The sequence below is a fragment of the Lactuca sativa genome, chromosome 9, assembly GCF_002870075.4.
Source record: "Lactuca sativa cultivar Salinas chromosome 9, Lsat_Salinas_v11, whole genome shotgun sequence".
NCBI classification, from domain to species: Eukaryota; Viridiplantae; Streptophyta; class Magnoliopsida; order Asterales; family Asteraceae; genus Lactuca; species Lactuca sativa.
The window spans coordinates 94,288,500-94,360,588 of record NC_056631.2 but is presented as its reverse complement, the minus strand read 5'-3'; the positions used below and the strand labels follow the sequence as shown (position 1 = coordinate 94,360,588).

General features: G+C 37.5%; 2 protein-coding genes and 1 long non-coding RNA gene across 5 annotated transcripts in view; 1 reads left to right on the top strand and 2 right to left on the bottom strand.

Annotated features, from left to right (window-relative positions):
- The window catches only part of LOC111885211 (uncharacterized), a 2,502-nt gene extending 1,335 nt beyond the window's left edge, over positions 1-1,167 (top strand). For both annotated transcript variants that reach the window (XM_023881490.2, XM_023881489.3), the window contains one exon: positions 244-1,167. In XM_023881490.2, coding sequence (XP_023737258.1) covers positions 244-941 — 698 coding nt within the window. In that variant the 3' untranslated portion in view covers positions 942-1,167. The remainder of the gene's footprint in view (positions 1-243) is intronic.
- Positions 1,168-39,356: 38,189 nt separating this feature from the next.
- Positions 39,357-44,729, bottom strand: LOC111885158 (uncharacterized). Of its 2 annotated transcripts, XR_002848019.3 has the most exons (4): positions 44,507-44,729; positions 40,798-41,061; positions 39,798-40,055; positions 39,357-39,621 (listed from the first exon to the last, which is right to left on the bottom strand). It is a non-coding gene; the product is annotated as an uncharacterized LOC111885158 (long non-coding RNA). The 2 variants fall into 2 exon arrangements; XR_006187427.2 differs by lacking the exon at positions 40,798-41,061 and having other exon boundaries at positions 44,507-44,724.
- A 10,153-nt stretch (positions 44,730-54,882) lies between these two features.
- On the bottom strand, positions 54,883-58,098 carry LOC111885190 (glucan endo-1,3-beta-glucosidase). The gene is made up of 4 exons (XM_023881469.3): positions 57,288-58,098; positions 56,858-57,206; positions 55,325-55,625; positions 54,883-55,095 (listed from the first exon to the last, which is right to left on the bottom strand). The coding sequence occupies exons 1-4, from the start codon at positions 57,977-57,979 to the stop codon at positions 55,067-55,069; spliced, it is 1,371 nt and encodes a 456-aa protein (XP_023737237.1). The 5' UTR covers positions 57,980-58,098; the 3' UTR covers positions 54,883-55,066.
- Positions 58,099-72,089: the final 13,991 nt, after the last annotated feature.

Sequence of the window (72,089 nt, the reverse complement as noted above, 5' to 3'; positions counted from 1 at the left end):
ATTACTCATACATTATCATGTAGTACCATATATATAAGACTTCTATATTACTAGAGTATTGAAAATTATAAAATTGAACTTATCAGTGAAAAACCTATCAATCATGGTAAAAAATAGTTAACAACTTAATCTTGTATATTTGTTAATTAGTTAAAACTTGAAACTTTTCATTAAAAAGTTGCATGCACGCTATTACTTGTTGAAGAAGTAAGTTTTGAGTGGAATTGATGTAATTCATTGAAGGTGAAGGGCAAAACGCAACAAATTCACTAAGACGATATGGTAAAATTTATCACGAGCATAATTTGACATTAACAAAGGGCAACATATCATCATACAAATGCAGTGGATGCAAAGAACTGGGAATTGGCGATAGATACAAATGCAACCATTGTTCGTATATTCTCCATCCAGACTGCATGTATTATACAAGAATAACTACACACAAGTTTTTAGATGGATCCACCTTTAAATTCCATCAAACACGTTTTGATAGCAAGGATAGATATTGTGACGCATGTGGATCAGACATTGAAGGGTTCTTTTATCACTGTGAGAAAACAAGCAAAGATCTGCACCCTTGTTGTCTTAAGCTTACAGAAACGGTTGATGTTGGTGAGACCAAGTTTATGCTTCGTAGGAAACTGACAACTGAATGCTTTTACTGCTCCTCAAAGAAGAAAGATCACAAAGACAATTGTTGGTGTTATTCATTAGAGAGCCAAGACATGCAGGTTCATGTGTCATGCATGAAAGATGCCCTTCAAAATTGTTTGAAAGGCGAAAGGAACAATAACATGAGCACCATGGTCGTTGTAAGGCAAAGAAAACAAACAAGTGAAGGTTTGAAATGGGTGCAAAGGCTTCTGAAGGTTGCTGTTTGTGTGCTTTCTGGGAATCCATTCCCTCTCTTGGAGGTTGCCCTTGAAGTATTTGAGTAGTATATATTGTTGGAATCCTAAGTCGAGTAGGATTTGGAGACCAACCTAGCTTTTAGGAAATCATAAACAAGTCGGTTTCTAGTTTCCTAATTGTGTTCTAATTCTACAAGTCGGTAGTTTAAGGAGTATATATATATGTATAGATATCGAGGCATGATATTATGCAGAAAAACATAATTGGTTTTTGAGTTTTTTTTCCAATTAATCAAAGAGGTGTTTCATTAAACTGTTTTTGCAATTTTGTTTTACAAACTTGAATTGGTATCAGAGCCAAGGAACCGAAGGCTGTGAGATCGATTTTGTTACCAGGTCAACATGTCGGATGGAGAAGATGGTGCACAACCTCCTCCGGTGAGAGTGAAGGAGGTTGGGACAACCACAGTCGCATGCCGATGCTTACTTCCACTAATTACACTGGGCACTGAGGATGAAAGTAGTCCTCAGAACTCACAAAGTTTGGACATCGATTGATCCAGGAACAGACGATAATGATGAAAAAAATTACCTGGATTGTTGTACCAAGCAATACCAGAATCGTTGATTATGCAAACTAGAGATCAGGATTCGGCCAAGAAGTTGTGGGATGCGATTAGAACACGTAATATGGGCGCTGATAGAGTCAAAGAAGCAAGATTACAAACCTTAATGTCGGAATTCGATCGTATGAGGATGACAGAGTCAGAGACAATTGACACCTTCGCGGGAAAATTTTTTGGGATCGTGTCTACATCATCGGCATTAGGAGAAACGATTGAGGAATCAAAATTGATGAAGAAATTCCTCAATCATTACCCAGAAACTTCATTCACATTGTTGCATCTCTTGAACAGGTACTGGATTTAAAATCGGTGGGGTTTGAAGATGTAGTGGGTGGATTGAAGGCATATGAAGAAAGAACAAAGTAAGAGGATGCCGATAAGAATGATCAATCGAATGTGCTATTTGTAAAATCGACCAGAGATGGAGGTGGGTCATCGTCAGGAAGTGCTGGCACGTCGAGGTTACACAGTGGAGCGAAAGGAAGGTTGAAAGGGGTAGGTGGATCCGGTGGATATAATCAAAACAATGGATCCGGATTTGGGTCAGCTGGATCGAGTGGGCCCAAAACAAATCATAGTCCACAAGGAAATAAATACAATAACTCATCACAAGCCCAAGGTGGGGAGCCCAATTCTAATTCTGATTGCAAAAAATGTAATTGTTGTTGTGACAAGAATCAGAAAAATAGGGAAAAAGACCGATCTAAGGTGATTTGTTTTCGGTGTGACAAACCGGGTCACTTTGCTTCTGAATGTCCGGAACGACTCCAAAAATTACAAGAAGGTGATTTTTCGGAACGTGACGATAGCGACGAATCCGTTTTCTAAAAAACGAAACGGCGTTGAAGAATTCTCTAGAAGGACTTAGAGATTCGGGGGTGATTGTTGGAATCCTAAGTTGAGTAGGACTTGGAGACCAACGTAGTTTTTAGGAAATCATAAACAAGTCGGTTTCTAGTTTCCTAATTGTGATCTAATTCTACAAGTCGGTAGTTTTAGGAGTATATATATGTATAGATATCGAGGCATGATATTATTCAGAAAAACATAATTGGTTTTTGAGTTATTTTTCCAATTAATCAAAGAGGTGTTTCATTAAACTGTTTTTGCAATTTTGTTTTACAAACTTGATATATCCTCCTCCGTTTTGTACATTATTCTTCTGAAGTTCACTTTTTGAGGAGACGTGATTGCTTTTTAGTCCTTTGAGTGAAATCAATACATTTGTGTATTATAATTTAACTATTAATACAAAGTGTTAATACAAACAAGCTAAAATAATCCACGTTAGTCATGGTATCATTATAACGCATTTGCACAATATAAGCGCTACAAATACCATCATAACACAGTTGATAAACACCAAAACAATTGAAGACCTGCTTAAAGGACTTGTCAGTTCGTCCTCTCGAACCACTTACTTTGAGTTAATTAGTGGACTTTATTATTCCAATACGAGTAAAGTTGTAGTCAAATTCGTCACAACTTAGACCATCTCCAATGCATTGAACTGATATGAGTTTAATAGATTGACACATGTAACATTCCACTCAATATACAACTTTACCCATTAAACTCTACGCTCCATTAAACTCTATACAATTTAATGAATTGTCACATCATTTATCATTTTCTTTTTATTTAGAGAAAATTGCAAAAATCGTCCATGTGGTATGCATTTTTTTGGGGTTTCAGTCCAAACCTCGACTTTTTTGGATTCATGGTCCTTTTGGACTAGTTTGTACGTAGAAATGGTCCTCCAACTTAACTTCCGTTAAGTTATTGTTGTTAACCCCCTCGTGTGCATCTCACATGAGGGTATATTTGTCTTTTCACATATAAAGGACCATTTTGCACCTAAAAAATATAACCCTTTTTTACAAAAATATAAAAATTAATACCTATTTATTTATTTTAATAATTAAACATTAAAAAGGTCTCTCTCTCTCTCTCTCTCTCTCTCTCTCTCTCTCTCTCCTTTTCTTCTTCCCAAGCACCATTGTTGAAGAAGCATCACCCAAAATCCCCTGTCGAGCATCAAACAAACAAACACACCCTTGGATGGTTGTTTTCGGTGAGATCAAGAGGAGCTACGACCCTCTCGATGACTACAATCGATGTACAACACCTCCGCAGCCCTCCTACAGTCGAAAAGCACAACCCCAAACACCCCACCTTAATCGTTGTTGCTCCAGCTGCTCTTATTCCCTTCTGAATCGTTGCCATCGATGAAGAGAAAGAAACCACAATGAGACTCGACGGGGAACAGCCTCGCCACCTCCTTCGGTTATTCATCGCATCTTCCCCCTTTCGCACCTTTTCTTACCGAAGTTGTTGTCGAGGCACCCCACCCATCTTCTTTCTTCTTGTTTCTCACCTGCACACACGATCACAAAAACACCTCTTCAGGTGGTGACAAAGACGAAGATTTTCAAAACAAAATCAGAGCTGATAACCCTCCCATTTCTTCTCTGTTTACCTAGGTTCCATAAGTTCAAATACAACCCACCATCGCAGGTTTGGTTTTTTGTATTTTAGGTGGAGAGAGAGAGAAAGAGAGAGAGAGAGAGAGAGAGAGAGAGAGAGACCTTTTTTATTTTTTAATTATTAAAATAAATAAATAGGTATTAATTTTTATATTTCTTTAAAAAGGGATATATTTTTAGGTGCAAAAATGGTCATTTATATGTGAACAGACAAATATACCCTCATGTGAGATGCACATGAGGGGGTTAACAACAATAACTTAACGGAAGTTAAGTCGGGGGACTATTTCTACGTACATACTAGTCCAAAAGGACTATGAATCCAAAAAAAATCGAGGTTTGGACTGAAACCCAAAAAAATACATACCACAATTACCATTTTTGCAATTTTGTCTTTTATTTATTGTTATTAGCATGAAAATAAAATTCAAAACTACAATTAAAATTAACATTAATTAAAAATTTAAAATAAAAATAATTATATATATATATATATGTGTGTGTGTGTGTGGAGAGAGAGAGTATAGAGTTCAATGGGGATTGAACTCCCAACTCTATTGAATACTAGTCATTTTCCCACAATGGGGATTTTGAGTTTAATGAGATTAAACTTCCCATTAAACCATCCATTAAACTCCCATTGAAGATGGCATTACTATCAAGCATCAAGGTCAACAATGGGGATTTTGAGTTTAATGAGATTAAACTCCCCATTAAACCATCCATTAAACTCCAATTGAAGATGGCATTACTATCAAGCATCAAGGTCAACAAAGAGTGTGCCGTAAACATTTTGATACAATATTTTTGAACAACATAGACTTTATCAAAAAAAAAAAAAAAGGCTAGCAACATGGTAGACAAAAATGCCAAGAAGGCTACATTAAAACAAGTTAACAACACAAGCAACAAATGAGATTAAATTAAATACTGGACAGAGAGATTTTGGACCTATATTTTATATGCAAAAATGAATTAAGCTTTTTAGAGTTCAATCAATGAATTATCGCATTATCATTATATTCTCTATACTACTCTATCAAATTTCCATACAATGTCATTCAAAAGACCTCATACACGGTGCCGGGGAATCCTAAAGTTGACCAAGGATAGAGTATTTTTTTTTCTCGATTAATAATTTTTTTCTATTTGATTTTCCATGTATGTATTTAAATTTGGGGAAAAAAACTATTTATAGTTTTTATGCAAAGTGCGAATATTTTTATATTTTATAAAATCCTTAAACTAATGTTGGTAAAACTGAAATTTTGAGTTTTTCTTTGACAAAACTACAAAAATGGTCCTCGAGGTATGCATTTTTTCTGAGGTTTACTGCAAACCTCGATCTTTTTGTTTTCATGGTTCTTTTTGCTTGTGGAATTAATCAATGTTAAACTTGAAAAGTCTATACACCCTTTTAAATTGTTTTTTAATTTTCTTAAACATTTTTCCCTTTTATTTAAATTTTAAAAGTAAAAAAAATAAAGAGAGGCTCTCTCTCTCTCTCTCTCTCTCTCTCTCTCTCTCTCTCTCTCTCTCTCTCTCTCTCTCTCTCTCTCTCTCTCGTAAGGAAGACTAGATTGTGCAACTGGATCAGCTTATTCTTCTCTACCAAAACACATCTATACATCTGTAACATTCATTCAGATTAGCGATGAGCATAGGCGGATACCCGCCTCATTTGGCAAGAACCAGAACTGGAACCGGAACCGGCGGTTCCTAGAAAGTTAGAACCGGCGGTTTCGGTTCCGAGAGCGGGTAACCCGTTTACAGTAACTTTTTTAACTTTCGTTGATAAAACCGCAACTTAGTTCGATCCAAATCGAATCAATTCGGACCAAAGAAAGACAGAATCGGACCAATATATTCTAAACCAGTCTTAGTAAAACACACACACACACACACATATATATATATATATATACCGGTTTCAGCGGGTACCAAGCGGGTAGCGGTTCCGAAAAAATGAGAATTGGAACCGGAACCGCTTAAGGTTAGGGCTGGGAATTCTCGACACGACACGCGACACGACCCGCGACACGACACGAAATAAATGGGTTTGGGTTGAATTTTTCAACCCGCCAACCCGTATATTAAACAGGTCATATATGGGTTTCTCAAAAAATAAACGGGTTCACCCGCCAACCCGTTTATATTCTTAATAATAAAACTATTTTATTTTTAAATGTATTTATGTATCAAATATTAATATTTAATAAGTATTATATAATATATACCATTGATTCATAGACCATTTGACTGTTTTGACATATTGACTCGTGGTGGATGGTCTAAGGTCGTAAGTCGTAACCTATAAAGATAAGTCTGTAACATGTTTCTATGAATGTTTTTAATTTTCATTTGGATGTTTAAGACTTAAATGTCTAAAATTCGGACCCATGAACCCAAATTTGACCCACGAACCCGCCAACGTGTGAACCCGTATAAATAAATGGGTTGGCGGGTCATATAGGGGTTTATGTTCCAAACCCGCCAACCCGTGACCTGTATATTTAAATGGGTCGTCTTTGGGTTGGCATATTTTGACCCGCCAACCCGCGACACGCCAACCCGAACACGACACGATTGCCAGGCCTACTTAAGGCAGTTCCATAACTTTACGAATCGGAACCGGAACCGCTTAAGGCAGTTACAGTTCTAGAACCAGCAGTTCCAAGGCGGTTCCTAGATTGTGCAACTAGATCAGCTTATTCTTCTCTATCAAAACACATCTGTAACATTCATTCAGATTAGGGATGAGCATAGACGGATACCCGCCTCATTTGGCAAGAACTAGAACCGGAACCGGCGGTTCCTAGAAAGTTAGAACCGGCAGTTACGTTTCCGAGAGCGGGTAACCCGTTTACAGTAACTTTATTAACTTTCGTCGATAAAACCGCAACTTAGTTCGATCCAAATCGAATCAATTCGGACCAAAGAATGACAGAATCAAACCAATATATTCTAAATCGGTCTTAGTAACACACACATATTTATATGAAATACTGATATATATATATATATATATATATATATATATATATATATATATATATATATATATATATATAGATATATATATATATATACCGGTTTACCCAGCAGGTAGCGGTTCCGAAAAAATGAGAATTGGAACCGGAACTGCTTAAGGCTAGGGCTGGCAATTCTCGACACGACACGTGACGCAACCCGCGACACGACACGAAATAAATGGGTTTTAGTTGAGTTGTTCAACCCGCTAACCCGCCAACCCGCCAACCCGTATATTAAATGGGTCATATATTGGTTTCTCAAAAAATAAACTGGTTGACCCGCCAACCTGTTTATATCCTTCATAATAAAATTACTTTATTTTTAAATGTATTTATGTATCAAATATTAATATTTAATAAGTATTATATATTATATACCATTGAATCATAGACCATTTGACTGTTTTGACATATTGACTCGTGGTGGATGGTCTAAGGTCGTAAGACGTAACCTATAAGGCTAAGTCTGTAACATGTTTCTATGAATGTTTTTAATTTTCATTTGGATGTTTAAGACTTAAATGTCTAAAATTCGGACCCATGAACCCAAATTTGACCCACGAACCCACCAATGTGTGAACCCGTATAAATAAATGGGTTGGCGGGTCATATATGGGTTTATGTTCCAAACCCGCCAACCCGTGAACCGCGAACCTGTGACCTGTATATTTAAATGGGTCGTCTTTGGGTTGGCATATTTTGACCCGCCAACCCGCGACACACCAACCCGAACACGACACGATTGTCAGACCTACTTAAGGCGGTTCCATAACTTTAGGAACCGGAACGGGAACCGCTTAAGTCAGTTACAGTTCCAGAACCGGGAGTTTCAAGGCAGTTCCGGTTCCAAAAACAGGTACCCGGTTCTGATGCTCATCCCTAATTTAGACCAAGAAAAGATATGAATTTAAAACCCCCCTTCTTCCCTTTATTTATTTGAAGGTTTGAATGATGCATAACCAAAAAACGATGGAGAATAAGAAATTTTCAGTTCTAAAGACGGAAAAACACCTCGCTTAATCATCTTCTTCCATGTTCTTCATCTACAACTCAAATTCCACACATACTTGTAGAAAACGATTTGTTACTGATGATATCGAATTACACATTGAAAAGCTTCATTGTGTGTGTCTTGGGGTCGATGTTAGCTGTCATAGAACCTCGACTAGATGTATTTTAGAGACGAACTAAGTGGCAGTGGTGGCTAGGGTTATTTTCAGTGAAACAATGATGGTTCTTCATAACTTAGGCTCTGAGCTGCTTGGGAGCTTGCTGGAGATGGCTTCAACTATGGAGGAAGAAGCTCAGAATTCATTACAAAAAGAGAGGTTGAATCTTAGAATCTGATCAATTTAAATCTAAATCAAATGCTAGTTCATAAATCTCTGTGTGAATGGGAAAGAGGAAATCAAAAACCAAATAGCAAAAATGATGAAGAAAAAACATGAAAGAGGAAATTTGAGAGATACAGACCTTCGCTGGAACTGGGTTACTATCTATTCAACCTTGATTTCTTTTTGATTTCTTTGAGCTCGTCGGAGAAAATGAAGGAGATATGGATAATGTGCTTAAGAAGTGTATATGAATGTTGATTGATTTTGATTTTGATTAGCAGGTTCCATGATATCAATTTCCTAAGGGTCGATTTGCATGTTTCATGAAATCAAAACCCTGAAGGTTGATTTGCAGGTTTCACCCTTTCAAAATGCGATGTCAAGGATGGAGTTAAGGAAGCGAAGGAAAGGGGGAAGACCAAAAAAAGGATAGTTTCACAGTAGGTTTAATTTATTTCTATGATCATTACTGATATTGATTTTCTATGCTTGTGGAATTAATCATTGTTAAACTTGAAAAGACTATATAACCTTTTAATTTGTTTTTTGATTTTCTTAAACATTTTTCCCTTTTATTTAAATTTTAAAAGTAAAAACAAATAAAGAGGGGCTCTCTCTCTCTCTCTCTCTCGTAAGGAAGACTAGATTGTGCAACTAGATCAGCTTATTCTTCTCTATCAAAACACATCTGTAACATTCATTCAGATTAGGGATGAGCATAGACGGATACCCGCCTCATTTGACAAGAACTAGAACTAGAACCGGAACCGGCGGTTCCTAGAAAGTTAGAACCGGCGGTTCCGTTTCCGAGAGCGGGTAACCCGTTTACAGTAACTTTATTAACTTTCATCGATAAAACCGCAACTTAGTTCGATCCAAATCGAATCAATTCGGACCAAAGAATGACAGAATCGGACCAATATATTCTAAACCGGTCTTAGTAACACACACATATTTATATGAAATACTGATATATATATATATATATATATATATATATATATATATATATATATATATATATACCGGTTTATCCTGCAGGAAGCGGTTCCAAAAAAATGAGAATTGGAACCGGAACCGCTTAAGGCTAGGGCTGGCAATTATCGACACGACCCGTGACACGACACGAAATAAATGGGTTTGCGTTGAGTTTTTGAACACGCCACCCCGTATATTAAACGGGTTATATATGGGTTTCTCAAAAAATAAACGGGTTGACCCGCCAACCCGTTTATATTCTTAATAATAAAATTATTTTATTTTTAAATGTATTTATGTATCAAATATTAATATTTAATAAGTATTATATAATATATACCATTGATTCATAGACCATTTGACTGTTTTGACATATTGACTCGTGGTGGATGGTCTAAGGTCGTAATTATGTAACATGTTTCTATGAATGTTTTTAATTTTCATTTAGATGTTTAAGACTTAAATGTCTAAACTTCGGACCCATGAACCCAAACTTGACCCACGAACCCGCCAACGTGTGAACCCGTATAAATAAATGGGTTGGCGGGTCATATATGGGTTTATGTTCCGAACCCGCCAACCCGTGACCTGTATATTTAAATGGGTCGTCTTTGGGTTGGCATATTTTGACCCGCCAATCAGCCAACCCGCGACACACCAACCCGAACACGACACGATTGTCAGACCTACTTAAGGCGGTTCCATAACTTTAGGAACCGGAACGGGAACCGCTTAAGTCAGTTACAGTTCCAGAACCGGGAGTTTCAAGGCAGTTCCAGTTCCAAAAACAGGTACCCGGTTCTGATGCTCATCCCTAATTTAGACCAAGAAAAGATATGAATTTAAAACCCCCCTTCTTCCCTTTATTTATTTGAAGGTTTGAATGATGCATAACCAAAAAACGATGGAGAATAAGAAATTTTCAGTTCTAAAGACGGAAAAACACCTCGCTTAATCATCTTCTTCCATGTTCTTCATCTACAACTCAAATTCCACACATACTTGTAGAAAACGATTTGTTACTGATGATATCGAATTACACATTGAAAAGGTTCATTGTGTGTGTCTTGGGGTCGATGTTAGCTGTCATAGAACCTCGACTAGATGTATTTTAGAGACGAACTAAGTGGCAGTGGTGGCTAGGGTTATTTTCAGTGAAACAATGATGGTTCTTGATAACTTAGGCTCTGAGCTGCTTGGGAGCTTGCTGGAGATGGCTTCAACTATGGAGGAAGAAGCTCAGAATTCATTACAAAAAGAGAGGTTGAATCTTAGAATCTGATCAATTTAAATCTAAATCAAATGCTAGTTCATAAATCTCTGTGTGAATGGGAAAGAGGAAATCAAAAACCAAATAGCAAAAATGATGAAGAAAAAACATGAAAGAGGAAATTTGAGAGATACAGACCTTCGCTGGAACTGGGTTACTATCTATTCGACCTTGATTTCTTTTTTCATTTCTTTGAGCTCGTCGGAGAAAATGAAGGAGATATGGATAATGTGCTTAAGAAGTGTATATGAATGTTGATTGATTTTGATTTTGATTAGCAGGTTCCATGATATTAATTTCCTAAGGGTCGATTTGCATGTTTCATGAAATCAAAACCCTGAAGGTTGATTTGCAGGTTTCACCCTTTCAAAATGCGATGTCAAGGATGGAGTTAAGGAAGCGAAGAAAAGGGGGAAGACCAAAAAAAGGGTAGTTTCACAGTAGGTTTAATTTATTTCTATGATCATTACTGATATTGATTTTCTATGCTTGTGGAATTAATCATTGTTAAACTTGAAAAGACTATATAACCTTTTAATTTGTTTTTTAATTTTCTTAAACATTTTTCCCTTTTATTTAAATTTTAAAAGTAAAAACAAATAAAGAGGGGCTCTCTCTCTCTCTCTCTCTCTCTCTCTCAATCCCTCTCTCTCGTAAGGAAGACTAGATTGTGCAACTAGATCAGCTTATTCTTCTCTATCAAAACACATATGTAACATTCATTCAGATTAGGGATGAGCATAGACGGATACCCGCCTCATTTGACAAGAACTAGAACTAGAACCGGAACCGGCGGTTCCTAGAAAGTTAGAACCGGCAGTTCCGTTTCCGAGAGCGGGTAACCCGTTTACAGTAACTTTATTAACTTTCGTCGATAAAACCGCAACTTAGTTCGATCCAAATCGAATCAATTCGGACCAAAGAATGACAGAATCGGACCAATATATTCTAAACCGGTCTTAGTAACACACACATATTTATATGAAATACTGATATATATATATATATATATATATATATATATATATATATATATATATATATACCGGTTTATCCTGCAGGAAGCGGTTCCAAAAAAATGAGAATTGGAACCGGAACCGCTTAAGGCTAGGGCTGGCAATTATCGACACGACACGTGACACGACCCGTGACACGACACGAAATAAATGGGTTTGCGTTGAGTTTTTGAACACGCCACCCCGTATATTAAACGGGTTATATATGGGTTTCTCAAAAAATAAACGGGTTGACCCGCCAACCCGTTTATATTCTTAATAATAAAATTATTTTATTTTTAAATGTATTTATGTATCAAATATTAATATTTAATAAGTATTATATAATATATACCATTGATTCATAGACCATTTGACTGTTTTGACATATTGACTCGTGGTGGATGGTCTAAGGTCGTAATTATGTAACATGTTTCTATGAATGTTTTTAATTTTCATTTAGATGTTTAAGACTTAAATGTCTAAACTTCGGACCCATGAACCCAAACTTGACCCACGAACTCGCCAACGTGTGAACCCGTATAAATAAATGGGTTGGCGGGTCATATATGGGTTTATGTTCCGTACCCGCCAACCTGTGACCTGTATATTTAAATGGGTCGTCTTAGGATTGGCATATTTTGACCCGCCAATCAGCCAACCCGCGACACACCAACCCGAACACGACACGATTGTCAGACCTACTTAAGGCGGTTCCATAACTTTAGGAACCGGAACGGGAACCGCTTAAGTCAGTTACAGTTCCAGAACCGGGAGTTTCAAGGCAGTTCCAGTTCCAAAAACAGGTACCCCGGTTCTGATGCTCATCCCTAATTTAGATCTTGAAAATATATGAATTTAAAACCCCCCTTCTTCCCTTTATTTATTTAAAGGTTTGAATGATGCATAACCAAAAAACGATGGAGAATAAGAGATTTTCAGTTCTAAAGACGGAAAAACACCTCGCTTAATCATCTTGTTCCATGTTCTTCATCTACAACTCAAATTCCACACATACTTGTAGAAAACGATTTGTTACTGATGATATCGAATGACACATTCAAAAGCTTCATTGTGTGTGTCTTGGGGTCGATGTTAGCTGTCATAGAACCTCGACTAGATTTATTTTAGAGACGAACTAAGTGGCAGTGGTGGCTAGGGTTATTTTCAGTGAAACAATGATGGTTCTTGATAACTTAGGCTCTAAGCTGCTTGGGAGCTTGCTGGAGATGGCTTCAACTATGGAGGAAGAAGCTCAGAATTCATTACAAAAAGAGAGGTTGAATCTCAGAATCTTATCAATTTAAATCTAAATCAAATGCTAGTTCATAAATCTTTGTGTGAATGGGAAAGAGGAAATCAAAAACCAAATAGCAAAAATGATGAAGAAAAAACATGAAAGAGGAAATTTGAGAGATACAGACCTTCGCTGGAACTGGGTTACTATCTATTCGACCTTGATTTCTTTTTTGATTTCTTTGAGCTCGTCGGAGAAAATGAAGGAGATATGGATAATGTGCTTAAGAAGTGTATATGAATGTTGATTGATTTTTATTTTGATTAGCAGGTTCCATGATATTAATTTCCTAAGGGTCGATTTGCATGTTTCATGAAATCAAAACCCTGAAGGTTGATTTGCAGGTTTCACCCTTTCAAAATGCGATGTCAAGGATGGAGTTAAGGAAGCGAAGAAAAGGGGGAAGACCGAAAAAAGGGTAGTTTCACAGTAGGTTTAATTTATTTCTATGATCATTACTGATATTGATTTTCTATGCTTGTTGAATTAATCATTGTTAAACTTGAAAAGACTATATAACCTTTTAATTTGTTTTTTGATTTTCTTAAACATTTTTCCCTTTTATTTAAATTTTAAAAGTAAAAACAAATAAAGAGGGGCTCTCTCTCTCTCTCTCTCTCTCTCGTAAGGAAGACTAGATTGTGCAACTAGATCAGCTTATTCTTCTCTATCAAAACACATCTGTAACATTCATTCAGATTAGGGAAGAGCATAGACGGATACCCGCCTCATTTGACAAGAACTAGAACTAGAACCGGAACCGGCGGTTCCTAGAAAGTTAGAACCGGCGTTTCCGTTTCCGAGAGGGGGTAACCCGTTTACAGTAACTTTATTAACTTTTGTCGATAAAACCGCAACTTAGTTCGATCCAAATCGAATCAATTCGGACCAAAGAATGACAGAATCGGACCAATATATTCTAAACCGGTCTTAGTAACACACACATATTTATATGAAATACTGATATATATATATATATATATATATATATATATATATATATATATATATATATATATATCGGTTTATCCAGCAGGAAGCGGTTCCCAAAAAATGAGAATTGGAACCGGAACCGCTTAAGGCTAGGGCTGGCAATTCTCGACACGACACGTGACACGACCCGTGACACGACACGAAATAAATGGGTTTGCGTTCAGTTTTTAAACCCGCCACCCCGTATATTAAACGGGTCATATATGGGTTTCTCAAAAAATAAACGGGTTGACCCGCCAACCCGTTTATATTCTTAATAATAAAATTATTTTATTTTTAAATGTATTTATGTATCAAATATTAATATTTAATAAGTATTATATAATATATACCATTGATTCATAGACCATTTGACTGTTTTGACATATTGACTCGTGGTGGATGGTCTAAGGTCGTAAGTATGTAACATGTTTCTATGAATGTTTTTAATTTTCATTTGGATGTTTAAGACTTAAATGTCTAAACTTCGGACCCATGAACCCAAATTTGACCCACGAACCCCCCAACGTGTGAACCCGTATAAATAAATGGGTTGGCGGGTCATATATGGGTTTATGTTCCGAACCCGCCAACCCGTGACCTGTATATTTAAATGGGTCGTCTTTGGGTTGGCATATTTTGACCCGCCAATCAGCCAACCCGCGACACACCAACCCGAACACGACACGATTGTCAGACCTACTTAAGGCGGTTCCATAACTTTAGGAACCGGAACGGGAACCGCTTAAGTCAATTATAGTTCCAGAACCGGGAGTTTCAAGGCAGTTCCAGTTCCAAAAACAGGTACCTGGTTCTGATGCTCAGCCCAAATTTAGATCATGAAAAGATATGAATTTAAAACCCCCCTTCTTCCCTTTATTTATTTGAAGGTTTGAATGATGCATAACCAAAAAACGATGGAGAATAAGAAATTTTCAGTTCTAAAGACGGAAAAACACCTCGCTTAATCATCTTCTTCTATGTTCTTCATCTACAACTCAAATTCCACACATACTTGTAGAAAACGATTTGTTACTGATGATATCGAATTACACATTGAAAAGGTTCATTGTGTGTGTCTTGGGGTCGATGTTAGCTGTCATAGAACCTCGACTAGATGTATTTTTGAGACGAACTAAGTGGCAGTGGTGGCTAGGGTTATTTTCAGTGAAACAATGATGGTTCTTGATAACTTAGGCTCTGAGCTGCTTGGGAGCTTGCTGGAGATGGCTTCAACTATGGAGGAAGAAGCTCAGAATTCATTACAAAAAGAGAGGTTGAATCTCAGAATCTTATCAATTTAAATCTAAATCAAATGCTAGTTCATAAATCTCTGTGTGAATGGGAAAGAGGAAATCAAAAACCAAATAGCAAAAATGATGAAGAAAAAACATGAAAGAGGAAATTTGAGAGATACAGACCTTCGCTGGAACTGGATTACTATCTATTCGACCTTGATTTCTTTTTTGATTTCTTTGAGCTCGTCGGAGAAAATGAAGGAGATATGGATAATGTGCTTAAGAAGTGTATATGAATGTTGATTGATTTTGATTTTGATTAGCAGGTTCCATGATATTAATTTCCTAAGGGTCGATTTGCATGTTTCATGAAATCAAAATCCTGAAGGTTGATTTGCAGGTTTCACCTTTTCAAAATGCGATGTCAAGGATGGAGTTAAGGAAGCGAAGAAAAGGGGGAAGACCGAAAAAAGGGTAGTTTCACAGTAGGTTTAATTTATTTCTATGATCATTACTGATATTGATTTTCTATGCTTGTGGAATTGATCATTGTTAAACTTGAAAAGACTATATAACCTTTTAATTTGTTTTTTGATTTTCTTAAACATTTTTCCCTTTTATTTAAATTTTAAAAGTAAAAACAAATAAAGAGGGGCTCTCTCTCTCTCTCTCTCTTGTAAGGAAGACTAGATTGTGCAACTAGATCAGCTTATTCTTCTCTATCAAAACACATCTGTAACATTCATTCAGATTAGGGATGAGCATAGACGGATACCCGCCTCATTTGACAAGAACTAGAACTAGAACCGGAACCGGCGGTTCCTAGAAAGTTAGAACCGGCGGTTCCGTTTCCGAGAGCGGGTAACCCGTTTACAGTAAATTTATTAACTTTCGTCGATAAAACCGCAACTTAGTTCGATCCAAATCGAATCAATTCGGACCAAAGAATGACAGAATCGGACCAATATATTCTAAACCGGTCTTAGTAACACACACATATTTATATGAAATACTGATATATATATATATATATATATATATATATATATATATATATATATATATATATATATATATATATATATATATATATATATACCGGTTTATCCTGCAGGAAGCGGTTCCAAAAAAATGAGAATTGGAACCGGAACCGCTTAAGGCTAGGGCTGGCAATTTTCGACACGACACGTGACACGACACGAAATAAATGGTTTGCGTTGAGTTTTTGAACCCGCCACCCCGTATATTAAACGGGTAATATATGGGTTTCTCAAAAAATAAACGGGTTGACCCGCCAACCCGTTTATATTCTTAATAATAAAATTATTTTATTTTTAAATGTATTTATGTATCAAATATTAATATTTAATAAGTATTATATAATATATACCATTGATTCATAGACCATTTGACTGTTTTGACATATTGACTCGTGGTGGATGGTCTAAGGTCGTAAGTATGTAACAGGTTTCTATGAATGTTTTTAATTTTAATTTGGATGTTTAAGACTTAAATGTCTAAACTTCGGACCCATGAACCCAAAGTTGACCCACGAACCCGCCAACGTGAAAGAGGAAATCAAAAACCAAATAGCAAAAATGATGAAGAAAAAACATGAAAGAGGAAATTTGAGAGATACAGACCTTCGCTGGAACTGGGTTACTATCTATTCGACCTTGATTTCTTTTTTGATTTCTTTGAGCTCGTCGGAGAAAATGAAGGAGATATGGATAATATGCTTAAGAAGTGTATATGAATGTTGATTGATTTTTATTTTGATTAGCAGGTTCCATGATATTAATTTCCTAAGGGTCGATTTGCATGTTTCATGAAATCAAAACCCTGAAGGTTGATTTGCAGGTTTAACCCTTTCAAAATACGATGTCAAGGATGGAGTTAAGGAAGCGAAGAAAAGGGGGAAGACCGAAAAAAGGGTAGTTTCACAGTAGGTTTAATTTATTTCTATGATCATTACTGATATTGATTTTCTATGCTTGTGGAATTAATCATTGTTAAACTTGAAAAGACTATATAACCTTTTAATTTGTTTTTTGATTTTCTTAAACATTTTTCCCTTTTATTTAAATTTTAAAAGTAAAAACAAATAAAGAGAGGCTCTCTCTCTCTCTCTCTCTCTCTCTCTCGTAAGGAAGACTAGATTGTGCAACTAGATCAGCTTATTCTTCTCTATCAAAACACATCTGTAACATTCATTCAGATTAGGGAAGAGCATAGACGGATACCCGCCTCATTTGACAAGAACTAGAACTAGAACCGGAACTGGCGGTTCCTAGAAAGTTAGAACCGGCGTTTCCGTTTCCGAGAGGGGGTAACCCGTTTACAGTAACTTTATTAACTTTCGTCGATAAAACCGCAACTTAGTTCGATCCAAATCGAATCAATTCGGACCAAAGAATGACAGAATCGGACCAATATATTCTAAACCGGTCTTAGTAACACACACATATTTATATGAAATACTGATATATATATATATATATATATATATATATATATATATATATATATATATATATATATATACCGGTTTATCCAGCAGGAAGCGGTTCCAAAAAAATGAGAATTGGAACCAGAACCGCTTAAGGCTAGGGCTGGCAATTCTCGACACGTCACGTGACACGACCCGTGACACGACACGAAATAAATGGGTTTGCGTTGAGTTTTTGAACCCGCCACCACGGATATTAAACGGGTCATATATGGGTTTCTCAAAAAATAAACGGGTTGACCCGCCAACCCGTTTATATTCTTAATAATAAAATTATTTTATTTTTAAATGTATTTATGTATCAAATATTAATATTTAATAAGTGTTATATAATATATACCATTGATTCATAGACCATTTGACTGTTTTGACATATTGACTCGTGGTGGATGGTCTAAGGTCGTAAGTATGTAACATGTTTCTATGAATGTTTTTAATTTTCATTTGGATGTTTAAGACTTAAATGTCTAAACTTCGGACCCATGAACCCAAACTTGACCCACGAACCCGCCAACGTGTGAACCCGTATAAATAAATGGGTTGGCGGGTCATATATGGGTTTATGTTCCGAACCCGCCAACCCGTGACCTGTATATTTAAATGGGTCGTCTTTGGGTTGGCATATTTTGACCCGCCAATCCGCCAACCCGCGACACACCAACCCGAACACGACACGATTGTCAGACCTACTTAAGGCGGTTCCATAACTTTAGGAACCGAAACGGGAACCGCTTAAGTCAGTTACAGTTCTAGAACCGACAGTTCCAAGGCAGTTCCAGTTCCAAAAACAGGTACTCGGTTCTGATGCTCATCCCTAATTTAGATCATGAAAAGATATGAATTTAAAATTCCCCTTCTTCCCTTTATTTACCATTGATTTGAAGGTTTGAATGATGCATAACCAAAAAACGATGGAGAATAAGAGATTTTCAGTTCTAAAGACGGAAAAACACCTCGCTTAATCATCTTCTTCCATGTTCTTCATCTACAACTCAAATTCCACACATACTTGTAGAAAACGATTTGTTACTGATGATATCGAATTACACATTGAAAAGGTTCATTGTGTGTGTCTTGGGGTCGATGTTAGCTGTCATGGAACCTCGACTAGATGTATTTTTGAGACGAACTAAGTGGCAGTGGTGGCTAGGGTTATTTTCAGTGAAACAATGATGGTTCTTGATAACTTAGGCTCTGAGCTGCTTGGGAGCTTGCTGGAGATGGCTTCAACTATGGAGGAAGAAGCTCATAATTCATTACAAAAAGAGAGGTTGAATATCAGAATCTTATCAATTTAAATCTAAATCAAATGCTAGTTCATAAATCTTTGTGTGAATGGGAAAGAGGAAATCAAAAACCAAATAGCAAAAATGATGAAGAAAAAACATGAAAGAGGAAATTTGAGAGATACAGACCTTCGCTGGAACTGGATTACTATCTATTCGACCTTGATTTCTTTTTTGATTTCTTTGAGCTCGTCGGAGAAAATGAAGGAGATATGGATAATGTGCTTAAGAAGTGCATATGAATGTTGATTGATTTTGATTTTGATTAGCAGGTTCCATGATATTAATTTCCTAAGGGTCGATTTGCATGTTTCATGAAATCAAAACCCTGAAGGTTGATTTGCAGGTTTCACCCTTTCAAAATGCGATGTCAAGGATGGAGTTAAGGAAGCGAAGAAAAGGGGGAAGACCGAAAAAAGGGTAGTTTCACAGTAGGTTTAATTTATTTCTATGATCATTACTGATATTGATTTTCTATGCTTGTTGAATTAATCATTGTTAAACTTGAAAAGACTATATAACCTTTTAATATGTTTTTTGATTTTCTTAAACATTTTTCCCTTTTATTTAAAATTTAAAAGTAAAAACAAATAAAGAGGGGCTCTCTCTCTCTCTCTCTCTTTCTCTCTCGTAAGGAAGACTAGATTGTGCAACTAGATCAGCTTATTCTTCTCTATCAAAACACATCTGTAACATTCATTCAGATTAGGGAAGAGCATAGACGGATACCCGCCTCATTTGACAAGAACTAGAACTAGAACCGGAACCGGCGGTTCCTAGAAAGTTAGAACCGGCGTTTCCGTTTCCGAGAGGGGGTAACCCATTTACAGTAACTTTATTAACTTTCGTCGATAAAACCGCAACTTAGTTCGATCCAAATCGAATCAATTCGGACCAAAGAATGACAGAATCGGACCAATATATTCTAAACCGGTCTTAGTAACACACATATTTATATTAAATACTGATATATATATATATATATATATATATATATATATATATATATATATATATATATATATATATACCGGTTTATCCAGCAGGAAGCGGTTCCAAAAAAATGAGAATTGGAACCGGAACCGCTTAAGGCTAGGGCTGGCAATTCTCGACACGACACGTGACACGACACGAAATAAATAGGTTTGCGTTCAGTTTTTGAACCCGCCACCCCGTATATTAAACGGGTTATATATGGGTTTCTCAAAAAATAAACGGGTTGACCCGCCAACCCGTTTATATTCTTAATAATAAAATTATTTTATTTTTAAATGTATTTATGTATCAAATATTAATATTTAATAAGTATTATATAATATATACCATTGATTCATAGACCATTTGACTGTATTGACATATTGACTCGTGGTGGATGATCTAAGGTCGTAAGTATGTAACATGTTTCTATGAATGTTTTAAATTTTCATTTGGATGTTTAAGACTTAAATGTCTAAACTTCGGACCCATGAACACAAATTTGACCCACGAACCCGCCAACGTGTCAACCCGTATAAATAAATGGGTTGGCGGGTCATATATGGGTTTATGTTCCGAACCCGCCAACCCGTGACCTGTATATTTAAATGGGTCGTATTTGGGTTGGCATATTTTGACCCGCCAATCCGCCAACCCGCGACACACCAACCCGAACACGACACGATTGTCAGACCTACTTAAGGCGGTTCCATAACTTTAGGAACCGGAACGGGAACCGCTTAAGTCAGTTACAGTTCCAGAACCGGGAGTTTCAAGGCAGTTCCAGTTCCAAAAACAGCTACCCGGTTCTGATGCTCATCCCTAATTTAGATCATGAAAATATATGAATTTAAAACCCCCCTTCTTCCCTTTATTTATTTAAAGGTTTGAATGATGCATAACCAAAAAACGATGGAGAATAAGAGATTTTCAGTTCTAAAGACGGAAAAACACCTCGCTTAATCATCTTCTTCCATGTTCTTCATCTACAACTCAAATTCCACACATACTTGTAGAAAACGATTTGTTACTGATGATATCGAATTACACATTGAAAAGGTTCATTGTGTGTGTCTTGGGGTCGATGTTAGCTGTCATGGAACCTCGACTAGATGTATTTTTGAGACGAACTAAGTGGCAGTGGTGGCTAGGGTTATTTTCAGTGAAACAATGATGGTTCTTGATAACTTAGGCTCTGAGCTGCTTGGGAGCTTGCTGGAGATGGCTTCAACTATGGAGGAAGAAGCTCAGAATTCATTACAAAAAGAGAGGTTGAATCTCAGAATCTTATCAATTTAAATCTAAATCAAATGCTAGTTCATAAATCTTTGTGTGAATGGGAAAGAGGAAATCAAAAACCAAATAGCAAAAATGATGAAGAAAAAACATGAAAGAGGAAATTTGAGAGATACAGACCTTCGCTGGAACTGGGTTACTATCTATTCGACCTTGATTTCTTTTTTGATTTCTTTGAGCTCGTCGGATAAAATGAAGGAGATATGGATAATGTGCTTAAGAAGTGTATATGAATGTTGATTGATTTTGATTTTGATTAGCAGGTTCCATGATATTAATTTCCTAAGGGTCGATTTGCATGTTTCATGAAATCAAAACCCTGAAGGTTGATTTTCAGGTTTCACCCTTTCAAAATACGATGTCAAGGATGGAGTTAAGGAAGCGAAGAAAAGGGGGAAGACCGAAAAAAGGGTAGTTTCACAGTAGGTTTAATTTATTTCTATGATCATTACTGATATTGATTTTCTATGCTTGTGGAATTAATAATTGTTAAACTTGAAAAGACTATATAACCTTTTAATTTTTTTTTTTTTTCTTAAACATTTTTTCCTTTTATTTATATTTTAAAAGTAAAAACAAATAAAGAGGGGCTCTCTCTCTCTCTCTCTCTCTCTCTCTCTCTCTCTCTCTCTCTCTCTCTCTCTCTCGTAAGGAAGACTATATCAGCTTATTCTTCTCTATCAAAACACATCTGTAACATTCATTCAGATTAGCGATGAGCATAGACGGATACCCGCCTCATTTGACAAGAACTAGAACTAGAACCGGAATCGGCGGTTCCTAGAAAGTTAGAACCGGCGGTTCCGTTTCCGAGAGCGGGTAACCCGTTTACAGTAACTTTATTAACTTTCGTCGATAAAACGGCAACTTAGTTCGATCCAAATCGAATCAATTCGGACCAAAGAATGACAGAATCGGACCAATATATTCTAAACCGGTCTTAGTAACACACACATATTTATATGAAATACTGATATATATATATATATATATATATATATATATATATATATATATATATATATATATATATATATATATATATATATATATATATATATATATGTATATATATATATGTATATTTATATATATATATATATATATATATATATATATATATATATATATATATATATATATGTATATTTATACCAGTTTATCCAGCAGGAAGCGGTTCCAAAAAAATGAGAATTGGAACCGGAACCGCTTAAGGCTAGGGCTGGCAATTCTCGACACGACACGTGACACGACCCGTGACACGACACGCAATAAATGGGTTTGCGTTCAGTTTTTGAACCCGCCACCCCGTATATTAAACGGGTCATATATGGGTTTCTCAAAAAATAAACGGGTTGACCCGCCAACCCGTTTATATTCTTAATAATAAAATTATTTTATTTTTAAATGTATTTATGTATCAAATATTAATATTTAATAAGTGTTATATAATATATACCATTGATTCATAGACCATTTGACTGTTTTGACATATTGACTCGTGGTGGATGGTCTAAGGTCGTAAGTATGTAACATGTTTCTATGAATGTTTTTAATTTTCATTTGGATGTTTAAGACTTAAATGTCTAAACTTCGGACCCATGAACCCAAACTTGACCCACGAACCCGCCAACATGTGAACCCGTATAAATAAATGGGTTGGCGGGTCATATATGGGTTTATGTTCCGAACCCGCCAACCCGTGACCTGTATATTTAAATGGGTCGTCTTTGGGTTGGCATATTTTGACCCGCCAATCCGCCAACCCGCAACACACCAACCCGAACACGACACGATTGTCAGACCTACTTAAGGCGGTTCCATAACTTTAGGAACCGAAACGGGAACCGCTTAAGTCAGTTACAGTTCTAGAACCGACAGTTCCAAGGCAGTTCCAGTTCCAAAAACAGGTACTCGGTTCTGATGCTCATCCCTAATTTAGATCATGAAAAGATATGAATTTAAAATTCCCCTTCTTCCCTTTATTTACCATTGATTTGAAGGTTTGAATGATGCATAACCAAAAAAACGATGGAGAATAAGAGATTTTCAGTTCTAAAGACGGAAAAACACCTCGCTTAATCATCTTCTTCCCTATTCTTCATCTACAACTCAAATTCGACACATACTTTTAGAAAACGATTTGTTACTGATGATATCTAATTACACATTGAAAAGCTTCATTGTGTGTGTCTTGGGGTTGATGTTAGCTGTCATAGAACCTCCGAATCTTATCAATTTACATCTAAATCAAATGCTAGTTCATAAATCTCTGTGTGAATGGGAAAGAGGAAATCATAAACCGAATAGCAGAAATGATGAAGAAAAAACATGAAAGAGGAAATTTGAGAGATACAGACCTTCGCTGGAACTGGGTTACTATCTATTCAACCTTGATTTCTGGTTTGATTTCTTTGAGCTCGTCGGAGAAAATAAAGGAGATATGGGTAATGTGCTTAAGAAGTGTATATAAATGTTTATTGATTTTGATTTTGATTAGCAGGTTCCATGATATTAATTTCCTAAGGGTCGATTTGCAGGTTTCATGAAATCAAAACCCTAAAGGTCGATTTGTAGGTTTCACCCTTTCAAAATGGGATGTCAAGGATGGAGTTTAGGAAGCGAAGAGAAGGGGGAAGACCGAAAAAAAGGGTGGTTTCAGAGTAGGTTTTATTTATTTCTATGATCATTACTGATATTGATTTTCTATATGAGGTTTGTAATTGTCTATGAAACAATACGAAGTTTTTTCTAAGATTTGTTCTTCATTGTTTGGACAATAAAAGACTAGGGAGTTAGTTGGACAAGATGAAACGGAGTTCCCAGTGGGATTATTGGAGGGAGAGAGAGAGAGAGAGAGAGAGAGAGAGAGAGAGGACCTTTTTTATTTTTTTACTTATAAAAATTAAAATAAAAGGAAAACTAATTAAAAAAATAGAAAAACAAATTAAAATTGAAGATTAGTCTTTTGATAGCACTTGAAAGGGCATGTACTTATCTGAAAGAAACTGTTTGTGACTTCGCAAAGATCGATGCGAATATCCACCCAATCATTGCCAAAAATATTGTTCTACCTCCTCTTGATCCCGCACCAATGCCAACCGAAGGTTATGAGGAAAGATCCATTGGTGCAACAAACTTTCCGGAACTTGGAGTCATCTTCAAAAGGAAGACTGATCAAGTCAAGTACTTCATCTCCATGGCCTCCATGAGCCACCTCACGAAGAAACAACTTGACATCTGTCGAACCGCAGTGGAAAAATCGAAACATACAACTATCGAAGTCAAGTTTGAGATTTTAAGAATGATCACTTGGTTGGAAAATGTATGGAAGTTTTGGTGGATCCTGATCAAGTTCCTTAAACTTGATAAGTGAAGAAAATTAGGGGTCACTTAGGGGGAAATTGTTGATACATAAAGTGACCCTCTTAATTTTGCCTACTGCAGTCTACAACTTTCCGTAGTCAAGCTTCCTTAGCAATCACATCCGAAGTCGTCTAAAGCTACCGCAGTCTTCTTTCTATACTTAGTCTATTTTTTATCTATCTCTTTTAATACTCTCTATTGTCCGGTATGCCTTGCGTGGCTACTCTTAGAGAATGAATCACTTGTATTTCTTGAGTCTCTATAAATAAAAACTACGCTTTATCAATCAAAAAGCTCTCTCACTTTTCTGATCTCTAGATCTGAACTATCTTCAAGTTATCCTTACGCGACTCATGTCTTTCTTACTCTCTAAAATCCTCTCGAACACAACTGATTAATATCTCTCTTCGGAGCAAGTCATTCGTAACTCTATCACTAAGATTGATCTCACTCATTAACTTGGTTTGAATGCATTTCATGTTATCAATCAACTTATGTGTTTACTTGATATATCACCTGCTGTCATTTATGTTTCTTTCAAGGTTGTAAAAATCGTTTGACGGTAGCTCGATGGTCGACTGATGTTAACAGATTAATCGGTCTTGACGGGAATTAATCGAGGATTTATCGGGGACCATAAATTATTAGTAAAATAATAAAATTAATTAAATATTAATATATATCTTAAGAAAAACAAGTACTTCAATTAGAAAAATAAGAAAAATTGTAATTTGGAAATTTGGAAATACGAAAATATGAACATTTTTGCATAATATTTGAAATTTTGAAAATTTGAAAATTTTGGAGTAAAAGAAGAAAGTTGATTTTTTGAATTTTTAGATTTTTTAGATTTTTTAGACTTTTTTTTTGACTTTTTTTCCGACTATTTTTTTTTTTACTTTTTTCGGCTTTTTTGTATTTTGTTGTAACGACCCCAAAATTTTTTTTTTGATATTACTTTAGAAAAACATTAATAAATAAAACATTGATAAATAAAACATTGTCTAAATAAAAAGAAACATTGTTTGTTCACACCATAACACATTGCAACCATGTTCTCAAAAGCCAAACCGTACATCCCATCAAAATATCAGAGTACAATCCCAGTAAATCTCATAAATGCGGAAACCGAAGAGTGTGTGTATGACGTGCCGCTACCGCGTCGGCTCCTTCCCCTTCGATGCAGAGGTACCTGAAAACAAAACTGAAAACGTAAGCACAAAGCTTAGTGAGTTCCCCCAACGTACCGCATACCATACAAACACATAACATATATACTGCCAGGCTATTCTGGGGTGCCTGACTACCCGGTACGGCCATTCTGGGGTGCCGACCTACCCATACGGCCATTCTGGGGTGCCGTCTTACCCGTGTCAAGCCATTCTGGGGTGCTGACCTACCCATACGGCCATTCTGGGGTGCCGTCTTACCCGTGTCAAGCCATTCTGGGGTGCTGACTACCCATCGGTCCTAACAACCGATCCTCGGGGACTATTTCACCCCTACTACTACGATCACATATAACATAACAAGCCAGCATGCATACATATCGTCACATACTGTCAGACGTATCTGGGGTGTCTGACTACCCTTCGGTCCGAACAACCAAACTCTACTACTAACACATACAGCATATCATGCTAGCCTATAACATGTCAGGTACTAGCGAACTTGGATGATATCACAAAGACAATCATCTATCATACAACTCCTACTGGTGGGTCGGCATTGTGGCCTTAGACCCACCGCTACTGGAAGGTAACTCACCTCGAAGTAGCTGCTGAACCGATCGGGAACTAACTGACTGCTGCTGTTCCGGGAGTCCTCCGGCTGCAATTTCCACGACATACTCAATCAAACACTGCTAACCGTCCTTTAGGTAAAATGACCATTTTACCCCTGGATAAACTCTAAGCCAAAGCTGGAGTCAACTTTCAGTTGACCCGACTCGCCGAGTGGATCACCACTCGCCGAGTCCCTAGCAAACCAATGTCCTGGGTCCCTGGTTCTACTCGTCGAGTCAGGCTATGACTCGACGAGTTCACCTTCTAACTGCCATTCAACACCTTTATCCTACTCGCCGAGTTGTATGAACAACTCGTCGAGTTCATCTTCATCCGATGAACACTTTATGCTAAGACTCGCCGAGTTGTATGAACAACTCGCCGAGTCTGTTCTTGAGCTATGAAGATTGCCTTTGACTCGCCGAGTCAGGGCATTGACTCGCCGAGTCCTAACATGGGTGAGTTCAGCTCCCAACTCACCGAGTCACCCCCTGTGACTCAAGGCTCAACTCGACACATGAAGAAGGGACCAATTCGGTGACTCGCGACCAGACTCGCCGAGTCACCTATGCGACTCGCCGAGTCGTCGCCATGCACTCCTTAAATTTACCGATTTGCTCGGTTCCAGACCATGCCATTCATAGATCTGGACTTCTAGGACACGAATCACACGTAAAGTTTCCAACTTTACGTGTGGATATTCACCAATATGGATTATAAGGCTCAAAATGTCTCAAAATGGTAGATCTAGGGCTAACAAGCCTCATGAGGCCAGAAAGCTAACAGATCTGAGCTCCTGGAGCTCAATCTTACATAGATCCAAAGGCCAAACGCCTTATTACAACATATAATGAACATGCAAACTTGGGGAATTGACCAAGAAGGACCCAAATGAAGTTTTAAGCATAGAATCAAGGGGAAAACGGGTTATACCTCAAAGGAAAAGTTGAAATGACACAAGGATGGCTGATCTCCTTCTCCTCTTCTTGATCTACTCCTCTTACTCTTCAAAACCTTCAAGAACACACCAAGAATACCTCAAACTCTCAAGAAAACAAGGGAAAACGATGTAGGGGGAGTTCTGGGGGTGAATGGGGACGAGTTGGGGCGGAATGAGAGTTTATATAGGGTGCAAACCCTTGAAACTTAGGGTTTCATCCCGCAGCGGTGACTCGCCGAGTCCAGGATATGGACTCGTCGAGTCGCCTACTTAAAACGCGTCCTGAGTCTCGTCCCTACTCGGCGAGTCGGACCCTATGACTCGCCGAGTCTAAGGCTAAATTAGGGCAATGCTCAAATAAAATTCACATACCGGAAACCAGGTGCTACAAATCTCCCCCACTTATTTTAGACTTCGTCCTCGAAGTCTGCCGCCTGATCCTGAAACAGCTCGGGGTAGTGCTCCATCATCTCGTCTACCGGCTCCCAAGTCCACTCTGAACCCTTGCGGTGCTGCCATTGCACCTTCACTAGCTCCACCCTCTTGTTCCTTAAATCCTTCGACTTCCTGTCGAGGATTGCGACTGGGCGCTCGATGTAGTTCAGGCTGTCATCAACCTGAATATCCTCCAAAGGTACTACTGCAGAATCGTCCACTAGGCACTTCCGCAACTGCGAAACATGGAAAGTGCTGTGGATCTGGCTAAGCTCGGCTGGCAGATCCAGCCTATATGCTACCTTGCCCACCCGGGCTAAGACCCTGAACGGTCCGATGAATCGCGGGCCCAACTTGCCCCGCTTCCTGAATCGAATGACGCCTTTCCACGGTGACACCTTCAGGAGGACCATATCCCCGACCTGGAACTCTAAATCGGATCGACGCTTGTCGGCATAACTTTTCTGTCGACTCTGAGCAGTCTGAAGCCTGCTCCGGACCTACTGTATCCTCTCAGTCGTCTTGAGCACCACTTCGGTGCTTCCCATAACTCTCTGGCCAACCTCACCCCAGCATATCGGGGTCCTACACCTCCGTCCGTACAACATCTCGAAGGGAGGGCGGTCGATACTCGCGTGATAGCTGTTGTTGTAGGAGAACTCAGCCAAAGGAAGATAGGTATCCCAGCTACCACCGAAATCCAGAACACACGCCCGCAACATGTCCTCCAAAGTCTGGATGGTCCGCTCACTCTGTCCATCTGTCTGCGGGTGAAAGGCGGTGCTGAAATGCAGACGAGTGCCCAACTCGTCATGGAATCTCTTCCAAAACCTGGAAGTAAAACGCACATCCCTGTCCGAGATCACCGATACTGGCACCCCATGCCGTGCCACGATCTCCCTGATATAGATGTCGGCCAATTTCTCGGCCGATATGCTCTCCGGAATCGGAATAAAGTGAGCACTCTTGGTCAATCTATCCACGATGACCCAAATCGAATCCACTCCACGCGCGGTCCTGGGAAGCTTCGTGATAAAATCCATCGTGATATCTTCCCACTTCCACAGTGGAATGTCCAACGGCTGCATCTTGCCATGCGGCCTCTGATGTTCGGCCTTGACCTTCCTGCAGGTCAAGCACCGCTCGACGTACCATGCCACATCCCGCTTCATGCAGGGCCACCAATAGTCTAGACGAAGATCCCTATACATCTTCGTCGCCCCGGGATGAATAGAGAATCGGGACTTGTGCGCCTCCTCCATCAAAATCTGGCGCACGCCCCCATGATACGGCACCCACACCCTACGGTGTAGTGTCAATAACCCTCGGCTATCATAATCGAAGGAGGAAACCTGACCTACTACGCGCTCGTTCTTCCGATGCTCCTCCTTGATAGCCTCCTGTTGAGCTTCCCGAATCTGCTCCAACAGGGGAGTCACCACAGTCATCCTCAAACAGGCGTCCCTGATCGGCGCCGTCTTGCGGCTAAGCGCATCGGCCACCACATTGGCCTTTCCCGGGTGGTAAAGGATCTCGCAATCATAATCCTTCACCACATCCAACCACCGACGCTGCCTCATGTTCAGATTCGGCTGGTCCATGAGGTACCTCAAGCTCTTGTGGTCCGTGTAGATGGTACACCGAACCCCATAGAGGTAATGTCGCCAAATCTTGAGGGCAAATACCACCGCCCCCAACTCCAAATCGTGCGTCGGGTAGTTCGCCTCGTGAGGCTTGAGCTGCCTCGAAGCGTAAGCAATGACATGCCCCCTTTGCATCAGCACCGCGCCCAACCCAGAAATGGACGCATCGCAATAAACCACGAAATCCTCTACGCCCTCCGGCAGGGCTAAGATCGGCGCCTCACACAATCTCTGTCTCAGCGTCTCAAATGCAGCCTGCTGCTCGGGTCCCCACCGAAAGACCACGACTTTCTTCGTCAGTCGCGTCAGGGGCACGGCTATCTTGGAGAAATCCTGGATAAATCTCCGATAGTAGCCTGCCAATCCTAGGAAGCTCCGAATCTCAGATGGGGACTTCGGAACCTCCCATCTCATCACGGCCTCGACCTTGGCCGGATCGACCAGAATCCCGTTCTGGTTGACGAGGTGCCCCAGAAATTGCACCTCGCGCAACCAAAACTCACACTTGGAGAACTTGGCATACAAGCTCTCCCTCCTCAGGGTCTCTAACACCTCTCTCAAATGCTCCTCATGTTCCTCCCGGGTCTTGGAATAAACCAAGATATCATCGATAAAGACTATCACAGACCGGTCCAGCATCGGTCTGCATACACGGTTCATGAGGTCCATGAACGCGGCAGGAGCATTGGTGAGCCCAAACGGCATCACCACAAACTCGTAATGGCCATAGCGCGTCCGAAACGCGGTCTTCTGCATATCCTCCTCCCTGACCCTCATCTGATGATAACCCGAACGCAAATCAATCTTGGAGAACCAAGATGCGCCCTGAAGCTGGTCAAAGAGGTCATCAATCCTCGGGAGCGGGTAACGGTTCTTCACCGTTACCTTGTTCAGCTCCCGATAATCTATACACATCCGATGCGACCCATCCTTCTTCTTCACAAACAGAATCGGGGATCCCCAGGGCGAACTGCTCGGCCGAATAAATCCCTTGTCCAGCAGCTCCTGCAGCTGCGTAGACAACTCCTGCATCTCGGGAGGAGCCAACCGATACGGTGCTTTGGCTATCGGAGCCGCACCGGGAACGAGGTCAATCCTGAACTCCACCTGTCGCTCCGGAGGTATCCCAGGTAGTTCCTCCGGAAAAACATCAGCAAAATCTCGAACCACCGGGACCTCGCTCACGGTTGCCTTACCCGCCTCCCGGGTGTCCATCACGTACGCGACATAACCCGCGCATCCCTGCTGAAGGTAGCGCCTAGCCCTCGCTGCTGAACATACAGTGGGTCCACACTGCGGTCGCTCTCCATGAATCACTAACTCTCCCCCGTTTGGGGTCTTGACTCGCACTAGCTGCTGTGCGCAATCTATCACTGCCCCATTAGGGCTCAACCAATCCATACCAATAATCACCTTGTTCCCACGCAATGGAATGGGAACCAAGTCTACCAGGTAACACTCCTCAAACAGTCGCAGGACACAATCTCGAAACACCATCGATGCTCACACCGATCGATCATCGGCAATCTCTACCTCTAACGGGCAATCTAACTCGCCTGAAGTCTCATGAAATCTCTTGCTAAGAGCAAGAGAAACGAACGATCGGGATGCACCCGAGTCGAACAATACCTGAACCGGGATGCCGTTCACATGGAACGATCCTAATACACATGTATACACACGGAGCACATATCAATATCATAATAATGTAAAATAAAAGATAGAAGGAAGGAATCATACCCGTCACCACATCGGGCGCGGCGCGTGCCTCCTCAGCAGTCAACTGAAATGCCCGACTCCTCACCACTGGAGCCTCTGCCTTGCCCTGACGGCCATCCGTGATCCGCAGGGTCGCTGGAGCGGGCGCCTTCACTGGCGCTGAAGCTGTCAACATGGGGCAATTGGCCTTCTTGTGGCCCCTCTGGTTGCAGTGGAAACACAGCAACTCCGATGTCTGAATAACGGTCGCAGGAGCAGTGCAATCCCTGCTGATATGCCCAAACTTGCCGCACTTGTAGCAGCCTGACGATCCCATCCTGCACGCCCCCTCGTGCGGCCTGCCGCACCTCCCGCAGCGGCTCGGTCCCGACTGGCCTTTCGGCCTCCCATCTGATCCCTTGGGCTTCTTCCCCGAAGCCCCCGATGACTGACCATTCTCAAGTTTCCGTTTCCGGATGTGCTCCAAATCTATCTCCCTCTCCCTAGCCCTGGCAATCATGGAGTCCAGGGTAGGGCAAGCCGAAAAACTAACATGCTCCCGAATGTCAGCTCGTAGCATATCATGGTAACGAGTCCTCCTCATATCCTCGTCACCTGCATACTGGGGCACCAATAAAGCCCTCTCCCGAAACTTGGCGGTGATCTCCGCCACGGTCTCTGTCGTCTGCCTCATGTCTAAGAACTCCCTGGCCAGCTGCTGAAGCTCGACCGCTGGCGCAAACTCTGCCCTGAACCTAGCCACAAAGTCCGACCAGGTCATTGCCTCGATAGCCGAGGCTCCCATCGAGTCACCCACTGACTCCCACCAATCTCGGGCCCGGTCCCGTAAACATCCTGCTGCGTACCTCACCTTCGACCCCTCGGGGCAGAAGCTGATCAACTGGGCAGACTCGATATCCGCAATCCACCGCCTGGCGACAATGGGGTCCTTCACCCCATGGAAATCCGGCGCACCACTGCTCCTGAAGTCCTTGAAGGACAGTGTGCGAGATCCTGACTGGCTAGAGGCCAAGTCGCTCCTGAATGCCCGCAGGCGATCTTCCATCATCTCCACGATCCCTTCCTTGATCGACCCAAAGATGATGGGGGTCGACTCAAGGATGCCCCTAGTAATCTCCGACGTGATGAACTCACGTAGCCTCTCCTCAATCGGCTCGGTGCCAGATCCCGAACCTGACCCCTCTCCTGACCCGCCATTTGTCGGTCTCGGTCGAAGTACCACCATTCTGCAAAACATCAATAATAATCATTAGTGGTACTGCTACTTTCTGAGGGATCTCAACTACTTACAGGTTCCTTGGTCTCGTCTTGGCCTTCCTCGGCTCGGGTACGGATCCTCTGCTTTCAGTAGTACGGGCCCATACTACCTTCCACATCTATCCGTACCTTCTCCGAGGAATTCCTCGACTCCACCAACTCCCCTCTACTACTGCTACTCTCCGATATTCTCACCCTAGGCTTGCCCTAGGGAGAACTCAAGTTCAACACAACTGGTCCTCAGCTGCTGTAGGTCTCCTCATAACGCCAGTTAGCCACCACCTAAACACCACCACCTGTGATGAGGATTAGATCATCCTTCAAGTAAAAGGCCCGTCCCTACAACGGTTGGACTCAAACAAGAGCTGCGCAATAGGGCCAGTTTCAACACTTTGGGATTATTCAACCCCGATTACATGTGGTGTGACGTGTTTACCTAGTGGCTCACTCCCATTACTCAGAATCCCACCGAGCACGAAGCAAGCAGCATTCGGATAAGGAAAAACAGACTCGAGCCAAAACTGTTCTTAAAACAAGAAACGACACTTAGCATAGGATGCTAAGCTCATACTATCAGGCATAACCTAAACAGGCTACCCTACTGCTGTCTACTCAATTCTAGCATGCAATATTCAATAAGCTGCAACAAATAAACAGGCACATAAGGCATCACTCCTAGATCCTTAGCCTATTCTAGCATGCAATATTCATAAAGCTGATAAACCTAACATAAACTTGTATGGGTACTATGGGGAATACTTACTTGAGCTCGGCCGGTCGCGCACGTCACACACTTTACTCTTTCTCGTGACTCTTTTCCGGGTTTTAAAGAATAATTGCTTTTGGAAAAATCCTTCAATCCCTCGGTTTGAGTCCAAACACTCCCGAAGGCGTGTCCAAATCCCTCAAACCAGGGCTCTGATACCAACTTGTAACGACCCCAAAAAAAAATTTTTGATATTACTTTAGAAAAACATTAATAAATAAAACATTGATAAATAAAACATTGTCTAAATAAAAAGAAACATTGTTTGTTCACACCATAACACATTGCAACCATGTTCTCAAAAGCCAAACCGTACATCCCATCAAAATATCAGAGTACAATCCCAGTAAATCTCATAAATGCGGAAACCGAAGAGTGTGTGTATGACGTGCCGCTACCGCGTCGGCTCCTTCCCCTTCGATGCAGAGGTACCTGAAAACAAAACTGAAAACGTAAGCACAAAGCTTAGTGAGTTCCCCCAACGTACCGCATACCATACAAACACATAACATATATACTGCCAGGCTATTCTGGGGTGCCTGACTACCCGGTACGGCCATTCTGGGGTGCCGACCTACCCATACGGCCATTCTGGGGTGCCGTCTTACCCGTGTCAAGCCATTCTGGGGTGCTGACCTACCCATACGGCCATTCTGGGGTGCCGTCTTACCCGTGTCAAGCCATTCTGGGGTGCTGACTACCCATCGGTCCTAACAACCGATCCTCGGGGACTATTTCACCCCTACTACTACGATCACATATAGCATAACAAGCCAGCATGCATACATATCGTCACATACTGTCAGACGTATCTGGGGTGTCTGACTACCCTTCGGTCCGAACAACCAAACTCTACTACTAACACATACAGCATATCATGCTAGCCTATAACATGTCAGGTACTAGCGAACTTGGATGATATCACAAAGACAATCATCTATCATACAACTCCTACTGGTGGGTCGGCATTGTGGCCTTAGACCCACCGCTACTGGAAGGTAACTCACCTCGAAGTAGCTGCTGAACCGATCGGGAACTAACTGACTGCTGCTGTTCCGGGAGTCCTCCGGCTGCAATTTCCACGACATACTCAATCAAACACTGCTAACCGTCCTTTAGGTAAAATGACCATTTTACCCCTGGATAAACTCTAAGCCAAAGCTGGAGTCAACTTTCAGTTGACCCGACTCGCCGAGTGGATCACCACTCGCCGAGTCCCTAGCAAACCAATGTCCTGGGTCCCTGGTTCTACTCGTCGAGTCGGGCTATGACTCGACGAGTTCACCTTCTAACTGCCATTCAACACCTTTATCCTACTCGCCGAGTTGTATGAACAACTCGTCGAGTTCATCTTCATCCGATGAACACTTTATGCTAAGACTCGCCGAGTTGTATGAACAACTCGCCGAGTCTGTTCTTGAGCTATGAAGATTGCCTTTGACTCGCCGAGTCAGGGCATTGACTCGCCGAGTCCTAACATGGGTGAGTTCAGCTCCCAACTCACCGAGTCACCCCCTGTGACTCAAGGCTCAACTCGACACATGAAGAAGGGACCAATTCGGTGACTCGCGACCAGACTCGCCGAGTCACCTATGCGACTCGCCGAGTCGTCGCCATGCACTCCTTAAATATACCGATTTGCTCGGTTCCAGACCATGCCATTCATAGATCTGGACTTCTAGGACACGAATCACACGTAAAGTTTCCAACTTTACGTGTGGATATTCACCAATATGGATTATAAGGCTCAAAATGTCTCAAAATGGTAGATCTAGGGCTAACAAGCCTCATGAGGCCAGAAAGCTAACAGATCTGAGCTCCTGGAGCTCAATCTTACATAGATCCAAAGGCCAAACGCCTTATTACAACATATAATGAACATGCAAACTTGGGGAATTGACCAAGAAGGACCCAAATGAAGTTTTAAGCATAGAATCAAGGGGAAAACGGGTTATACCTCAAAGGAAAAGTTGAAATGACACAAGGATGGCTGATCTCCTTCTCCTCTTCTTGATCTACTCCTCTTACTCTTCAAAACCTTCAAGAACACACCAAGAATACCTCAAACTCTCAAGAAAACAAGGGAAAACGATGTAGGGGGAGTTCTGGGGGTGAATGGGGACGAGTTGGGGCGGAATGAGAGTTTAAATAGGGTGCAAACCCTTGAAACTTAGGGTTTCATCCCGCAGCGGTGACTCGCCGAGTCCAGGATATGGACTCGTCGAGTCGCCTACTTAAAACGCGTCCTGAGTCTCGTCCCTACTCGGCGAGTCGGACCCTATGACTCGCCGAGTCTAAGGCTAAATTAGGGCAATGCTCAAATAAAATTCACATACCGGAAACCAGGTGCTACATTTGTTGACCGATTAATCCCGCCAAAGCCGATTAATCCTAAATTTCTGATTAATGCTCTAATCCTCGACGGTTGGAGTACGCCAAACGATTAATCCACGATTAATCCCGATTTCTGCAACCATGGTTTCATTACATTTCCGCAACTAACTATCTAACTGTCTAACATATTAACTTATTATTGTTGAGCTTTTAGATCCTTTGAGATTAACTAATTCCGCAGCTATACTTTTTCTAACGTTTGTTCAAGTGTGTCTCAAGTTTTTCTCTCAACAACATTACACAATGAATAATGTGTAATCAATATAGTGATTAAATAATAAGTGCTTTATTTATACTCAAAGTTTGAGACCATATTGGATTTGATTATTCTTTTGTTTCACTTTGCATGTTTTGACTTCCAGAATAACTAGGTTATTCAAACATCCACAATCAATCATACTTTGGAAGTAGGTAATGAGGTAAGACTATCATGAATCCGTAGTTTGTCTAAAGTGTTTAGATATAGCAAAAGTCTATTTTAGTGTTCATGAGTGCTCCTGTAATAAGATTTGAGTATTGGATTAAACTCACACTCACTTGAATCACTTCTTAGATTTTATCACGAGTGATTAGTGAGACGATAATATCTTACATTCTTGAAACGGAGAGATATGAGTTGCAGTTTACAAGTCGGTTGCACATTGATAATACGTAAATGCACCAGTAACTTGGTGTTATAAAACGTATTGTTGTTTGTGATTTGATGAGCAAATAGAGAAAGCATATGAGTCGAAGTTTATCCATTCTTTTTATCATTGAGGGACCCACATATATTGATTTTAACCACTTTGGATAAAAAGAATGGATAGTTACATAAATGGGCCACTAAGTCTTTAAAAGACCCCTAGCCGATTTCCTCCCCTCAATTATTTGGAATTTATTTAGTGGTCAAAAGAGACTGATTAAATAATTGAGGGACTGTTATGCAAACCATTGATAGTTACATAAATGGGCTGATGGACTCCATAGAGTGGAGTGGACAAATTTCTATAAGGGAGCCTTATAGAATTCATCCATGGGCTCTAAGGAAAGGAGTTCATGGGATGCTTGTTGCCTAAGTTAGGTATTAGGATTTTTACATGAAAACCCTAACAGCCACAACTATATAAGGAACCCTCTACTAAGGATTTTCGGCCACTAAATCTTTAAAAGACCCCTAGCCGATTTCCTTCCCTCTCCTAAGTCATCTTGTTGCAAGATTGTTAGTGACTCCATTAGAGGTGCAACACTTGGGGAACTAAGCTTTCAAAGGTCAAGGAGTTCTTGTTATTACTATATAACAAGTTGAGGTAATCATTCTAACTTATTTATTATGTCAATTTCAAAATAAGCATGCTAGATTATGGGTTTATTGCTTTGGTATTCATAGTTGTATGTTCAAATCAGAAAAACCTAGATCAAAGCAATTAGGGTTGCATGTACACCATATGAATGATTTTATGCTCATAACCCAACAATTGGTTCTACTGGTGGGGGTTCTAATTTGAAGTCATTACCATCAAAGGAAGAAATAAAAGGCAAAGGGAAGGATATCAAGGTTGATCCTTCTGAAGAAGATAAAAAGAAAGCCTTGGACAAAGAAATGGAAAAACAAAGGCATATCAATAGCATTCTAAGACAAAGCTAGGGTGATCCTCTAATTCTTGAGAAAGGATATCCAACTAAGCAATATTGTTACGAAACAATTGAACTAATTGTTTCTCTTGGTAACATTTATGAATTTGAGAAGATTCCAAAGAAGAGCTATGAGATAGAGAATTCAGATTTCAATCACCTGGATTTACCCATCAATCATATGATGTTTGTCTCTGCTCAATATCAGTTGGTAGACAAGTTTGATGACAAGGAGGAGTACAAGAAGCTGAAGTTGAGATTGCATACTGTTCTTGGGAAGAAAGAAGAGGAGGTATGGTCTTTAGTAAAGATTGTTAAAGTCTTAAACATTTCCAAGGATGCATTGTTCGAAGGCTTGTTACAAAATTTTCAATACTATGTGGTTCGAGCAAATAACGTTGCTTGTGACTTCTCGATGGTAGATTTTCCTTTGATGAATCTTAATGATCTTAGCAATGTTGCGAAGATCTTGAGTGATATTGATGTATCCAAACTTCAAATGACTAGCAAAAGAAGATTTTTTGATTGGGTTCGCACATATCAAGTTGTTCATAGATAATTACTATGATTGTATAGCCAGGACTGATGTGGAGCTTGCTTTAGCGATGGGAAGACATGTAATTTTGCCACAATCCTTCCTGAAAGGTCAAGGAAGTGTGAAGGATTTTGAAGATGGAGAAATTTGTGTGAAACCTCTTGGAGTTGTTTTTATTAGGAAGAACAATAATTAAAAGAATACAAAGTTTTTGTTCAAAGTTGAAGATGTCGAGAGGTATATACAAATTCATAGTACACGAATCTTCTGGTTCGTCTTAATAATTGCAAAAGGAACACATCTGGTAACAAGGCTGAGGTTCAAAAGACGATTGTTTGGTATAAATAGATTCGAAGGGTACTTCGTCAAGCAACAAAGATGCTAATGACTTAGGATTCGACACTTCTCACAAAGGGGGAGAATGTAGAGGTCGACACTTTGAGTTCGAAGTGTTCAAGTTTTAGCCCTTATGTACTTTTTGCTTACTTCTGTTGTTCCTATAAATAGGGATAGGTATAAGGGTTAGAGTAACTTTTGGCACTTCGTGTTCTTACTCTGTCACTCTCTTGTATCTTTCAAAAGTATTAACCCACCCAAACAAATTCTATTTACAACTCGTGTTCTAGATTCAATTCTTACTCCAATTTCATTTCATTCACTTAATTCATACGAACTACATTAGTTTATTAATGATCTGACGATTTGTAACGTTTTTTAAAGATACTTTAGGGATACAAATATCTACAGTGGCATCCGAGTTGGCGTTTAGCACGAGTGATCGTATATTGGATGTTTATCTGTCATCAACAGTAGTTGAGGCGTTGGTTTGCACAAAAGACTGGTCTAGAAAAGCCAGCAAACAAATTGTAGACAATATTGATGGCATCTTAAGGGATGACGACATGACATGTGGTAATTTGTTATAACTTTTAACGTATATGTTGTTTTATTTTCTACAAATAATAAATAGGATATTGAGTTTTGTATTTTTTTTGTTATATAGCAATCGAAATGCCATTGTGCACCGACTGCAATAATGGAAAAGCAACAATGCCAACGGATATCTAATGAGCCGATTTAAATGGGGTTTTTTTTTGATGGATTTTTACATTTGAGTTAATTTGGTAGTAGCTATCAGCTGGGATTAATTTGCCCATATGTTTTTGTTACTTGTTCGAACGAAGAAATAACAAAAATCATTAGTTAATTTGGTGATGAGTTTATTCGTCTTTTATGAATCAAATACCATTTATATGTAACCGAGTTAAGCTATTGGTAATGTGTTAAAAGGATAAACACATTTTATGAACTAAATATAAACACAGTTAGCAATGTCTTTATAGGAACTCAAGACTTACACATACAAAATTATAGAAAAGAGCAATTTTACCTGTTGTGTTATATAGCATCATGAATAGTGGGAATTCACGCATTATTCCAATTTATAAACAGTCCTTAACTTAAACTTTTGTAACCAAAATCTATTTATACATGTGTTCCTTCCAATTTATACCAATATTACAAAATTTAGATTCAACCAAAGCTTCGGAAAACCAAAACTGATCATAAAACAAATTTTGAAAAATTCAACTCAACGATATTGCCATCGATTCAGTACTAGTACTAGTTAGTAACATCGCCGGTACCTGTACTGAAAACCCTCTAAATCGGTCAAGTAATCAGAAATCGAGAACGGTACCGGTTCCTTCTCACGTTCATCCCTAATGCTAACATAAACTAAAAAGAAAATCCGTATACAGTTTGTCAGTTTTCTTGTTCACATAAATAATGCATACCCATCAATGTGTCATTCGGCTTATTAAACATAAGATTTAAGAGACAAGAAACCCAAAAAATACTTCATAAACCAACAAATCAACATAACACATTTAGACTTTATCCAAGTTTGAGTACAAAAATGCAAAATGATCCAAGAACACAGATATGTGCAGCGTAGAAATGGCCTTGATATCATTACCTTGTCTGATCATAAAGAAAGTTGGAGGGAAACAGCAAGTTCCTAAAACAACAAGATAGCAGCAATTAGTATCGTCAAATGCAACATTTATGATGATCAGATTGAATGATATTTAAGTAAATAATGACAGTTAATGAATAATGTTTTATGGTAAAAGCTTTTTCACTTGATTTTTGACATATATTTTATGAAGAAAAACAAAACCGCATATGACTTACCAATAATTGAGCAAGTCATCAAACCCAGTCGTCAACATCCTCGTCTCTCCAGTCTTCAACTCCGCATGTATAATCATAATCATCACCACATATCTCGCCATCGGCATAATTATTTCCAGAAACATATATACATTCTTCAAGCGAATCTTTCATGTTGCTTCACCTGCCATTGTTTCTTTTGTGTTGGAACACTCATTTCTGCCGCTTGTTTGAAGGAATCTTCTGTCTTTCTTGGTATGAAAGTAAATTCTGCCATTTCTACAAACATTTGCAAGATTGGTCAAGAAAAAATAAGTTGAAAAAAGGTTAAAAAAACATCCATCTTGGGTTTTTTGGATTTGATTTTGATGTAAATAACATCGTAGGATTAGCATTAGGAGATAAAAAGAAACGAACTCTTAAATGTGTATGCATTTATAAAATATGATAATTGCCTATTCAACATCTTTCAAAAGAATAACATATTATAACAAATATATCAAATGAACCAAAATGGAGTTTCAAATCGTGAAGATCAACGTCCCAAATGAACGTTCATTAACTTCTGTATTAATTAATAGCAGAGCATCGTGCAACACTGGTTTGATTTGTATAGAATAACAATGGAATTGCGATTGCAAAGTCTAAATCTAAATTGGATATAACCAACTGATACAACTACATAAAAACCAGGTGTTAAAATACGTTAAATTTTATCAATATAAAAAGTATATGATTTAGAAATTGCGCTCTAAAGAGATCAAAAATATAAATAACTTTGAATGGAAGGCATTATCAACAATCAGTATATATAGAAGTCAGAAATCCTAAAAATCTAGAACCTCTACATTTCGAAAGGTGACGACATGCAACGTCGACCAAATCTTAAAGTACTTTGCAGAAAAGACAAGCACAGGTCACGGTTAGAAAGACAACTTATCTCTGTTTTACCGTAATCGCTGTAGCTTCCGATTAATTTTTGCTAAAAAGTACAAGATAATGAATAACATCGTCAACTAACCCGAGAAATAGAATGAATGTCGTCGACGTCTGCCCAGTCGCTAGTCGAAACAGTCCAACGATGGATATGCAAATTAACAGGAGAACGGAAAAGTGACCACTGTGCCGATCGAAAAAACAGACGTCGGCAGTGTTGATGTGTAGGAATTATTCTGAATGTGTCACCGGCGTAATATACAAGATTAAAGAGCTTTGATTCATCGGAAACCCAAACGTCTTTGCCGTATAGAGTAGAGTAAAAGGTCGACGCCTTTTAGCATGCATGCTGGTAATCAATTATTGATTTAGAAATATTTATATTAAAAGTTACATAATAATCTTTTGAAATTGAATTTTAGTATGAAATAAGCGTTACAATAAAACAGTTTTTGAACAACATAATTAGTATCAAAATCTAAAGAAAATACTTTGACAATAATGGTAGAACTACTTCTAAAAAGAAAATCTATTTTGAAAAAGTAGAACATGATTCCATCGTTAAAGCTTAATTATGTTGTAATTGATTGTACGATGTTAATATGTTAGATAGCAATCATACACTTTTGTGTAACTGTAATTCAACGAACAATTTGATAAAATAAATTAAATAATATGCTATTATTGCATGTATTCATTTGAATCAGATATCGGATGAGAGGTGTTGATAGAACCAGTTGAGTGGGTAAAGCTCCAAGATGGTACAGAGAAGGAGAAACACGCACACAGGTAGGGCCAGTTCAGACGGTGGGCAACTCGGGAGACCGCCCAGGGCCCACGTGTCCAAGGGGCCCAAAATTAATGGGTTATGTGATTTATATATATAAAAAAAATTATTATCTAAATGATTTTTAGGGTCTAAAGTTGATTCAAACTCAAACTAGCTCAAAAGATAAACAATTTGGATCGTTTGTTACTGCTAATTGAACGTGTTTATAGTGCAGAATAAATGATTTTTTTTAATCTTTATTATATTTGTCTTTAAGAGACCCTTTTTTTCTATTCGCCCTGGGCTCATAACTATTTCTGCTTGATTTCTTTTGCAACCAAAATACTATGCTTATAATGAAAAACTCTTAAAATTAATGAAACATTAAACGTGACTAATGTTGTTGATCATGTGGCTAATGGTAACTAATGCTACTTATCAAAATGCAAATGTGGCTTACATGGACTAACAAGAGAAGATTATTTCAACTCTTATGCGTGAATTATGGAAAAAGGAAAACATGGGAATTAGCTTAATTAGTGCATGAACGTATCACGTGTCATCACTCATGGTTTGCAAATTGATGTCTGCAACGTTAGCCTAAACCTTTAATGCATGAGACACTTAGGGTTGATGATAACGTTGGTACATGAGCTAGACAGTTTATAAGTTGTTGCCATCTACTACGTCGTTTTAGTATTGGACCCGCACTTTGTGAAGGTATGTGGAGTGCTCTTTAGGGTGGCACAGGGGCAGAACACGAACATTAAAAGTAGGGGGGCCGAAATCAAAGGATTCAAAACATAACTACATAAACAAATTTAATTTGATTCAAAACTACAACAATTCAAGATGAATATTTTTAGATCGGTTCTCAAGAGCACCGTAAAATTTTCAACCAAAACATTTGTGAGTAGTTTTTTGAGGTTTTCTTCCTAGAAACCCATAACAATAATTGTTTTTTGATGTTGTTGAATAATACTTCCTTGCAAAGTTAACTAATAATTAACAAACAACAAAATAAAATATCAAAAAACATGTATAGTTTGATAACAACTAACTTAAATTTTATAAAATAACAAATAACGTATATAGTTTAACAAACAAAAAAAAAATGAATACATCTGGATGAAAACCAACATAGAAATGTTTATTTTAAAAACAATATTAAATTCATCTAAAATCAAAAATATCAATCTACAATCACTTCATAATTAATTTCCTGTGAATTTGGTATTAATAAAGTAAAATACATAACAATTATTTCACTCTCATTCTCAAATTATAAATATACATTTAAGTGATATTTTTTATTGTTATTAAACTTTTCAAAATAAAGAAAAGGTAATATCTCTCTTTTGCTTAATGGTTTGCAGATTTACAGTTTAGTTTAGTCTTTTCATATCTAATGGAGTTAGTCTTTTCATATCACTTACTAGATGACTATATACAATATTTTTTATTTATAGTGATAGAGAGAAAGGAAGAGAAAAAGAGAGGGAAGGTACTATATACAGCTTAGCTTACATACAGCTTAGCTTAGTTAGGCGGAGGAGACAAAACTGTAAGATTGGTCCCTGTGGTATTCAAAAAATTTTGGATAGGGTCCAAAAAGTTTTCAACTTGCACCGAAGGTCCAAAATCAAGGTTTTTTCTGGGTTTTTGGTCCTGATACACTTGAAAAGTCGATTTTACCCTTTTCATTTCTTTTTTCTATTTTCTCTATTTTCTTTACCCAATGCTCTTGTTCTTGAACTCAGGAAAAAACGAGTGTTCTTGAGATTCATATTCATATTTGTGTGTGTGTGAGAGAGAGATAAAGAGATTTTATTTTTGATTTTTAATTATTTAAATACCAAAATAAATAAATAAAATAGAAAAAAAGAAATGAAAAGGGTAAAATTGACTTTTCAAGTGTATCAAGGACCAAAAACCCAGAAAAACCTTGATTTTGGACGTTCGGTGCAAGTTGGAAACTTTTTGGACCCTATCCAAAGTTTTTTGAATACCATAGGGACCAATCTTACAGTTTTGTCTTCTTAAGATTATGTAAAAAATGGTAAAAGAGATTAGATATTTGTTTTTTATATAGTTTTCTTACTTAATTTCCTAACAAAAGAAGGTTAATTTTGATCCTGTGTGTGAGTTTTTGACTTCTGGTTGTAATTTCCTATCCTCAACCCACGCTACTAAACTTAAAATTGGAAGGGTAATTAGTCATTGAATTGATTAGAATTAATAAATAAACATATTTAAAGGTATTAGAAACCAAAAAAGCAGGGGGGGCCATGGCCCCTCCTGGCCTCTATGAGCCTCCGCCACAACAGGATAAGTCAATAACCCCGTTCTTCAATAAAAAAAACATCATCATCATCATCATCATAATCTAAACATATCATGCAATCAATACCATTTAAATGAATGTATGGACATCTTTCAAGAAAATCTTAGGTAGCTTTAGATATTTAACCTTTTCTGAACATTTTTCCCCATGTCTCCCTTGAGATTTATGTACAAGCACAAACGCAAGTCAAGAGATTAACTTATTCTGACTTATTTAAAAAGAATAACATACTGTAACAAATATATCAAATGAACCTATATGGCTTTTCAAAGCGTGAAGATCAAAGTCCCTATTGCATGAAACACAGCAGCAGGATGCATTTGTGGTCGATCTACCAATAATTGGAACAAGGAATTTGCGTAAAATTACAGCAAAGCATTGTGTAACACCAGTTTGGCTTATAATTACTATGGAAATCAAGGGTTAAGATTGATCAAAATTTTATAACTATAAACTTGCACCGAAAAGAGATATGATTTTCCAACTGTACTCCAAGAATATAAAGAACGATTAATAGAAGACACTATCAACAATCTGTATAGGTCGAAGGTAGAAATCTAAAAACGCTAGAGCTACTAAATTTCTAAAAATAGCGACATCGTTGATTTAAATGTTGAAGTAATTTGCTGAAAAGATGAAAGGAAAGGAGAAGGAAAGAGAATTGCATAGTAGTCGACTAACCGGAGAAGTAGAAAGAATGTTGTCGTCGTACGACCCACCTAGCCGACCGTCGGCAGTCGTTGTCCCTGACAGTTGACTGGCGAAGAATTATTCTGAATCGTAATGTATTTTTTTTACCGAAAGCATAGATGTCTTATGTGTTATATAAAAGATTACAGAGTGTCGATTCATCGGAAACCCTAACGACTTTGCCGTCAAAGAGTATGATAGGAGATCAAGGCCTTTAATTTGGCATGGTCAAAGATTTTAGAAAATTATAAATATATATCGTCGAACCTTTAATGGTTTTATAACTTTTAGCCAAAAATTAACTAAGGGGGTGTTTGGATAGAAAAAAAGAGGTGCTTATTGCTTATTCCCACAATAAGCTAATTTGAATGTTTGGATAAAATCCAGTTTATTAGGCTAAATAAGCTAATTTTAATAAGCATCTCTCCCCATGCTTATTGCTTATTGCTTATTCCCACCACTAATAAGCTATAAGCAATAAGCTAAAAAACTAATCCAAACACCCCCTAAATATTAGATTTAGCTATCAAAATCACAGATGATTAAGGGCGATTTTCAGTGAGCTGCAAGTTTGAACCAGTTTTGGCCAAATAATGTATATGCATTAAAAAAAATCAAGATGTTAAATAGTTAAATTGGAAGATGACAATCATCAAGTTGCGGAAACATAGGTGGATACGCTGTGATCAAGTTGGACCATTCCCCTTCGAACCGGAAGTACCTGAAATCATAAATATAAAACTGTAAGTACAAATCTTAGTGAGTTCCCCCAAAATAGCACATACCATATATACCATTAGGCCTAGCACCATAATGGGCCTAGCCCTTATACAATGGGTCCAGCCCGACATACCATGCAAGAGTCACAGAGACAACTAGCATCGTACATAACATACATTGAACCCAGCCCTTCCTGATCCATGAGTCCAGCCCAACATATAAATAGGCCTAGCCCAACATATTATGTAAGAGTCATGCTGAATGTTCTGAGAGTGGTCCAGATAGGCTGAAGGCCTGGGAAGGCGGTCCAATCATGCTGAAGACTCTGTATGTGTTAGTGGATCGGTATGAGGAGAATGAGTGAATATGTCGCCATGCAATAGTAATCGATATGGCCTGGCCCCAAGTATTGATCATGATGATGGAGCAAAACCCCAAAATTAGGGTTTCCTAAACAGCGCTCAACTCGTCGAGTTGGCTCCTCTAACTCGCCGAGTTGTCTCATTAATCTGGCGACCAAAACAACCTCTAATCGCCAAGTTGAGACTCCTCAACTCATCGAGTAGACCCCTTAAATCCTCACGATTCATCATCTTCAACTTGCCAAAGTTGGCACCAAGTGGGAAGTAGGAAATTGTTGATTACCAATGAAGAATACATGCATGTTAGGTATTTCATAAATAATTACGAAAATTGATTTTCGGCAGATATAAACAATACATAATGTTTATATTTGGTTAAACATAAAACCGGCTTGTTAGATAAATCAAATATTAATTGATCTTTCGAACATCCTGGAATGCAATATGTTATAGAAATATTGGATGACGGTGATTAGTCACTTGATCAATGTAATGAGCTTGGTTTTGAGATGTATCAAAGAATCAAGTCTATCAATTGTTGGAATTTAATAAATCTAATTGTATGCGATATTAAAGATAATTATTATGGGTTAATAAAAATTGTACAGAAGAGAAAATAAGGCCAAGTATTACACGGTTAAAAGCTTAAGTTTTTTTTATTTAAAGGAAAAGAGAGTTACAAATTGACTTTACTTACAATAAATGACTTACCACATCTCATCTTTATAGCCTAACAAGAGTAATATAATAATAAAAGTAATCTAAAAAAATCTTACGCGTCTGAGCATGTCTACCATTCTATTAAACTATAAAGACAAACATAGGTACCATTTTTAAAGAATGTTTTAAATAATTATACCCTACAATTGTTTATTACCAGAAAAGCTATTCAGGAAAGAGAAACTATACTACATTTCTCCTCGGGTGTTGCTACAACAAAAACTGTAGCCTTTAGCGGCGACATAAGTCGTCGTAATTGATGACCTCTTGTCGTCGCTAATACCTTTAGCAACGACGTGTCGTCTCTAAAGGGTCGTCGCAATTACCTCGTAGCTAATAGTCGTTCGTCGTCGCAAATGTTGTCGTCTCTAATAAGTGTCGTCTCTATACTCCTGTGTCGTCGCTATTGACGTCGTCTCTATTGAGATTCTGGCCACCGCCGGAGTTCTTCCGGCAATCCTTCACCGGAGTTATGTGTTGTCGCAATTAGTGCACGTCGTCCCTAAATGTGTCGCTGGTAAGGTTTTTTTTTTTTTTTTTTTGAAAAAAAACATTTTTTTATAATATTAGTTTATGTATATTATAAAATGTAGATTTGATAAAAATACATAAATATATACATACCACATTACATAAAACATCAAACATAACATAATGTTACATATCTAATGAATCTCAAATAAATATCTAATATATAATCCATAAACTATCTAATAAATCCAAAATAACATCATCCATAACATAAAATAAGAAATACTATGTGTCTTCGTCTTAATCTTCTCCATCATTGTTTTCCTCGTTGTTGTTGACTGGTTTTTAAAGGAGCGGATAATGTCTCCAATGGCAAACACAAATGTCGGGTTTTGAAAAAAAGCATTTACATCAACATCCTACAATTAAGTCACAAACACATTAAGTCATTAACAATTCAACAAACTATCAAACCATCAAAGCACCAAATGAATTAAGTCGATAACAATTTACCAAACTATTAAATGGTCAAATCAATTAAGTCTTTAACAATTTAACAAACTACCAAGCTACCAAAAATTACTACAAATACATTAAGTTCTTAACAATATAACAAAGTTACCAAATTCTTTAAGAACTTAACAAGTACATGTGTTGGTTATAGTGCTTGTGACTGTGACTGGCATTGAGATTGAGCACTTGTACCCGCAGTTGAAGAAGCTTTAGGCCCAATGCCTCTCACATGCCCCCTTCATGTACCCAACACCTTCTCAAATATTGTTATCCAATCAATGGTGTCTGGATCATAGAGTCGTCTATGTGATGAGTCTGTAGAGCAACCTCGACAACTAAGGCATTCTGTATTTCACAAATATTGTTAATATACGTTAAAAATAACACAAAAAAATCAACAATCTACTTCATTTTTAAGTAATAATAACTTACATATTGCTCTTCAACCAAAAGATCAACAAATTCCCCTTTTTTATTCACATGCGCACGATGAAATACTTCAAGTCTATTTAAATTCTGTTTAACATTACAAAATATGTTATATTTGAATAAACATTAAAAAATATGTTATAACTGAATAAACATTATTGTAACTTACTTTCTTGAAACAAGCACTACCGTAGTCGCACGTCCCTCGACGATTCTTCACTATTGGCTTCTTCCGACATTCTTTGTTTCCAGCAGATCGTTTTTGATGTTTTTATGTTAAGAAATGGTCAATAGCAGCATTCCAACGCTGTTGATCCATACCCATAGGGGCTCGAGCCCTTCCTGCCTCCACATCCCCTACAAAATCAATAAAACAGTTTTTTGCGATATTTTTAAGGCCTCTATATCGCCTAATAGTGAATGTCGTAATCCTGGCAGATGCTTAAAGGATAATGTCGACAAATGTACCTAAAATAGAATGTCATGATGTCGGCAGATGCACCTAATAGTGTATCTTGTAATCCGGGCAGAGGGGATTAAAGGATAACCTTGGCAGATGCGCCTTATGTAGCGATGGATTTTGTGCCAATTCCTCAGGTCAATCCTTAGGAATGAATGATTAAAGGATAGTTGATTCTTAGGGTAAAACATTAAGAATTAAAGAAGATAATGGGGATGGGTAATTGGGCTGATTGTTTGATGATTAAATATAATAATTATATTATTGTGGGTTGAAAACCCTATATGCTCACCAGGCTCCCAAGCATGACCCTCTCAGTTTTCTTTGTATCACAGGTATCAATACGAAGACTTATTTCACTGAGAGATTAAACGAGAGGTAAATCATTAGTGTAATTAAATGTAAGTTCTATTTATGCTTATGTGTCTGTATCGGAACATGACATCCCAAGATTTTGTTATATAATGAAAATACATTTCTTTAAGAAATGCTTTTGATAAATTCTTATCATATTTTGTTTTAGGAACAAATTCCGCAAATGTTTTCTTCAAAAGATTACTCTGATTTTAAAAACAAAGCACAAACAAATCGGTCTTTTCTGGCCGTGAAAATGGGGATGTCACATAAGGTGATTTGGCAATTGATGTGGCTCCCGATATTAGGTCAATTCGAAATTTGACCTGTCTTTCTGGGGGTATTCCCGGAAGGTCTTCGGTAAATACGTCCGGAAAGTCACATGCTACCGGGATATCTTTGATGTTTATTTCCTCTTTTGTTTTATCCACAACGTGGGAGAGGAAGGCATGATTATTCTTGTGCAGGCATTTTTGTGCCTTGATGCACGAGATAAGACGGAGATTGGCGCCAGATTTATCACCGTAGATTATTAGGGTTTCCTGGTTGGGGAGGTGAAGGAAAATGACCTTCTCGTGGCACATAATATCTTCATGGTGGGGGCTTAACCAATCCATGCTGATTATCACATCAAAGCTCCTAATATTAACTAGCATCAAATCTATTTGAAATGATGCATCCTACGTAAACGTCTTTGGTTGTTTTGGTTTTCCCATTAGCCATCTCCACCGTGAAGGCTTCATTTAGCTTTTGGGGTTGTTGGTTTAGTAAGTGTTTGAATTTATTATTCACGAAACTCCGCTCAGCCCCACTATCAAATAGGATGCTTGCGTAAGTGTTATTGAGGGGAAACATACCAGTAACAACTGTCGGGTCTTGAAATGCCTCTCCTTGACCCAATGTCAGGACCCTACATGATACTCCTGCTCCTTGGTTGCTCTCTTTGGGGAAATTTCGCCTAAAATGGCCAGCTCCTCCACATCCATAACAAGTATGACTGGATTTAGCATTATTTTTGTTGTTGTTGTCGTTGTTGTTGTTGTTGTTGGTGGTGGTGGTGGTGGTTGTGGTGATGTTGTTGTTGTTGTTGTTTGGCTATTGGTTCTGTTGGGGTTGAGATCTGCAGTACCGGGTGGTGTGCCCCTTGCGGTTGCAGTTGGTACACTGCATTTCTCTACACTTTCCATTGTGGTGGTAGTTGCATTTGTTACATTTTGGTAAGGTTCCCAAGTATGGTCTGGTAGTAGTTTGCGCAGATGAGGTTGGAGCAGCCGGGGCTGGCGCAACTTGAGCGGTAGCAGTGTAGACTGCCACTATTTGCTGCTTTTTAGAGGATCCCTGGTTCTGTCACCCCTTTCGTTTGTTCTCCCCATTCTTCTTGTTATTCCCTTCCTTCTTGGTCTCAGTCTCAGCAGTTTTGGTACTCTTCTTCTTGCCATGATCGTAAAGCTTCTGAGCTGGCCTCTTTGCACTGTCAAAAGTCTTAGGGTTTTTTGCAATCATGTTTCCTTGGATTGAGGAAGTTAATCCCCAAATAAACCACTCAATCTTATTTCCCTCCGAAGTGATCATACCCGGGCACAAAAGGGCTAGTTCACCGAATCTTGAGATATACGCCTCGATGTATGAGTTTTTCACATTGAGGTTCCATAACTCTTGTTCTAGTTTCTGCACTTCCCCATGGGAACAATATTCTGGCATCAACATCTCTTTATGTTCTCCCCAAGGCATAGCGTTTGCGACTGGCAAAGTCATGGTCTTTACATGGCCATTCCACCAGGATAGGGCTTGGTCAACAAATACACAGGCTGCGAACTTCACCTTGCTTTCCTCCGAACATTTGCAGATTTAAAAGACAGACTCGGTCTTTTCAATCCAACGCTTCAAGGCTATCACGCCACCAGTTCTATTGAATGCTCGAGGTTTGGCATTTGAGAAATCTTTGTAGGTGAAAACTTTTGTAGGCCCTTGGTTCATTCCTTGGTTTGAGCGCCTAGTTCCTTGTCCATTACTGTCACCGTTGTTTCCATTATGAATATGTGTCAATGTTGTGGTGACCGCAACAGATATTGCTTCCTGGAATGCAGCAGAGTTTACCTCCGACGGAGGCGGTGGTGGTGGTGGTGTTGTGTTGTTTCCGCGCACCAGTCTTTGAGGCATCTTCCATCATGGAACAGGAAGATAGTGAGTACATAGTAGTTTGTGGTTTCGAGTTCCTTTGGCATATAGCGGTTTCGGTGGTTCGGTTGTACATAAGTGAATTCATACAATATCATGAAACAAGGAAAATAGAACACATAGCAGATAACAACATCACAATAAAACATAGAACCATTTCATTAACGATAAATTTGTAGTACAATGCGTGAAAATTCGCCTTGGAAGGCGTACAGTACATAGGGGAAATAAATCCGTCAGCATAACGGCTCTATGAGTAGTGTACATGAGAAGAGAGATTCCTATCAATAGAGGTGATGAAGAGAGCAAATCCTAGTCGTGGCATATGGCATCTGGTGGTGCTGATGATGAGATGGATGCACCCTGGAGTCTGGTCAAATGACGCTCAGTGGCACGTAGTCGGGCCTCCAACGATGCTTGTCTCTCCTGGTAGTCCCTAACCACCTCATGAGTCAGCCTCTCTGCACGCTCAAACGCAGTCCTCATCGCAACCATCTGACCGACGGTCGCCTGTGCCTGCTCACCTATATCACGCGTCCTCCTAACCATCACTGGTAGGGCTCGGTTTGCAGGTCCGCCGTGACTAAGGTCGTATTAGTCCCGTTTCATGCCGAATGGGGGACGCACCCCCTGCTGTCGACTCCATCTCCAGATCTCATGTGCCCATGGGGGAATAGGGTCGTTGGGACCCATCCTATGTGGGGGCACCCTAGCTACGCATGGTGGATTGATGACTTCAGACTCCGCGTCCGAGTCATCTGCATCATCCCTGTCAGACTCCTCCTCTTCGAAGTCAACCACTAGTTCTGCTGGTCCCTCTTCGGGTTCCTCGTCTAGTTCCTCTTCTGGTTCCGGCTCTATCCATCCTCCGTTCCCCTAATTGGGGAAATAAGGATCTCCGAGGAGATTAAATCCGTCCATAGAGTCTGCACAAAACTATATGAATACAAAAAATGGATAGCATGCAAGAATACTCCTATAGTATTTTAGTTGTTTATGTTTGAGTTTCTTAAAACTTTTTGGATACGAGGTTGGTAAGTTTCTAGATTCATTTCCCACCATGATCATTCCCAAACACATGTTGGTCGTATTTTGAATAAATATAGTTGATCAGGCTATATTTACCCCCAATACGATTACATAACTATACAGGTTTAACCGCGATGTTCAACTCCTAAAAAACTTTTATTGTTTCTTATTATTGTGACAGTACCCTAAAATGCACACATAGCTATGTATTTTATTTTGTTCAGAGTATTTTAGTCTCAATGTATTTATAGTTGCATATCTTATATGATTAGATATGTCGGTTCATTATAAACATTGCTCTGATACCAATCTGTCACACCCTCGAACCAGACGAGGAAACGTCCGGGGGTTGGGTGACTTCATCTTGTAATATCATCACAATGTAAATAATTGGATCAAGACAACATCATCATCACACATAAAATAATACAACATACTGGGTTTACATCATTGTAATTGTTCACAAAAGTTACATCCCAAAATAATAATTGTATGATAGAAACAAAAATACAACATATAACATGAAAACACACACATACATGCATAAATACTTAGATTTAATACAAAAGCAACTTGTATTCTCCCCCAAAAACATATTAAAACCGAAAACAAGGGGGTATGAACTCACCTTGAGTGATGGATTCGGTTTTGATGAATAAAGGAGAGGGAATGATGGTGTTTTCGGTCTAGCTTGCTCCCTTGATGAGATTTTCGGACTTATGGAGTTCTAGGAAGTAAGATTCATGAAATGGGGGTGATTATGGGTGATAAGTTTATCATAAAGTGAAGTTAAACTTCTTGAATAGAAGTAGCTTACCGAGAATGATGAACTTTGATGAAGTGTTTCTTGAACACACACACAAGCACACATGAATTTTGAAGAGGAAGGATGAGTGAGTTCTCTATAGACTTAGAAAGAATGGTGGGAGTTGAAGTATGTGTTGAAATGAAGATTATGGTGGAAGCTCCTATGGCCGAGAATGTGAAGAAAAGAGAGGGAAGAAGTAAGTGGTTATTACATGGAGAATTATAGGTCTTGAACTTAGATATATGTGATACAAATAGCTTGGATTACCATTAAGTAAAAGTGAGGTGTCACTAATTCAAGTTAATTCACTTTTTTTTTATATATGTGGGCTGAGAATTGGAGAGGGAGAAAAGAAATTTGGTGTTGGGCTTATTTTTCATTACTAATCAAAATTGTGTAGTCCAACATCGAATTTTCCGGCCTATTGGGTCCATTAGGGGCTTACGGCCCAAAAGAGGTATGAGAGATGGGTTTTCGGCCCAATGAAAACAAATGGATGGTTATCGGCCCAATAAGGCCCATGAGGAGTCTTATGGCCTAAAAATCCATTACTAAGTGAATATGGGTCCAACTCGGGCCTAAATGTGTATTCTTGGCCCAAAAGAATCAAGTTGAGGGTTTATTGGCCCATTAGGCCTAATACAATGATTCCTGGCTCAATAAGATGTTTGAACCGGAAAGTTAGGATTACAACCCAAAGTTGAGTGAATATAGCGCGTTGAATTAGGTTTAGGGCTTCACGAGTGAGTTTTGATTCAAATAGTTGTTTTTGAAATGAATTACATGCATTGCATCAACATTAGGGTTACAAGATATATCAAGAGTTGAATACATATGAATAGAATTTCCTAACCCAAAATGTCAGTTGTGATACAACTGAGGATCGTCCAAACATTGTTGTGAGATCTTCAAAAACATACATTCTAAAAATTCTCTTTTGGCATCAACTCTTCAAGAATTGCAATTCTAGGGTTTGGGGATGCCCCTGCAAAGAAAATAATTATGAAAGAGATCGTTCTTGTTTTTAAACCCTAATAGGATTTCATTTTGGCAATTTTGACACAAATAGCCCTTAAGTTCCAAGAAATTTAATATTTTAAGTTTTAAACATGCCCCTTTCAACCTTTCCTACCTTTCCTAGTTTCCTCTCTGTTTCTATTTTATTTTAGGTTACTTAATTATCCTTTTCATTATTAGAATAAATATATAAAACTAATTAGTAAAAATATGAAAATATTTACATACCAAAAAATGGGATATTACACAGGTTCTATTCAACCACTTACGCTACGTAAACATAATTACGTAATAATAATACAAGATAATATCTTACCTCGTTCGACACTCTTACCCTCGTAACTAACATAAATCCTTCGGTTACCAGCTTCGAAAAGTATCTCTATAAATTTCTGAAACTCATAACACACAACTCAACACACACACACACACACACACACACACACACACATATATATATATATATATATATATATATATATATATATATATATATATATATATATATATATATATATGAGTGGTGTGCCGCACAATTAATGGGCATGTCACACCCACGTGTCGCATCTAGAAACAACTTCGTGTTATGTGTCATCTCCTGTAACTTCGTGTTATGTGTCCTCTCCTGTTGACATGTGTATCAGTGACTCACCTATCGACACACTGTTTAGAAATATTTTGCTCGATCTTTGATTAGCTATAACTTCTACATACGAACTCAGATTTTGTCAAACTTTACATCCACAAAATTGTCTCAAAGATAACTATAACTTTCTTTTGATAATCACTTGCTAAAAACTTATTGATTTTCTAATATAATGCAATAAGTATAGGGATATACGTAATACATTACCATTTCACTTCTTGAGTTCACTCGTGAATGTATTTAAACAAATTACATCTGATTAACACATAGTTTGAGATTTTTTGGGTCGTTACAAAAACGATTGTAGTGCACTTAGCGTAATGAAACATTCTTGACATTGGACATAATGCTCAGGATAATTAGTACAAAACTAGGAAAACGTAATACACAATATATGATAGGTAAGTTAGTCCTTTTTCCGCGATGCTTTGAATTAACTCGGCCAGGATTGCGGTGTTTGAGTTATGGTCGACAAACTAGGAGACTCTTAGTGTTCGAGTGATGTCAATAAACATCCTTAGTGCCTAAATCTAGGAGTAAAAAAGATTAAGTAAATAATATTTCGCTCAAAGTAGATATAGGAGTTAAAAAGATTAAGCCAATAAATATCCTTAGTCCCTAAAGTTGTGCTAATACTATGCTAATTACCTCACAACCAAATTATTTAAACTAAATAAGCATGCATATTAGATAGTTCCTCCACTGTAATACATTTCAGTACAAATATAATCATATATCAACAGATTAAATGTTACCACAATTTCCAACTTATCAAAAAGAACCCAATATAGTTCCTCATTTCATCGTTGTTGCCTACATACAGTTCATCACACACCGTAGAAGCTTAAGAAATATATTTACATGGACCATTACCTGAAAAACGACAAGAGAAAAGATTACTCAAATGTGTCACGTATCAAAAATTAGCATGTCACACTCAAACCAAATCAACAATGGTATGCTTTTGTTTCATTTGTTTGGGCCTATCAACATTAACTTTAAGAAACAACGATGTAAAAAATATTTCAATTTCTTAAGATTGTTGAAATATTATCAACAAAACTATCAAAATCTTTCATTAATCAAGTGTTGATGAACTTACTAGGATCAGAAGATGCTATGACTCCGGTGTTTGCAAAGTCACAATCAAAGTCGTGGCGTCCCTTGGCTTGATAATAAGAATTCATGAGGAATGATGCATGAGCTCGAATAGTATTTGGCATAAAGCAAGCCCCACCAGGCTGTGTGGGGCTACAATCGATGCCATTACTGCAAATGTAATCGATGTTGGACTGAAGTGCAACATCAGTCGCATCTGGTTTAGGCACACACCAACTCTTGCCTTGAGATGATGTTGGTGCTCTTGGTGTTGGTGTTGATGGTTTTGGTGATGGGGTCTTCGACTGTAACATAAATAAGATATGGCAATGTAAGAAATATTTGTAGATGATAGTGGCAAGTTAAATCGAGCCATTGTTACGAATTAATTATTGTAATATATGTTTTAAATGTTAAATCAATTGTTTATACAATGACATTGCTTGTTTAAAGTATAAATGATTTAATAAAAGTATCTTTATAAATGATTTAATAAAGATATCTTTACCAAAAACAAAATAAACAACTCGAGCAAGATTAAAGTTAAACATGCCATCTTTTAAATGATAAGCACGAAAATGATAAAATTCAGGAATAAAAACGAAAATGACCTTTAAAAATGTCATTTTATTTATTTATATCTAACTTTTGAGTCATTTGTAAAAATGACCACAATGCCGGACTGACTTTATATTATATCAAATACTAGTACACATTTTCTAACAAAAAAAATACATTTCGGATTTTGAATTCAAACAGGAAAAATTATTTTTCTTAAAAGTAAAGAATAGTTTCGAAATCCCAAAAACACATCAAGAATTTTAAGAAAATGACCGTTCCTTACTAAAAATTAAACAAAAAAATAAATTGAGTATGGCGTAAACAAAATAGAATATAATAAAGCGGTGTTATTTAGTTGAAAAAATAATCAAACAAACCACTTCCTATTTAAGGAGAAGAAATAAAATAATTTTTGTAAAGTATTTTAATGAGAAAGGAAAATACCCATTATATATCATCCAAATCTGAAAAAGCCCATTTCGGATAATTGTCATTTTGGTAAATCAGTAAATGTTTGTTTGGTCATTTACCTCAATCTTCCATAACAGTGTCTGTCATTCAAAATTTTCACATTGCAAAATATACTTTATTAACTTTCCGCAAAATAATTTATAAACAATCTCCAGCATAAAATCATGAAATATTTTGTTTTGAGAAATTTGTCTTTCCTACAAAACAAATCATAGGGTAAAGTAATTTCACAAAATTAAAATAAATTCGTAAAATATCACAAATATTCAAAAGAGATATGTTTAAATATAAAGCTTTACAAAAAGTACTTTAATAAATTTTACTTTTAGAATAATAAACATAAAAATAAAATAGTTTTTCTTTAAATCAGGGACATGTCATATAATTGCACGGCTAGATAGTACTTATTCTTCTTTTTATCGTCCTATTTATATTCCGGCATCACTGTCGACGTTTCTATATGCCACGTGTCCAAACCATTAGATAAAAGCCTAAAAGGTATTACCTGTGATTCGTGTCTAATTCCGATGTCATAAACTTGAGTGAAATCGGGTCGAAACAACCCGAAATTCTTCTCATCCAACGATGGCCCTTTTAGATTCTCATTAAACAACGAAAAAATGTAGGTTTCAAACTTCCGTCCAGGCATCAATGGCGTTCCGACGCCGGAGTCGACTTTCTTAATAACCCCACCGTTATACGCCGCTGCATTCCACGGATTCGCGTGGGTGTTTTGCGGGTCTCCGCCGGACGGCCACCCTGTCTCCGCCACTATAATATCAACATCTGGGTACCCAAGTTTCTTCATCGAAACGTACACGGCGTCCATTAGTAAATCGAACTGATTGGTGTACCTTGATTAACATAATTCAAACAATCGATTAACTCGAAATCTGAATGCTTGATATAATTAGGAGAAAAAGAAGAAACAATACCGTTTTCCGGTGACTTTATCGAATAGTCCTTTGTTAGGTTTGAAGAGATAAAAGTTCGGATTCGCCGGTGAGTACCCGTAATACGTGTACGGGTTAACCATGAACGCCGATTTCGTTTCACGGTGGAACCGGAGCATCGGAGCGAGGTTGCCGACGTCCCAACCATGTCGGAAAGACGCGTTACTTGGAGGGATTGATGAAAAAAGTATACTCAGTGAATGTGGGCTAGAAATCTTTATCTCTGTAATACCAGCTTTAACGAGTGCAGAGTGAAGTACTCTCATCGCCGGAACGAGGTTGTCGACGATGCTCTGTGGACCCCAGTGGAGCACCTCGGTGCCGACACAGATATAGTGGATCTTGGTGGCGGGGTAAAAGGGTTTAATGTTAGCATTGACCCACCGGCGGGCGTTCCAGGGATCGGTGAGAGAAGGGATGTCACCGTTGGGGACTGTGACGGAGACGAGGATGCCGGTGCCGGCGAAGGCTTTTATCATATCTGGGTTCACGTCAAAGATTCTAATGCGGTCGATGATGGTGTCGGATTTGAGGAAGTGGGCTACTGTAGCTGGTGGCGGGAGGTTGTCGCCTAGGGTTCCGTAGTTGACGCCGATGGAGTTGACGGCGGGCGCAAGGAGGAGGAGGAAGAGGAGGTGGTGGAGGTGTAAGGATGGATTTTTTGAAATCGCCATTGTTAACGGTTGAATTTTGAGTGAATTTTTTTTGGAGTGATTTAATAGAGAGGATTTTGTGAAAGCTTTGATGGCAAAGATAGGAATGAGTATTACTGCTAACGTGGGTCTGCGCACCCTGAAAGTAAAGAATCAGAATCCCAATTCAATTTTAAATAAATAAAAGAACATACATATTTAGCTGTGAATTAAAAAAATTTTAAAAAAAATCTATATATACACTAAATCCGATCTTAATAAAAACTTATTTATTCTATATACTTTTATACTTATTTATTAAATTTTATTTTGCAATTTAGTAATAAAAGAAAAAGACAAAAGACCATGCCCTAGTTCTTACTATCTTGTCGGACAAACTTCATTTCCCTTGATGAAAAACGAAGTGGTCATACATCTGCCAACTCCGACAACGACTCTAACGGGCAATTCCTGTCGGAGACTACGACTCCAGCCAACGGTGAATGCATCTCAGGGCGATGACGATTCATCACATGTACTATTTATGAATTCCATCACATGCTCAATTTGTGAATTGTATCTTCGATTTATGTTTCATGTAGGTTGATTTTTGATCTGTAATCTTCATTTAGGTTCATTCTATCGGTTATTCTATTAGATTAGAATTTTGAACTTTTTTGTCAATATTTATGAGTATTTCGAAAATTTCGTTGAATAAAATTTGATTTGATTTTGTATGTTTGATTGGTTGTTCCGATTGTGTGCTGATCATCTTTAATAAAATTAGATTTGATTTTGTCTGTTTAATTGGTTGTTTTGATTAGATTAGTTCTTATTGTGTGTTGATCATCTTTAATGTTGTTTTGAAATTGTTTGTTTGATTGTGTAACAACCCGAAATTTTTTATTTTAAAAGCTCAGTCAGTCAACTCAACTCAGTGTCAGACTTACTCATGCTATCAGTTAGCACAATTTAGAGTCTGTCTGAGTATTCTGAGCCTAGTACACTTAAGGAATGAGTGTCAGGAAGTACATGCTAGAGACACTGTGTAACAAATCCAGCCTTAACCACATCAAAAAGAGTTCACGACCACAACACTTGAGTTTACGGCCGTAAACTCAAGGTGGGCCGTAAACTCCTCCATATAAGCTCATATCCTTCAACTTTTCTTCATTCTTTCACTTTCACCTCAAGAACACTTGAGTTCTCTCTCAAGTATCATCCAAATTTTCATCTTAGATCTTCAAACGTGTAAGTGTTCTTTCTCTAGTTTGTTGTTAATCCTTCTTAACTAGCTTCATCCTCATGATTCATCCATGAAAATCATGTTTTCTTAGATCTTCAAGAAACATTCACCATGAACACACACTAGTGTTCTTGGCCAAAATCAACCCTTTCAAGCCTCCATATCGTAAGTATTCCTTCGTTATACTTCATATCTACTAGGAAGCCTTAAATCACACCCTTGGAACATACATTTTCCCAAGAACATCTTAAGTTTACGACCCAAGATCTCCCTTGGCCGTAAACTCAATGTTATAACATGTACGGACCATAAACCCTTCTAGATGCAAAGCTTGTGACCTAGAACCATTCATTGATGAGTATTGGACCTTAAACCACACTCATTTCATAATGTACATGAGTTTACGACCGTAAGCTCCTTGCTTGGCTGTAAAATCATCAAAAAACCTTCCTTATGATGGTCTTTATCATCTTTGTGTAGAGCAATGGTCCCTTAAGTTTCCCTAGCCTTCAAACACCCTCTTATGCATGTTTGACCATGAGTTTACGGCTATAAACTCCCTTAGCCGTAAACCCATGGTCGTAAACCCTTGTTAGTGCCATTCCACTTACCTTGATGAATCACATGTGATTCCAACACTTGGACAAAGTGGTTCCTAGTCCCGTGAGGTGTTTCTTTGCATTTGGTTGCTTCTAAACACTATATTTATGTCAATATATGTCATTATATGTCATTTAGGACTTGTTAAGTCTTGGGACATCATTCGTGGAACTTCTCATCCTTACGCGCAAGTATCCATTTGAATCACCCACATTAGGTGAGTTCATACACCGTAATGAATCTTTTAACTGTTTTAAATGCTTTTAAGGGGGGATACAAGTTGAACACAATGATAATTGTGTAAATTTTTGTTATAAACATCTTTCAAAAGATTGCTTATGTCTTTTATAAGTGATCAAAACATTTCAAAAACTCTTTTAAAGTTATGTTGCTTTATAGTTTAACAAATCTCCGTTTTTTTTAAAATACAAGCATAAATTAGTAGTAAAATGAGTATTTTCAATAACAATTCAAGTAGAATACTAGTAAACTATAGAAGTATAGTTTAGGGGTTCAGTTCATTCTATAACGAGAACATACTAAGATACTATAACGAGAGAAGATACTAAGATACTATAACGAGAGAAGATACTAAGATACTATAACAAGAGAAGATACTAAGATACTATATCAAAACGAATATACTAAGATGTTATAGCATGGAACACTTACAGGATCTAACTATACCAATATTCACTAACGCATTGTTCTAAACAAAAGGTGATAACTTATTGGGTATACATGATCATATAACCTTAATGTGGATTACACGACTAGCAACTGGTTGCTAAGGTCGCGTTTGGTTCCTAGAATCTTTTGACAGAGAGAGCGTATAGTATGGGAACTAGCCTTCACATTATGACCTTAATAAAACAAACATGTTTTAAGGTAATTAGTACGTCAGAATGTCAATTCATAAGACAACTGAGTACTTATATTTTCCAATTACTTTTATAAAGTGACAGTTCCACTTGAAAGTTAATACAAACTATTTTCGAGTCAAGATAGTTATAAACTAGGGAAAACTTACATCTTTTCAAATGACAAACAGAACAGTCGGGTCTAGTACATTCAGTAGAAAGGGACCTATAATGCTAACTTTATGATTCCTTAGTGTATGCATTCAGGGATATATATTAATCGGGTCCGACAAGTATTAGGATGTGTGCTTTCTGCTTCATTTTATGTTCCTTGTTTGGTTGTGGGCTTGGAACAGATTCACCCAGCCTACTATTTATTTGATCTTAACTATATATATATATATATATATATATATATATATATATATATATATATATATATTCCGTATACACCAAGTAATCATAAGGGGTACCAGGTATGGGTCAGGTCATAGAACACTAATTCAATGCACAGTTTTCTAGTACAAAACATACTTTTCAAATCGGAACTTTTGATATACAAAACTAGAAACTTACCGGTAAAGGGTTTAATCTATTTTATTAAACCATCATTTTTAAAGGACCTTAGGTAGTTAACTCTACAATACCTAAGTTTATACATCAAAGATTATATATAATTAATATCTGATAGGTAGTTGGATATATGCCTTCTGCCTCATTCCCTGTTTCTTGTTTGGTTGTGGGCTTATGGCAGATTCATACAACTAACTATCTGTTCAATATTAGATTATATATAGCTAGTATAAACTAAGTGATTATAGAAGGAACCACTGTGGTCACTATTTTATTATAAGAAATAAGGGTTTTCTTAAAGGATCTTTTCATTCAAATATAAAAGGAATTATTATAGTTAACTCCGTAAGTAGCAAGGGAATAAACTAGGGTTATATACAACAAGGATCTAACAACCAATGGGATGTGTGTCATCCGCCTCATTCCTTGTTCCTTGTTTGGTTGTGGGCTTATGGCAGATACACACAATCAATTGTTTGTTTACTCTTAGTTCTATATAACTTGTATCCATTTAGTACTCATAGAAAGGATTGTAGAGTCATTTTTACTTATCTTTCATCAAAGAAGGAAATATAGGATTTTCTGGAGGAACATGCGAACTTTTCTAAACAAAACTTACAATTTACTACAACTTACTAAGCTTTCTACAACTTACATACATCACTAAAATCTTATGAACTCACCAGCTTAATTGTTGATCAATTCTTTCAAAATAACTTGTATTCTCAGGTAAGTAGTAGAGAGGTACACGTTCTGGGAATTCAGAAGATGGAGCATAGTAGCTTCAAGTCTTGTTTTGTTATTTGCTTATGTATTCTATGTTTTGTGAACACACACATTGTAAACACTTTCTTTCTAATGAAATGGTTGTTCATTACTTGCTTACTATGATGCATGTCTTGTGATACTAAACATGACGTCCTCCACCCCGAACGTTTCCGCCGTTCTGGTTTTGGGGTGTGACAGATTGTAACGAGTTGATGGTTTATTTCTGTTTTTTAATATTATTATTTGGTAGATGGATAGTGTCATATAAACGTTGTTCATAATGAAGATTTCTATACAATATCTCACATTTTAGTTGCAATAAATGCAATAATAACAAGTGATAATGAAGTTGATGCAAATGACATGTTAGAAGAAGATTGTGAAGAATCTTTTGACGACAGCTTTCAAGTTCCATCAACTTTTACTAGTATGGAGGAAACAAATATGACTAGTGATAGCAGTTGGATCGTTAGACAGTAAAAAGAATATGGAAATATTAAATATTTTTTTGGGTTCATTGTATGACTTTATATCTTATTTTTTTATCTTATTGTTTTTAAATAGTGGTTATCGAATAAATTTAATCTAATTTTTTTTGTATTTTGTAAGAAATTATTGTTGGTTTTGTACTTAAAATATTGAACCAATGAATTTTTTTAATTTAAGTTGGTGTTTATTTAGATTCAAAAAATTGTATGTTGTTTTTTTTTTTTGTAAGAATCATTTGTTGGTTAGATTCAAAAAATTATTGATTATAATTATGTTTGTAAAAAATTGATAAAGATTAACAGTAAATATAGTGATTTTGAAAGGAAAAAAAAAGTTCATATCCATGATTGTGGAGAAATAATAAGAAATGAATAAGACTTTTTCTATTAAATTATTATATAATCCATTTTGATAAAAAAAAAAAAGTTTAAAAGTATACCTATTAAGTAAATAAGATTTCCAGAAACATCTGTTTAGTTAAAAACTCAACAAATAAATATCATTTTTGCTAAATGTCAATTTTTCATTAAGCTTGACAAATATTATTTTATGAAAATTTTAGAATTATTAATTTTCTACTTTTCATTTTTGTGGTTTTTTTCTTATTCAAATGTCACATCATATTATATATATATATATATATATATATATATATATATATATATATATATATATATATATATATATATATATATATTAATGTAGATAATAATCATTCATTTGTGAATTCCTATATTTTAGGTTTGGAATAAAAAGAGAAACATGTTCTTTAAAATACATAGGGTACATGCGCTTAACATATCTTCATATTTGAATTGTTCTTTCGCTCTGACCACCAATCTGTGGATGGTAGGCTGTACTTAAACACAACTTCGTACCCATTTCATCTTGTATACTTTTCCAAAATCTTGATGTGAAACGGCTGTCACGAGCTGATGCAATTGTTAATGGAACACCGTGAAGTCTTACTATCTCCTTCAAGTAAGCATTTGCAAGCTTATCCATAGACCATCTTTTAGTGGCTGCTATGAAGTGTGCACTCTTAGTGAACCAATCTACGACTACCCAACTCATGTCGTGACCATTCTTCGTCCTGGGTAGTTTAGTCACAAACTCCATGGTGATGTTTTCTCATTTACCCATGGGTACATGTAAAGGTTCTAAACTCTCATATGGTTTCTAATGTTGCGCTTTAACTCTCGCACATGTTACACACTCTGCCACATACTTTGCAACATCAAGCTTCATCGTCGACCACTAGTAGTAAGGTTTTAGATCCCTATACATCTTAGTGTTGTCGGGATGAATCGAGTACATGGTCTTGTGATCCTCTTCCATTAGAAGATCTCTTATTCCTCCCATCTTAGGCACCCAAATCTTATTTTGGAATACCTTCAATTCTTGACTATATGTACCGAATACCAACATTTTCCCTAAACGTTCTTCTTTTCAGTCATTCCTCTCTAAAGCTTCTTCCTAAGCTTTCCTGATGCTTTCCATAATTGTTGAGATGACTTCTATTCTTAACGCTCTTGTGCCTTTTTCTTTCCAGGTTTAGTTTTCGATATAGAGCATCAGCTACGACATTTGCTTTACCAGGGTGGTAAAGTATCTCACAGTCGTAATCTTTGAGTAACTCTAGCCAGCATCATTTTCTCATATTCAATTCCTTTTGGTCAGAGAGATACTATAGACATTTATCATCATTGAAGAGTTTGCACTTTGTACCATAAAGATAATGCCTCCATATCTTTAATGCAAATACTACCGCTACCAACTCCAGATCATAAGTGGGGTAGTTCTTTTCGTGCTCTTTCAATTGTCAAGAAGTGTATGTTATCACTTTATCTCTCTGGGTCAGAACATAACCTAACCCTACTCCAGATGCATTGCTATAGACTGTAAAGTCTTCAACTCCGTCAAGTAAAGAAAAAATCGGTGCTTTACACAACTTCTTCTTTAATTTCTCAAATGCTTCTTCATGTTTTTCACTCCATGTATATGTAGCTCCCTTATGGGTCAAAGCTGTCAATGGAGCAGCTATCGAAGAAAAGCGTTGGATAAACATTCGGTAATATCCAGCTAATCCCAACAAACTATAAATCTTAGTGGGACATTTTGGTCATTCCCATTTAATCGCAGCTTCAATCTTTGCTGGATCCATCATTATTCCTTCTTGGTTAACCACATGACCTAAGAATTGGACTTCTCGAATCCAAAAATCACATTTGGAGAACTTTGCATATAACTTCTCCATCTTCAAAAACTCTAATGCTTCCCGCAGGTGCTTGTCATGCTCCTATTGACACTTTGAGCAAATTAGAATGTTGTCTATGAACACTATCACGAATTTATCGAGGAATGGTTTACAAACCATATTCATCAAATCCATAAATGTTTTTGGAGCATTGGTTAGTCTAAATGACATAACCAAGAACTCATAGTGTATGTATCTTGTTCTAAATGTGGTCTTCTCAATATCTTGCTCTCTCACCTTCAGCTGATGATATCCTAACCTAAGATCGATCTTTGAGAAATAGCTCGAACCTTTCAGCTGATCGAACAGGTCATCAATCATTGGAAATGGATACTTTAAAGATGGTCCATTCGTCTATCAGAGTATAGATGACGACCACCGTCTATTCTAGACAGTCCTGTGGAACGCTAGCAGGCTCGCAACCTGTAGGTGTTTTTGAACTAAGTGTTCACCAGGTGTACTCCATTCCCCTTATGGTTGCCTTACTGACAAATATTGTTGAGGAATCCCCTAATCATTATTGTCTATCCCGAAGATAATCCTTAGGATAGGTCCCTTAAATTAGATGCTTTAGGGACAAAAAGTGAGGATAACGGGAACGGGTAATCGATTTGAATGATTTAATGAAAATAAAGAATTTAATTATTGTGGGTTGAAAACCATATGTGTTCATCCCAATACTGACCCACTCAGTTTCTTGTATTACAGGTAGTGGCACAAGAGTACAGGTGTGATGATCAGACGAGAGATTTATGGATTATAGGCTAGTACAATAATAGATGTTTGTACTGTTGGATTAGGTGTCTAAGCCCATAACTATTTTGATATGTACTCGACCCGATTGTGAGCATGGTCCTTTTGGGTTGCCTTCACCATAGCAACTGATAGGATATATTAAGGAGAAAGAGGATTAATTATGATTTATTAATATATTATATGAATAATATATTAAAAGAGAAATCATATTGTTTAATTAATATTAGTCAAGAATTAATAAGAATTAATTTTGTGGCTAAAAGAGATTAATTAAATAAAGGGGACTGATACTGCAATTATATGATAGTTGCAATCGGGCTATAGATTCCTAATGGAAAGGGGATTGGACGAAATCTATGGGAAGCCCATATGGAATTCATCCAAGGGCTTTCTAGAGGGACTCCATGGGTTGCTTAAGGCCTAAGCAGAGAATTAGGGTTTCATCTGAAACCCTAGAATCCCACACAAGTATAAAAGGACCCCTAAGGCTCCCAAAAACGTGGCCAACACTTCTCTAGTAGATCTTAGACGTTTTGGTGCTCCTCCTCCTTCTCCAAAGTCATCTTGTTGCTCATGGTATTTGTGACTCCATTAGAGGTGCAACATTTGAGGCACTAAGCTTTCAAAGGTCAAGATCAAGAGGAATTGAGATTGTTATTACTACACAACAATCAAGGTAATATCTAAACCCTTTTATTATGATAATATCGATTACTATATGCTAGATCTAGGGTTTATGAGCTTTGGATGATTATTGCATGTTCATTAGACAAACTAGTTTTGGGTTTTTGTATAATACAACATCCTATGGTGCACATACAACCCTAAATACCTTGGATCTATGTTTTCACTAATTATACATGCAAATGGTTTCCAAGGCATTAAACCTATAACTAGCATGCATTTGACATAAACCATATAATATACTAGTTAGGGAAACATACCTTTTATGTGGCTTGAAGTCTTGATGTATTTGGCCTTAAGAGCTTAGCACCAATAGTATGAAATGCCTCAAATGGAATCACAACACACCTAGGACAAAAGGTGGCTCTTGAGAGAGAATTTCATGCACCAAAAACACCTCCATATTTCTCTAAGAAAAGAAGTGGTGATTTTGGCTATGGAGTAACCTATTTATATGTAGGATTCCAAGGGTCATGGGTATAACCCATAATCCATACCCATGGGTTTTATGATCCATGGTTCATGTGGCCCAACTCTTTATGTATCCATACATAAACTTGGTCCAACATGGATCATAAGCCCAACACATATAAATATAACTAATTATCATAATTAGTCCCCATAGATTTAATTAGTCTCTTTTGATCACTAAATTAATTCCAAATTAATTATTGATCGATACTAATTAAAACATATGATTTCATATTAATATATTATAACTTATAATATATTAATAAACCATAAATAACCTTCTCTCAAAAGTCCATCCTAACAAATTGTCCTGATGATATGCAACCCAAATGGATCATGCTACTCTCGGGTCAAGTACATACCAATACTAGTTATGGGCTTAGACATCTAATCCAACAGTCTCCCACTTGGATAAGTCTAAAACTATTATTGCATGTACAACTTTATAACCCGACTAGCAATCGTAGCTCTTAAAGCCGATGTCGAACTCTGAACAAATCAATGACGCGTCCATTAGATAAGGGATCGTATATTCCTCCATTCTAGATATCATATGGACTGAGACATGGATTATAATCATTCTCTCTGTCCATTTGTTGTTTCCCGATTTCCGATTTATGACGACTGACTAATTGAACAAATCAAATCAGTCCTGGCCCGGCCGAGCACTTCCATTTGTCATCTCAAATCATCGAGGGGCCCACAGATATCACTTTTATCCTGAAGGTAAAAGGAATGGATAAACTTCGACTCATATGGCTTGTTCTACTACTTGTTGAATCATACACAAAGGCACGTTTTATAACATCGAGTTACCAATGCGTTTTCGTGCAATCAATGTATAACCAACTCATAGTAACAACTCATATCTCTAGGTTTGAAGAATATAAGATATTATCGTCTCATGATCACTCGTGATAAAATCCATGAAGTGATTCCAATGAGCGCGGGTTGAATCCAATACTCAGAACTTATGAGCACTCATGAGTGTTGTAGCACCACCTTGTCCAACATCTTAGACCTCTACAAACCCAACCCATGACAGTCTTGATTCATATCTACTTCCAACATATGATCGACTGTGGATGGTTTAAATAACTTAGTCAATCAGAACAATGACCTAGTTATTCTGGAAGTCAAAACATGCAAAGTGAAACACAATAATAATCGAATCCAATATGGTCTCAGAACTTATGAATATAAATAAAACACCTTTTATTTATCACCATATGATTACACATTATTCATTGTATACTGTTTCAGCTATCAACTTTATTCTTGAATTAAAACAATAGTTGTCCCATGCTCCAAGCATGTACACTATGTTTTTCTAAACACTAGTCATGCCACACACCAAGTATGCATACTATGTTTTTCTATGATCTTTACTTTGTGAAATAGATCAATTGAACATAACTCCAATGATTCTCATTTCACAGTCCCAAATCTTACTGCAAATGCAAGAATTCCAAATTCATGCCATTTACTGAAATCTGTTAGATTCTAAACTTATATGCATTGATCCTCTTGTAATGATTATGCACAAATTCACAAAGACTTGGCAACAATCATTACAAAGTATTCCAAAGGAGATCAACTCCTTGGAAACATCCTTCTTGCATTAAGTTTTCTAATCATATAGATTGAATACTTTCTAACTTTGAAGCATTTCCATATTCCATTTTGACTATCACTTCTGAACAAGAGTTGCCTCCTTACAGATTATGTAAATGTGGTCCTTCCAGAATTAATACTATACTTCCAACTGTCCTTGAGCAACCAATCTTTGATAAACCTTAGATTGTCCTCAACAATTGCTTAATCATTTTAGTCATATCAATTTCTAGACCTTTTTCCCTTCTTCATGCCCCAGGCATTTGGAAAAACTTAGAAAGAGTGAATATAGCACATGTAATCGATCCTATATCCGAAGCATATGGGACACGATTCATGATGTCTCACATAAAGACTAAACCAGTATTTTGCTATAATATTTCCATTTCTATTTGCCAAGTTCTCATAATTCAGATTATGAAAAGGTATGCCGTAATCATAATCGAATTTTAGAACGCAAATAATGAACCCATATATAGAATTTCCTATGTTGAGCCATCCCAACATGAAATTCATATATATTCTTGACTAAATACGATTAAGACCTCAATCTAAGCTTTTAGATTTGAGATGAAGTATAATATCCTCTCCCTTAATTATAGCAAAGCAACTTTTTCAACCCCTGCAACCTCACGAATTGAAACTTTTGTTTTCTATAATTAACATTGCTAACTTGCAATGCTTATCATAATTATCATGCTCCCACTAACATGATGATTATTAGCATAACACTTATGCTCCCACTAGCTTTGACATGTACCCAGAAATCAACTGAACTTCTAGAAATCAATACTTTATTGAATTTCTTACCAAAGTTTAGATTTCTAATACTAGATTGCCTTGATAAGGCTTTATCAATATCATACACCTCTCTTAGATAGCTCACATGTATGTCTAAACAATTATGAATAGGGATGCCGTAATCATAATGTTTAGACGTTTTGTCATTCCCACAATTGTTATCTACTCAAAATCTACTTAGTGAAAGAGTTTCCTTACCATCATTTTCATGAATCGAAGAGAAACCTTATGACACTTAGATTTAATGGTTTATGTGTTCTTATCCATGTGAATTGTCAAAACCATAGTCACAAGACAAGGATAATGACAAATCCAAACTCATATGGATTGAACTTGTGCAATCTTAACTTCTTGCCACCTGGCAGCTCAAGGGCCTGCCATTGCTTCCAAGTAGTTATGCAAACAATTGAGAACATGTAGAACTCAAATGTATAGCCAACTTAACTGGAATGGGCACATAAATGTCAGCACAATAGGTTATAAACCTCTATTTGTGTGCTAACGATGAAATACAGGTTTTATTCTTGATTACTTCTTGAAACCTTTTTCAGGATCATTTAGACTCCCACTGTCTCCTTGACCTATACGACTTTCTTGCCAAATATTCAAGAGATAGTGTGGATTCTAATCAAGACAGACACTTAACACAATTAGCCTTACTTGGTCTTTGTTTTATCCAAAACATCACAACTTACCAATTTCAAATGTACAAGAGTAGAAAACTTTTACTCTTACATTTGACAAGTGTTTTAAACCTTTTTTAATACATGTCACTCAAGTTACAATCTTAGAGTATAACTCTATGAATTGTTTTGTAATGAAGTATGAATCATCTACTTGATTTAACCACTTCGACAATTCATAACTCCTCTTCTTAACTATCAGAATGTACTTAGAGGATGAATTGTGTTAAGGTCTCAAAATCATTAAGATAACCTTAAAACATGATACTAAAGTACTCTCCCATCTTTTCAGATTTGAGAAACTTTTATCCTTCTGTCTAATTTGATTCTTCTTATTCGTTTTGTCATACATTGAAAATTTTCCAATGTTTCAGAATTATACTTAAGCTTGTAAGTATAATCATATTTACTAAACCTTAGTAAATCATGACGAATAGTCTTATCCATCTTTTGTGGTGGACTTTGACAAGTGCACAAGAAAGTGTACTTGATCCCTTAGTCCTTCTCTTGACTCACACATCCATGTGAACAAGTAATTAGTCTTAATTTTTCCAATGCTCGAAAGTTATCATTCATCATACTATACAACTTGCATGATTCCAAGTTTCGGTCCAATTGAAACTTGGGTGATGAGAATCTTTCCTTATTTGGTAAATTTAAACACTACCACAAATGAACGAATCAAATTCATATTTCCAATATTGCTATAAACATACAAACATCAAGTTTTCATGAATTCCATTGTAAGGAGATAAAAATAAAGTAAAACAAACTTTTATTTATTTTAAAATGAGGAAAAAACTTTTTCCTTACAATGTAACTTGAAATGAAAACTATGTTATTACTTGTTTCCTAGCAATCTATCATAACTCCTAAGAGTAGCTCAAGAATCCAATCTTCAATCAAGCGATAGAAATCCATCTTCGCGATCAGATTCAACATACTCTTTCTTTAAGTTTCCTTCACTTTTCCTTTGATTCTTAAACATCAACATGTGATCCAATCACATCTTGTAATAAGAATCGCATAATAGAAACTTAACCGAGTTAGATAGTGGACCTTACCTGAAATAGAATCAAACTTATTGACTTTACTAGCCTTATGATCTTTGAGGTAAAATTGACAGCTTCGCAACCAATGCCCTTTCCTTTTGGTAATAGGACCATATGGACCCTTAGGTAATAGTACATGGGACTATCTCAGACTTAGCCTTTCTCTTTACCATTTGTTCAACCGAGTTGACTATGGCCGATCCCTTTCCATTGGGAAGAGAATGTTTTTCTAGATTTCCTGTGTCACTATTGTCCCTGTCCATAAAGTTTTGGGAAGTAGATCTCCTAATCAAATTTGCTTTACTAATACACTAAATCATTTCTGATTTAGCAGCACAAAGCAAATAGATAAGATCATTAAGGGTCTTGTCATAGTCTGTTTCATAGGAGTCCCAAGGAACTCACTATGTGACTTAGAAAGTGATTGAACCACTAACTTTCTTAAGACTTTGACACCCAACTCTCCCGGCTTGTCAGTATGTGACTTCATCTCCAAGATGTGATCACACCTAGACCTTGCCTTGCCAATAGGGCTTGAGTGACCTTGAACTTGTGGGTTAGGGAGAATAATTGGAGGAGGTGGAGGAAGTGAAGTTCCAAGATATAAGGGAAGATCATAGATGTCTGAACTAAACATCTTTTGGGTGATATTCAAGATAGTTGATTTAAAGTCCTTAATATAACACCCAATATGAAATATTAAGGCTAGGACCCAACAAACTATTTTATAACTTGGAAGAAGGATGCCGTAATCCAAGCTATAGAATATTTGAAGGTAGGTGAATGACGATTCACCAATTTCCACCATGAAAAACGAAATAATTTATAAGGTTTTAATTGGATTTGAAACTCCTAGATCTTTTAAGATTCATTGAACTTTTCAATGGCATGTTTCAATCTCGAGTGTGCCCTTCAGGTTTTGTGACTGGGATGCCGAGGATCACAAAACAAGGTGTGAAGTAACCATTCAAATTACCTGGCACCCTTAAGTGTTTACCCCTCAGTTGATGTGCCGGTTAACCACACACGCTCCATCGATACTATGATAAACATTAAGTTACCCTTTGCCTACCTAGTTAAATACGAGTTAGTGTGCCGGTTAACCACACACGCTCCACTAACCGACTTAAACAAAGTGCAAAGTGTATTTTCATGGATTAGCACCTTATTCACATTTTCCTAAGTAACTAAGATTAGGTATTTATAAAAGGTTTAGTTACTTACTATTTATCATTAATACTTTTAATGAAGGGAGAATTATAGTCCTTGTCCTACCCGTTCGGCTAACGACCCTCCAC

Coding starts and splice junctions, on each gene's coding strand:
- LOC111885190 (XM_023881469.3), bottom strand. CDS start 57,979: ATGGCGATTTCAAAAAATCCATCCTTACACCTCCACCACCTCCTCTTC. Junction 57,207..57,287: donor GATAAAGTCACCGGAAAACG/GTATTGTTTCTT, acceptor ATGTTAATCAAG/GTACACCAATCAGTTCGATT. Junction 55,096..55,324: donor CATAGCATCTTCTGATCCTA/GTAAGTTCATCA, acceptor GTCGTTTTTCAG/GTAATGGTCCATGTAAATAT.